The sequence below is a fragment of the Hyaena hyaena genome, unplaced genomic scaffold, assembly GCF_003009895.1.
Source record: "Hyaena hyaena isolate Hyena2069 unplaced genomic scaffold, ASM300989v1 scaffold_39, whole genome shotgun sequence".
NCBI lineage: Eukaryota > Metazoa > Chordata > Mammalia > Carnivora > Hyaenidae > Hyaena > Hyaena hyaena.
In genome coordinates, this window is record NW_024080671.1 from 2,984,992 (window position 1) to 3,057,080 (window position 72,089).

Below are 72,089 nucleotides of genomic sequence, written 5' to 3' on the forward strand. Positions count from 1 at the left end.
GAGGGACCGTGGGCAGCCCTGCATCTGTTCTGGGCTTCACTCAGCCTTGAACTGGTGGCACTGGAGCCCTAAGGCTGAGTGCTTCTCAGACTTTCCTGTGCACCAGAAGCACTGACGTTGTAAAATGTCCATTTTCGCTCAGTAGATTGGGGGTGGAGGCTGAGATTCAGAACTTCTAACAGACCCCAGGTGCTGTCACTGCTGTTGGCCCACACCTAAACTGTGAGGAGCCAGAGTCTGTCTAAAGTTTAACACAAAAATATCATGAACTCTCATTCTTCCAGGGGCTATATAGTTCCTTAGGGGTTTTTTTTTTTCCTCTTTCCTAATTTCCTTTATTTTTAGTCTGCCTTTTTGTGGGTCAAGCAGGTCTCAAAAGTATTCTATGATATAAAAAGCCTACGTAGGTTCCTGTGATTATTGGACATGCCAGAATTCTTTCTATTTAATCAGTTAACACAGCTCTGTGTCCCCCTCCCACTCCCAAGGATCTACTGGACTCCCCTGAGGTTACTAGCATGGTACTAGGCATCTCTGGGGAGATAAGAGAATTCTAAGATATGTTCAAGGATCCAACTATGAACTTACTGAGAAAGGATGGACACACATAACACATATGTTATGACAAATGTTTAAAATGAGGGGTTGGATCCTGCAGCATTAGAGAGCTTTAGAAGAAAAGGAAGTCAATAAATCTGGGACAACCAGGGAAAATATCCTTCGGTGGCACCCTCTAGCTGTGGCTCTGTTAAAATATTTGTGGAAAACCTTGCCAGCCTGTCCAGCTTTCTTTGAGAAGTACCCATGGATTTTTTTTTTCTTCTAATTGTTCTGAGAGCATAAAGGGATAAAATAAATCAAAATAAAGCCATTGGATATCTTACTGGGCAACCGGGGTTTGTGATAAGACAGAGGGTGCGAGGGCAGCCACCAGCCCTCCGTCCCCCATTTGTACACATCTCTAAGCCATTGCAAGTGTGGACAAAGGGAGATTCTATTAAGCGGCTCCCTAGGATTGGGATCCAGACACATAAGTAGTTCCTTGGTGTGTTCCTCTGGGCTGCCATACAATTAATTAGGCCACAGTTGTTTATTTTGAGACATTTAACTAGAGACCTTCTTGAGAGAGGCCTACCCTTGTGGTTTGTCCTGATCCTTCTCTAAGTGTGGGAACCTTTGTCTAATTGGATTGACTGTAAGTGTAATGATCATGGCGTGAGTTCTCTAAGCAGCACATAAACCACGGACATTCACATGGAAATGAGGTTAATTACACAGCATAGATGCGTCTAATGATTGCACCTGCAGCACCACAACAACCTCCCTTTAACTCAGTTTCACAAACAATTACAAAGAGCAGCTGCATTCGCTTCCACAGTTAGAGTTAAAAAATCTGTAATGCTCCCTAACAGAATAGAGGTGCAGGGGGTGAGAGTGAGGAAGGAGAGGATTCTTCCGGTTCAGATGTCCTTCCCCAGCCACCTGCTGATTGTGCTAATCCCGGGAGCCGTGGGCACAGACGTGCAGCCACAAAAAGCTGTTGCCAGTACCAGTCTTTGCCCATACTCACCACCACCCCTCCAGCTCCTTTTGATTGAGATTAGAGTTTCTCATCTGTCAAGATTCATTTATATGGTGATACAGATTTATGAAGGGCAAAGTCAGCAGAACTCCAGACTACAAGGTCATTATGAGTAGCCAAACTACATTAGTCAGAGTTCATCAGAGAAACAGAACCAGCAGGATCTTCCTCTGTCTCTATCTCTGTCTCTAGATCTGTGGCGAGAGACAGGTGGAGAGACAGACGGAGAGAGAGAAAGGGAATTTTACTATAAGGTACTGGCTCACACGATTATGGAAGCTGACGTGTCCCAAGATCTGCAGTCTGCAAGCTGAAGGCCCAGGAGAGCTGATGGTTTAGATCTGGTCCCAGGAGGAATGCCTGGGAACCAGAATGGCGTATGTTCAAGTCTGAAGGCCGGTAGCCTCAAAACCCGGGAGGAACAGATGTTTCAGTTTGAGTCTGAAGGGAGGAAAAACCCAACGTCCCCGTTTAAAGACAATCAGGTAAAAGGAGTTCCCTCTTAGTCAGGGGAAGATCACCCTTTTTGTTCTATTCAGGCCTTCAACTAATTGGATGAGGACTCCCCCTTCCCAGATTAGGGAGGGCAATGGACTTTCCTTGGTCTATCAATTTAAATGTTAAACTCACCCAAAACCACACTCACAGAAACACCCAGAATAATGTTTTACCAAGTATGTGCCCCCACCCTCCCCCCCCCATTCCAGATCAGTCAGGTTGACACATAAAATTAATCATCACACAAACCATTCCCCAAATCATGCAAGGACTGCTGGGGAGTGTTGCTGACCCTTCATCCATTCCTTCCACCACCGTATTATCAAAACTCTCTGTCTTCTTTCACTCCCTCCATTTTCTCTTATTTCATTCTTTGTGTTTTATTTTCCTTTCTTCATATCTATCATTATCTCCATAGGTTTTTTTTTTTTAGAAATACCAAGACACTATACCAAAATAAGTGATTTCCACTCCAAATACAACTGATCTTGGTGTAGCTGCCTTGAATGGATATGTACCTAGCTGATGCATATTCAGCTCCCCAATTCATCATGTAGAGGAGCTCTGTATTTATGTCAGTGATGCCAGTTGGGAAAAAAAAAAAGACAAAAAAATAGACATTCACATGTCTACATTCATAATCCTCTTGCATTTTAAAAAGGTTTTATTGTATACATAGAAATATTGGTCCTATTATTTTATACTAGACAACTGTAGTCCTGGGATCCAAATGGGATTCCCTGGCTGAGACTATGAAAGATAACTGACCATAGCCAAAGTCAAATCTGCCCTCAAATATTTAAACATTTAAGGAATGTGCTTCAGGCTCTAAAAGCAATTCTGAAAAAAAAAATAAAGAAGTCCAAAATGCTTATGAATAATTATATAAACTTTCAAAAGAACAGAGTTGAAGGTGAAGACACCTGTGGGTTGTGTAAACTGTTATGTTTGTTAAAATGACTAGATTTATTTACCTGCTAGTCTGGTCTCATCTCTGTCTTTGGACCATATCACCTCCAGAAGACAAGGAAGGGGACAAAATATTTAGGCACACCCAGTGGCAAGCATCTACAAGGGAGCCGGAGATTATGTTTCTCACTGTTCTGACCTATCTGTTCAACATTCAGCTAGCTTCGGGTGGTGGGAGACAAGATTAGCTGAAAGCAAACTCATCTCAGTGAGAAGCCATCTAAACTCCATTCGCCACCTCTGTAGGTCCCCACATATCAAGCTCTGCTTACGAAAACTCTGCTAAGGATTCTGTGCTTGCTGTGGGTGGGAGCTGGGGATGGAGGAGCAGGAAGGGTAGGAATAAAAGGAAAGTGACAGTTTCCTACTAATCACTTCATTTTGAGGGTCAATTTCATGTCTAAGAGCAAATGAATGTATTTTCCAAGCAGGGAGTAAACAAGCAGAGGGCATTGATACAATGGGTTTTTATGAAAGATTAATTTCTTATTCCTCTGACTCTCAAGACACAAACTGATCTGATAACAATGCTAAAAAGAACACTCTATCTCCTTTTGGTTTGATCCAGAAAGGCAAATTGGGCTTTCCCCCCCCCCCCAAAAATGTTCATGTCTAGACTTGTTACTCCTAACATACCTTCTCCAGGGTTAATGGGAGAGTAATGCTCAGCCCAGTGAACCTTACCTTGAAATGTGTTGCCATCACTAGTAATAGTTTACAAAGAAGTCAGAAGTCACAACGTGTGACAGAAGGCGCGATGCAGGCACTTAGGTCAAGTGTATTCAGGGTGGGAAAACAGAGACCTGATTTAATTACAGGCAAACAGATGCTAGAAACTTGCCCATCTTCCCTCACACAGCGGCACCCAACTGGTTTCTGCCAAGCTGTGTGTTACCAAACTTGGCTCCCTGGGGATGCTGATAACACAAAGATGCTGGCTGTGATCGGAGATGACTCTAGAATCATGTTTGCCGAATGTATGAAAACCACTTATAGTCAGGACATCTTAAAAACCACAGCTTAACTGGAACATTCGGGGTAAAAAAGAATTGCAGGAACATAATATAGTTTTAGCACTTAAGGGAAACACGTGCACTTTAAAAGGACGCCGTTTGGTTTAATTTGGATTCTTAAAAACAGTTCATCCAAACAAGATTTCTGTTTACACTTGGGGAGGCTCATTTGACTTGTTCTGTTTTGCAAAGCGCAGTGTTTCTGTAATATGTTTTGGTGGCATCATTTCAAATCAAAACAAGGAAAGTGGTTCTCAAAAATAAAACCAGAGGCCAGCTAAATAAGGATTTGTTAAGTCAATTGGTTGTTTGCTTATTTATACTACACTTCTTTTTCTCCGTCCTTTGGGAATTTGTATTAAAGCATACACACACACACACACACACACACACACCCAGGCCAATATTGGTCAGGAGTATAAAGGAAGGGAGTATCATGTTCTCTAGTTCCTGTGACAGTTTGAAAGAAGAGATGAGCAACTATATGTGCATGAACAGACATATAACATATTAGATATCTTGATTTTTACTGACCCAAAGAAAAGAGGGTAGCCAGAAGCTGAGTGAACAGTTTAGGATGTGAAACAAAGAGACTTTCACCAAGCCTCGCCTGTTCAAACATGCTATCTTTTTTTTTTTCCTTTTTCTTTAAGGGAAAACCTCTGAAGCTGATTTGCAATTGTTAAGCTAATCTGTGGCCTAGGGGAGAAAAAAAAAAAGCCACCAAAACCTTATAGAAATGAAGGAAATTACACAGACATGCCCACCCCCAGATTTAACGTTCCACTTCCATGTGGTTTTGGAACACATGCGAAGTTTGAGTTGTACTTGGAAAGAAAAAATATGCACCAATAACATCTGGAAGAGGCGTCGCTGTAAATATAGAGACCCTTAACAGTAGTTGGGGATGCCGCTAATTCGGGCTGGCAGAAGCTGAGTTTTATTATTAAAAACATTTTTACTCCCTTTACCAGATACTGAAAAGAAAAGAAAAACTACGTTATCTATAGGCTGAGGATATCTGTAAAGTGAGAATTTACCCGACGTGTTCAAGTTCATTCAGTCACCCATTGGACAATTACTTAAGAGCCAAGTCTGGGGTAAGAGCAGAGACCGAGAATGCTGAGGGACCTCTGCTCTTGGAGTTCCATATTTTAGAAGGTGTAGGCAGACAATAGATACACTGGCACATAAGCAAGGTAGTCCTTGATTGCAACTTGTTTTATTAACCAAACAACACAGAGCAATATAATACCTAAGAAACGTAACCGAGAAGTGTAAATGGCCACTTTAATCGAAGTAGCTAAAGATCTCAGTGAGGAAACCAGCATTTGACCCAAGATGTGAATGCAAGATGTGGCCAGCCAAGCAGATACCTGCCCAGTCTGCTTGAACATATTTCTAATTCTCCAGAACCTACCAGGTCCATCCCCAGCTCTCTATTGGCCCTGCATGCCCTCCATGGTCTGACTATCACACATCCCTCCAGCCATGGCCTCCCATTATGCTCCTGTAAAAATCCTTGGCTCCAGCTGCAACAGGGTCTTTGCTCATGACCTTACGATTTCCGCATATAGCTCTAACATGATGGACTCTTTTCCTCCACCTCAAATCTTTCTCATGCCCTAAATCTCCCATCCTTCAGGAGCCTTTGTAAATTTGGCCTTCTCCATGAAGTCTCTTCTGAAACCACTTATGTAAATTCCCCTTCTTTGACATCCTGCCTTTACATGAATATACACATTTTCATATCACTTTGTTATCTCTTTACTTTATAGTCTAGCTATTTATATATGCTGCCTACTTTTCATTCTTAAGTCTTTGAGAATGGCTCTCTTCTCTTGGTCTTAGCCATTAGTAGCTCTTCCAATTCTTTGCTTAAAGATTTGCAAAGTCCTCCATAAATATCAGTAGCATGAAAAAAATGAATGAAAGCTAACTCTAAACACAAAAGGGGTGTGCATGTGTGTGTGGTTAGTGGAGGGCTAGAGCAGTGAATATGGGAAACAGCAGAGTGAGAAACAGAGACTAAAATCACTAACCAATCGTAATTAAAAAGAAATAGTTTTGTTTCCTTTTTGCTATATTTGTCATCATCACTCAATGTTTGGGTCAATCAACTGGAATCCAGTGTTAATATGGCCAAGCTCTCTGTTTGGTGCTGATAAAAACAATCAAATTTGCTTATGAGAGAGGAAATTTTTTCCAGCCATAACTCAGCCAATTACTCTCTAGGTGGTTACTAGCCAGTATCTCTATTAATGCAAAAGCTTGAAAACACATATCATATATGCCAGAGACCAAAAAAAGCATCTTACAGGGAAAGAGTAACACATGCCTTAGTTGGTCTGACTTCTCCTCATTGATAACCTTGCTGAAAATTTGCATTGCCATTCAGTGATGTGTATTTCTCATCAGGATGTGGAGTCATAGAATACAAAACCTAAAACGGACCTCAGGAAATCTTTTTGAAGAAGATGAATTTGAAGCTTTGAGAGGTAAGGACATCGGTCCAGTGTCTCACTGGTAGATTCAAGAACTAACAATCAGGGACTTCAACAATAAGCACAGTATATCTTGGTACTGTACTGTCTTAATCCCCATCATATTATAATTTTAAAGAGGAGAGGTTATTTATCCCCCCTCTGTCATGCTGTCTTTTAAGGATTTGGATGAATTGCTTTGAGGAAAAAAGCAATCCCTTAATTACTCAGATATGCAAATACAAAGAATCCTCAAAAAAAAAAAAAAAACCCTATTGATAAAGCTTCACACCAGTTGCATCATTTCTGGCCCTGTGCCACCCAAAACAGAGCAGGTAGGTGGTGTTTATCTCTTTATGTCTCTTTATGTTTCAAAAGAACTGACTTTCAGGAAGAACTGCAACTGAATTTGTTCCTAACATCACTCAAAGCGAACTGGGTGCAACAAGGCGCTATGGGAAAGTAAAACGAAAGAAAGAAAGAGGAAAAAAACCGCATTGATGCATAGGAAAGCCAGGAGGACAGAGATCTGGAGGGTTTGCCGGTTCCAGCAATAACAAGAGTTGACATTTGTTACATGTTAATTACACGGTATTGTCTTTTGGAGGTTAAATCAATCAGAAATTTCCTGTACAGCTAATAAAATTGGAACCCATCTGTGGTTTGCCAAGTCACGTTAGACACTGTCTCAGGACAGAGTTAGAATGCTCAGGCTTTAATTTGTTCTGGGCAGAAGAAATGAGAAACCACTTCTTTAACTGAATTAGACTTGTTAGTGCTGTCCCATAGTAGAGTACTAACTGTAATAAAAAGTATTATTATAGCTGCCATTTATTGAATGTAAATTGTGGACTGGCCCCTTTTCTAAACACTTCACAATAGAATCTTATTTGTTTGAAACTAAACCTGATGCAGTTAAGTGTTCTTATCTCCATTTTAAAGAAACAGGAACTGGATCTCTGAGAAGTGAAGCAAGGGTCCAAGATCACACACTGGCAACCACTGAACTCAGAATCTCAGCCTGGATCTAATAAATTCCAGTGCATGTGTTAATTATTCAGTTAATACCTGGTGATTTCAACCTGAACACTATCAGGACATATTTTGAGGGTTCTTAGAGTACCTACTAAAAATGTTGATTTGTTTGACTATTCTCTATTATAAATATGATCTTTTCCACAAGCTGTTTTGACTATTTAAACCATCAAGTGCCTCCCAAAGCATTTAGCTAGGTGTTTTTTTTTTTTTTAATTGAAATAATTCACAGGCAATTGATACCATGCAACAAAGTAGATGAAGCTATCTCAATACAAATGCTGGCTTAAATAAGATCATCAGAAAATGAATGACTAGCCTGAATGAATAACAAACTTTAAGTTCATTCCTATATACGTTGGCTTTTGAGGTCTATCTTATGAAAACCAAGACACAGATCTCCAGATGCATATTTTTTTAATGATTCAAAAACCTCTTCCAGGAATCCAAGAACTTTATGCTGATTCCCTTACCAGAATCTCTAGCTTCTTCACTGTAATACTCCAAACTTAATGTATTCATTATATATATTCCCCTACTGGGGATAGATTTCAAACAGAAATGCATGGGATCCCTTCACTCAATCTATCTATCTATATTCATTTTTTTATGTTTATCCATTATTGAGACAGAGAGAAACAGAGTATGAATGGGGGAGGGGCAGAGAGAGAGGGAGACACAGAATCCAAAGCAGGCTCCAGGCCCTGAGCTGTCAGCACAGAGCCCAACGCGGGGCACAAACTGCGAGACCATGACCTGAGCTGAAGTCAGAGCCAACTGACTGAGCCACTCAGATGCCCCTCACTCAATCTATTTAAAATCTATTCCTATATTCCATCCAATTTCATATGTCATTGATTGCAAGATATACCATTAATTTATTTTGGACTGAAAATATTAAATGCCAAAATTTATTTATTCCACAATGTTTTGTAATCAGTTAATTTAATGCACAACTCTATACAGACTTGCTCCAAATTCAGAGATGTTAAAATGTAAAAAAAAAAAAAAAAAGAAAAAAAGAGAAGAGAAGAGAAAAGAAAAGGAAAAGGAAAGAAAAGAAAAGAAAAGAAAAGAAAAGAAAAGAAAAGAAAAAAATAAGTACATCCTAGAATCTGCAGAATGTATTTATCTATTTCTTCCTGACATGTCTACGTACTGAATCAATGTCGTAGGTTAGCTAACTGGCTGAATTAGGACTAGAAAGTATTTAATATCTTTGTATTAAAAACACTGTTATAGAGAACTTTCATTAGCCAAGTGACCATGGGGGTGAAAACCTGTGTTTTAGAAGGGTTTTGAAGTAATAGAATTGTTTGCATTTTCCAAAAATGAGAATAGAAAGTCCCCAACAGCTCTTGTTTATTCTGTTGACATCAGTTAACGAGAAAGTCAAAGATGCCCAACAAACTCGTGGATTTTTTTTTTCCTTACTTAACTCAAATTCATTTATTTGTTTTTATTTCACATATTCAAGACTTTTAATGCTACATGGGCCTCAGAGATCAAGGGAAAAGTTCTGAAAATTATCTCATAGTCACAAAAACTAGGAGTCCCATTTTAGTATGATCAGCCAAGTTCATATGTTGTCATTCCACACCCTGGTGTCCTCCATAAATTCTTATAAAAGAGACATAGTGAAATACTATCAACTTCTTCTAATATTTTGTAAATCTGGTCCTTCTATGAATCAGCCACAACGTACTTTCTTGAATTCCCTCAAGGCCATACTGACTTGGCCCCATCCTGCTTCCTTTGTGAGAACTGGCTTCCAGCTCTCCTAGAGCTGTAGAGGCCCTTTAATTGGCTGCCTGATAAATGACACACTGTATTCTTTTTATTGGGATAATTCCCAGGCAACTGATTGGATACATGGAAATGACAGTTACCAGAGGATTACTGGCTGGGCTGGAGTCTTGCTTATTAACCAACACAGGTGGGACTGGTATTTGTCAGCCTAAATTTCCTTCTGCATTCATCTTTATTGCTGTTAGGCAGACCTCTGGCTCACATCGAGATGTTGAAAGTGAATTCTTAAATGTGTACCAAGCCTGAAACTTGATTTTTCTGTTAGGCAATGTCGTTATGGACAATACAAAGAGGAGAATTCAGACCATCATTTGAAGGAATCACTCCAAAACTGATAATTAAAGAAAACTAAGTTTTGAAGAATGGAGAGAGGAATTTAATCATATAAGCTTTCAGACATCTAAACATGTAAATTCCAAGGTCAAAGGAGTTGTGTCACTATCTTCCAAAAAAATCAACCCAGTCTTTATGTTCCTTTCATGTCATGTACTTAGCTTAGAAAGGATACTTTTCTTCTTCCTATGGGACTAGTAGAAATTTGCTTATCTGGAGTTGGAGGTTTTGCCCATCTACTTACACAGATATTAACCCAAGACTGTTTTCCCACCACTTCTAGGGATGAAACTATTTGACAGATTTTATTGCTGTATTATTATGCTCCATATTTACTTTTTTCCCCTCAAGTTTATCATATGCAACTGACAATATTGGTTTTACATGCATGCATGAAGGACAGCTAAAATTTGGCAAGAATGTACAAGTGAGCTTTTTAATATTTTCTAGTTGGAGGTGGATAATTTCAAACTATAGATCTATATTCCATAGATCCCTTTAAACCATACATGTGTGTGGCTTGGACAGGACATAACTAAACAAGCCCAATGTATACCATCTATTAACATGCATGGCTTAGAGGTCTGCCTCCTGTCCCTTAATTTGTCATCATGACACACTATGCCACCAACCCAAAACCTTGTAAGATGTTCTTCCCTAATTTATACTTGTCTCATCATTCCTGGGAGTTGAAAAATTATCATAAGGATAAATGTGAAATTACACATTCAAGAAAACATATTCTTAAGTAAAAGTGGGGGATGAGCCAAATTTGACACAAGCTCCCTCAATAATTTTTGTGCTTCAGCTACTCTTTCTTTTGACACTGAATTTCTCCCATTTCCCAGATTCCTTGTGACTTTATTTAGTTATTAGACTTCATAACTGCAGTGCCTTGTCTAAGCTGCTTTCTTTTAAAATCACTGAAGTTCAAAAGTCTTTCTTGCTACTGGTTTTGCTCTTCTGACCTTTCCCCTCTAATCATATTTCAAATTACCTTACAGCATAGAGGTGGAACTGCAGTCTCATTCACAATATCACATGAAAAGTGCTAACATGTCCATTAGCTCATGCTGTTTCATTTCTTCTTTGCCCTGAAATTGTCAACTTCTGCTATCCCTTCCTGGTTTCTCTAGAGATCTTTGACGGCAATTGTACTTCTCTCTTCTCCCTGAACCCCTCTCTGAACCCCCCTCTGAACCCCAGGGTGCAGAGAGCTTTCACTCCCTTCTACATTTCACTCCTTCATGGCTTTAATTACATGGCACTATCCACTTTATGATGAGCTCTCTTTTCTTTAACATCATTCTGTTCTCCCCAGATACAACAAATTAAAGTGTACATTCTTAGAAGACAGTAGTCCTGATAGTTGGAGAGAGCATAAGAAGTGGAAGACCAAAGGTCTAATTCTTCTCTACCAATTTCTGACTGTGAGACCCTGAACATGTTGTCTTTTCAAAATTGCTTTCATAGTCCTTAAAAAATAAGGATAATAGGGGTGCCTGGGTGGCTCAGTCACTTAAGCGTCCGACTTCGGCTCAGGTCATGATCTCACGGTTCGTGAGTTCGAGCCCTGTGTTGGGCTCTGTGCTGATAGCTCGGAGCCTGGAGGCTGCTTCGGATTCTGTGTCTCCCTCTCTCTCTGACCCTTCCCTGCTCACACACTCTCTCTCTCAGAAATAAATAAAACATTTTATAAAAATTTTAAAAAATAAGGATAATAACAGCCATTTCTTTGGGGCATAGAGGGTAACTAAACAAGTCACTATATAAATTTGCTTGATGGGTATGCTGTGCAGTAAGTGTTAACTCTCTCATGCATCCATTTATTCTCAGTACCTGGCTCTTTGCTTTATTTTCAGCAATTAGTAACTGTTTTTAGATTGATGTTGCTGGAATCATGAGTTTTTCCTACCCTCTATCTCTCCCTAAAGACTTATTTATCTTCAAAAGATAGCACGATTCTCAAGGAGTCAAGCTCTTTACAAAGAAACATGTAATTTTTTTTGAAGGGCCACTTCAGGCATCACACAGTATTCAAAAGCAGAAAATGGGAGGCTGTATAGATCCTCCTCTCCAAGGCAGAAATTTATCCACTAACAGTTATTTTGGAATGTGAAGGCTAAAGAAATAACTGCAATTGAAATTGACACCATGTTGTAAACTTCCCCTTTAAATGATAAAATAATGAGAATGCCTGTAAGGTCTGATGGAACAGTCCCAAGAGTGAGCCAGTGGAGGAACACACTAGATACAGGTGAACTCCACTGCATCTTTCAAGCTCAGGCATTCCCTGGTATCCCTTCACGCTAGGCTAGGAATGAACAGTAGACTTGTAGTTTGGGAGGTGTTTCTACAAGGTACCCCTAGAGGGCGCGATAACTCTCTTCCTCTTGGTTCTCAGCTATCCGCCAGAGGCATAGGTAAAGTTGGAGAGTTGATCTGTTCTATGCAACTGCCCAAACTCAAGTCGTTTAAAATTTAGTTGTAAACAATTTAGACACATTTACCAACTGATTAGCCTCATTGCCTAATACTTATAAAATGCCTACTATGTGTATGCATCTTTCTATTGGCACAATTTTGCAATTAGACATGATGGACATTAAATAGACCTTCATTCTTCAATGGTCACAAGCTGACCTCTATACTCTTAGGTCAACTGGAAGAGTAATTTAAAAACCTGTTATTTTACTTAAAAGAAGTGTGCTTTGTCTCACCCATAAAATAATGTTAAAAACTGTGTCCCTATTTGGTTACTACACATTTTTTAATTTTAGTTTTAATGCAGAGTGTCCTAATTTTCTGGGCAGAATTCAGTTTTAATATGACTGCCTCAAATACAGATTAAAAACCTCATCTGTTTTTTTTTTCCTTTTTTTTAAAGTCAGGCATTCATTAGAAATATAGACATTACTTTAGTCATTAAATATTTATAATTACTAAAACTAATATAATATGAACTTGAGAAAATGTCCTTTCTAAGTCTCAGTTTTATTATTTATATAAAAAAAGGATACTGGCACATATTTAATACAGCTTTTTTAAGAATAAAATAAGACCATTTATGTGAAGCACTTATCACAATGCCTATCATATAGTAAGCACTCAATGAATTCCAGTGCCTGGGTGGCTCAGTTAAGCATCCAACTCTTGATCTCAATTCAGGTCATCATCTCACAATTAGTGAGTTCGAGTCCCACTTTGGTCTCTGAGCTGACAGTGTGGAGCCTGCTTGGGACTGTCTCTCTCTCTCTCTCTCTCTCTCTCTCTCTCTGCCCCTCCCCTGCTTTCTTTCTCTCTCTCTCTCCTCTCTCTCTCTGTCAAAAATAAATAAAATTAAAAAAAAAAAACTATGACAAGGCAGAGCTTTATTACAAAGAGATATCTGGTTCTCATTATTCTCATCTTTTGGGTGTCACTTATTGCCTACATACATATTATGGAGGTCTAATATACACATAAGAATTGATCAGAGAAATAAGAGAGGTTGCCATTAGGAAAACACACGCACACACCATGTACATACACACACAAATTTCCCCTAGCCAATCTGAGTTATGTCAATCAATTACTTGGAATTAGGAAATTGTATAGAATTTATTACATCTTAAATTTTTTTAATGTTTATTTATTATTGAGAGACAGAGAGAGAGAGAGCATGAGCAGGGGAGGGGCAGAAAGAGGGAGAGACACAGAATTTGAAGCAGGCTCCAGGCTCTGAGCTGTTAGCATAGAGCCTGACACAGGGCTCGAACTCACAAACTGCGAGATCATGACCTGAGCTGAAGTCGGATGCTTAACCGACTGAACCACCCAGGCACCCCAAGAATTTATTACATCTTAGTGATACCAGTGCCAATCATTTATGTGCAACTTGTTAAATTTTTGAACTATATATATGTATAGTTCAAAAATAAATAAATAAATATATATATACACATATATAATCTAGGCAATTTTGTTATTGAATCCAGAGTGCTCACTTACAAAAGAAAGATCAAATCATTATGGCTAACATTGATATTTCCCTGTGTCCTGCCTCAATTCCACCTTTTGTTCACAGAATCAAATTTGTCTCTGAGACATTGTTGGCATCATATAAAAATAATTGTAATCAATACTTTATGTACATCTCCTTCACTCGGTTAGAAAATAAAAGTATATCGGATTCAATTTAAAAGGGACACTCTTAGAAGCATTTCAACAGCTTCCTCACATGGAGTGCCTTTCTCAGAATGTGACAATGTATGGATAAAGCACTGACTCAGGGATTTGATTTTCAGTGCTGGAGATCTCCAGGACCTAATAAATCTTGCCTCATCTAACTGATGTTTGAAACCCCACTTTACCAAACTCTTTCCTTTTCTTGCAGGTGTTGGTATGTGTGAGGAATCTAACCTTATGCTGTCTTTAGTCATTTTAAACTTAACACAATGAAGAAACTGGTGACTTACCAGTAAAAGCCTAATAGGGCAAGCCAGTTGAAATCACTGGTGCTCTGATAGAAGGACCAGAGTGAAATTGTTCATTAAAAAGATCCAGAACTCAAAGCTGACATCATGAGGTCATAATACCAGTTTCTTTCAAGTGTTGCCAAAAAAACTCCTAGGTGAATGGGTGAGCTGCATTTCTAGTTTCTAATTGTGTCTGTCAAAGGTTGTGCCATGGATGCTGACAGTTTGGGGTCTTCCCTTACCTTCAATCTGTGCTGTTGTTTTAGCTTTTGATGTACAAATATATATCCACAGGCATATAGTGTCTGCTGCACTGATCTCTGTAGGTATTTAGTGCAGGCTTACGTGATTTGTGGCTTTGGTGGCCTGATTTGGGTTTTGCCCCTGAGATAAACTCTAGTTCTGATGTGTGTGTATAGTAAATGAAGCATATGAATGGCATAATTGGTACGCAGTGGATCATGCTGTAAACCCAGATCGCATGGATACCTCAACAGTGAGGTGACTTAGGAACAGCACGTTGCACTTTGCCTCCAGTAACCTCCCTGAGTCTCCCTTCTAGGTAAGATGCTCAGGGGTTGAGGGCTGTCCAGGTGCTTGACAGGAGACTGTGTTTCAGCACATGTAATACACTTACATAATAAAAGTTATGTGCTATACCTGTAACAAAAATTATTATCCTGCAGATCATCTCTTGTCAGTTCCCTACCCCTCCTGGGCATTGCTGTATCAAAGCAGAGAGAGGCTCTGAAAGGTGTGAGGGTATCCGTGTCATCTACTGAATACAAAAGTGCCCTTTGTCAGTGGGATGACTAGGTAACACAGAATCTTGCCCCACTTAAGCCTAACACACAAAGTAACTTATGTAGGATACTTTAAATATGTAGGTCAAAACCTTAGCTTGACCTGAGATGAGTAGATAGTCTTCGGGACCAAGGGAAGAATCTTTGAGAGGCAAAGAAACTCTTTCAGGAGTATGCTGCACCGAAATAACAAAGTCCAGGTGCCAAGGAGATTCTGGTGTCCTGAAAGTGAGGAGGGTATCCTGCACACCTGGCTTCACAGTCTCTGATGAAGAAAGGCAAGTGTTCCTCTAAAGCATTTTGCTTCCTGAGAAGCTGGCTGTTCTCCCCAGGGCTGATGTGAACAATGTTCTGGATTATCCAGGATTGAGGGGGTTGTTGAGTCACAGGACCTTCAGTATTAAAACTGGGAAAGTCCTAGGCACCCTGGGATGAGCTCTTCACCCTCCAAGGCCATGACAGACTGATCTGATCGAAGTGAGCACTAGGAGGAATTCAGCAAAAAGTTGCTCTAATGGACTGGTGCCACCCTCTCGTCACTTTCCACAGTTAACCCTACTGTTTCAGCCCTTTCAATAGTGGGTTTCTAGTCCAGGGAATATGTTATTTCATCTCCCAAGGTCCGTAATTTTCATTGTCAACTGGAAATCTATACTCTAAATATTACTAAAATCCCAAAGTTAAATGTGTGTTGAACTGGAGGACTTTCATTTTCCCAATGTATTTAATTTTCATCACTGACTACACACATTTTGAGTTAAAGTGCACATTGCCAAGGGAACAAAAGTGCAGATGCCTAATTCTTTGCAGGATTTATAATATTATAGAGGGGCTATTTTACATCCCATTCCAATTCCAAAGTTGGGTTTATTACATACTAAACAACAACAACAAAAATCACAAGTTGGACAGAAATTAGCTTGAATAGACATTTATTTTCTCCTCTTGTTAGCAAAACAAGTGTAATTTTATGGTCCAGGAAAACTCATTCTTCAATACTACAGCTGAGGTTGATTTGCCAAACTGAAGCTAATATTGTTCTTAAGTAGATGGTAAAATGTGGTCTTGTGGCCTCTGTCCTATAAAGGACTTGGAAAATACAGCCACTAGGAATTTGGTGCTCACATTTGTGTTTGTATGTTTGAAAGCTACCAAACAAAAGGGGCTTGCCATGTCTTTTATGCATGGGCCCATCAATGCTTCCAATCTATCTGTCCATTCCTTCTCAAAATTCTCCTCTCATTCTAAAGTAGATAACAAGTTACTTGCTGCACTTTTATAGCTAGTATTTGAAAGGGGAGTACAGAAGGTCAAACTTTCAGACCATATCCAGGTTCCCACCAGGAGGCAGAAAATTTCCTTAGCTTTGATCACTCTTCCGAAAGGCCTATGACACCATGTTCTCCCTATAAAGAGCAGCTGGTTCATCCTTCTGTCTCCTGCCACTGCTCAGTGGTACCATTAGAATGGCATGCTTCCCTTTATAAGTTATGTCTACAAACAACCCTAAATGGCTCATCAGTTACTTTTTCCATAGACCACAAAATGCCTCCTTGAAGGCCCTAGCCACAGTTACAATGACACCTCCATAAACTCTATCCCTGTTGAAAGACTCTGGACCCAATTCAGTAGCACTTAGTACATTCTGTCAAATATCCTTTATCTTCAGGATTCAGAAAGTGTCCTTCCTTGAGTAATAGTAAGAAGAAGAAAAACATGCTAAAGCTCCACTAAATTATTTTGTTAATAAGCCCAACTGTGGTTAAAGTCACGATATATATGTCTTAGAAGGATGTGTAAGAAGCAACCTAAAGACACGCACACACACACACACACACACACACACACACAGTGATAAACAGTGAATTTTCTCCAGTATTTTCCTTTTTGTCATACATAATAAGTTTTCCTTACCAGGAGTGGTAAACGTTCATGAACACCTAAAAACATTGTTTTAGCACTCCACTGTAAATTTTCAATTTTTTGTTTACAAATATTTTACCTTTGTCTAACACTAATGCAGGTGTTGGTCAGCGGGCTTGGTATATCAGAGTAATGGTCTTGTCCCTGAATGAGTCTAGCCAACAGCATTGAGAAATGGGATAAAGACCTATTTTCTGGGCTCATGGTATCACAGCAGGTATTTTCTGTTTATAATTTTTATGATATGAAGATTATAATTTGTCCAGATTTTATCCTTATCTATACCTTTTCAATGGTTTCTTTAGTAATAAAATTCCATCTTTCTAAAGTAAAGTATCTAATAATTCTAGCAAAAATAACTTAGCCAAGAAGCCACCATGTATTAGTAAGCAAGCTCTCCCTTACTTAAGGAAGCAGTATTTAGTATTGAATAGGATCAAAGAAAACAGTAGTTAAGGTATTTGGACCTAAGAAACAAGAAGGTATCTCTTCTCCTAGAAACAGACTGAAAATAAAAGTAAATTTATTCTGAAAAGAATACGCACATATCATACGTACAAAGCACATGTAACCATGCACTGAGACCTGGCAACCAAGTCCAGCCCTCTACCTCATGGGGAGTCAGGAAAACAGTGACATAACTTGTGTTGTTTACACTGAAATAACTTTTAGTATCAAAGGAATAAAACATATTTCAGATACTCCACCAAAAACACATATATACCTCTTTGGATGAGAGATATGGAAATAAAAAGAAAAAACCTAACAGCCTAAATACCAGAATTATTTGTTATTCCCTTCAGCATTATTGAGGTCAAAAGATCAAGGCAGTTTTCTGCTGGTAGTAAACGTGCATCTTAACACAAGGGGTTAATTTAATCAATTCAGGTAACCAATTTGTTAAAGACTTGTTATACAAATCTATGTCACGTATAGAAATTCCACAGAATTCAAAAAGCTGATCGTGTAGCCTCTTAAGAAATGAGAAAGGCTAACTGATTAGATAGAATATAATGCTGTGTAGTCCAGTTACCTGGCTCCTGTGTGCAGGTTCTGGTCCCAGAGATAAAGTATATTCTCAATGTTAAAATAACAATGGGAATGATTAACTGCCTCTAGGTAGTGGTGTGGACTTCTTCCCACATACACACCCAGTGCATTAACCTTCACACTTCAAACCAGTCCAGCAAGCACAAAGAATACATTGAGGGAAGGAAAGATAATCACTGGGAAAATAAATCCACATAGGGGGGTTGGAAGCTGCCTCCGGGAAAATGGCTTATTATAAATACCAAGTCTGAATGTCACCGTATCGGTACCATTATGCTCTATTTCTAGTGGCCTAACCATAGTCCTGAAACATTACTGGCTACAGAGTTTGTTCATAGGATGTAAGTGGTGCTGTGCTAAGGTAGAAATCATCAACATCATCGGTGGAATTCTGGTTAATTTCTCAAGAAGTTTGCACCCCGTCAGAGTTCTTTTGGTCTCTTTGGTTATTGTAGAGCTACATGTAAAGTGAAACTATAGCATTTAAAGTAAACCAACCCTTCTGAAAAGCCAGCCTCCCCAAACTCATTCATATAATAAACATTCTGATATGTAAATCCTTCTTGATAGTTTATGTTGAAAATTGATTTATTTACTGAAAACGAACAATGAAAAAGAATCAAATTAGCAAAGCCTGGGAAAATAGGTTTCAAGTGGATGATTCCTCCTCTTTCTCTCATGATGATCATTACAAATGAGCTTGGGATAAAGTTATAAGTTATGAGAAATTTTTTATTAGTTTATGGGCTTTAAAACGGAAAATAAAGTTAGGACAATATTGAACTTAAGAATTACATAGTTTTGTGGTTCATCCTGCAGACCTCATTAATTGATCTGCTTCCTCTGCCATCAAACATACAGGTTGCAAAACCCTTTTTATGCAAGATGATCGATGAACACATGACCACTGCTTATATGTGTGTGTGAATACGAGTGTATGTTTACACACAACTTAGTTGTAGTTAGAACGCATCTTTAAACTTTCCAAACATATACAGGCTAGCCTTCTTCATTAACTTGGCAAAGGATTTTTAGCAGTCTTGGAATAAACACTATGATTTTTATTGCATAACAAAATTATATCACTGGAAATGCAACCAGCAATATTATGGAACATGACTTTAGTCTTTAAAAATATTATACTTAAAATCTTAACAAATATTTGACAAATCCATTAGCAAAATTTCAGTATTTCGGCAAATGACAAATACATATTCTACATAAAAGCCTTGTGACCACTGATAAACAAAAGGCAAATTGGTTGAGAGGTTCCCAAGAATGAGTCCCATTTAAGGTTTCTCAACCTGAGAGGCACTAACATTGTGAGCTGGATAATTCTGTTGTAGAGGACTGTCATGCACGTTGTAAAACATGAGCAGCCACTCTAGTCTCTACCCACTAGGTGCAAGTAGTGCCTCCCCTTTTTCCACCCCAAGCTGTGACAACCAAAAATGTCTCTAGTTGTAAACTATCCTCTAGGGAGCAAAATCGCTTTGCAGTTGAGAACCACTGATTTAATATAATGCAAAACAGAAGTGACTTGGGTTTTTTTTTTTTTGTTCTCAAAGTCTTTAAATTTGGAGATTACGATTGCATCTAAGAAAGTTTATGAGAGCTGTCTTCCCAAGGTTATAGAGGAAGGCATAGATGGCACTGGGTATTGTGTTTTTCACTTGGGGACATTAGTACCAAATAGAGGGAGAAAACACTGGCTGAGGACAGATACATGGTAGGACAACCTCCTTAAAGGTCTCTTCATATTTAGCAAGAAATGTGAATGGCAAAAATCAAAATCAAAATGCTGGTTTTGACAGCAGACCTCATGGTCCCCAAGGGGTGCTCCCTTTTTATCCAAACAAGTTTTAAGAGTAAAGAAGCAGAATTCAGATAAGAGCAAAATAAAACAAAACAAAACAGATAAACAAAAATCCTACTGTGATTATTCATAGATTCTGAGAGATGGCTTATAGCGTCATGGAACTTAGCGGAGCATTGTAGAAGAGAGTGGAGAAGAGGCTTTGCTATTTTGGGCTCCAGGCTCTGAGCTGAGAGAGACAGAGACAGAGAGAGAGAGAGAACGAAAATGCAAGTCGGGAGGGGAGGGAAACACAGATCTGAAGCAGGCTCCAGACTCTGAGCTGTCCACACAGAGCTCAGTAAGGGACTCAAACTCAGGAACTGTGAAATCATGACCTGAGCCAAAGTCGGACGCCACTCAGGTGCCTCTCCTTGTATTCTTGACATCTCAATTACATTTTTGGAATTAAATGCTATTGCAAATGAATGTGATCATCTTTCTGGTCCAAATATGCCCAGCAGTGTTCTACAAAGAACCCGGTGCTCAATAATGTTTGATGATTATGGTAAACAGGAGAACCCAGCTAGGAATCTCATGATTTCTCATCTCAAGAGTCCTAGACAGCAAGTATAATATCCATTACAGTCAAGAAAGTAGCTTTTTGCCAAAGCTATGTATCACTGATATTCAGAGACAGAATACAATCTCTTCATTACCAAAAGATATAAGGGGCTCTCCTTCTCATACTTTTCTTCAGGGAGAATATACCCCCGAATCTGCAGCAATGGGATATTATGAAAGTTTACCCTCAAATTTCTTAAGTGAAAAATATTCACTAAACATTTCTGTGTGCTATGAAAATGAGAAAACAAAAAGGCAAATTCATAGGACCTGTTATGTTATAAGCTAGCTTCTAAGTTTGCTAAGAGTTTCAGTCATTTCATGTTGGTTTATGTAATATTAAAAATGGAACATATGGGTTGTATGCTGGCATTACTAGACTAGCCCAGTAGCTGCCAGGAACCCAAGCTAGACACTGAGAACTGAGGAGAAACAGCATGACTCATAACCAACAGATACAATGTGGACCTGGAGCTACTTCTGAGATTCAGTTACCAAGAGAAGGTAATTTACAAGCCACACACTGAGACTGCCCAGAGAGAAATTTCACGTGCGCTTCAAGGATCAATGGTTGCCCACTGCAACTGCTAAAACACCCACATCTTTACCCCGTCTAGAAAACTTACATGCCCTCCCCCACCTCTTGCCCCCAAAGCTTTCCACTTCTTTCACTGCTTTCAGCCACACTTCTCTTCTAGCTTCAACACTTTGCCGTCTTTCTCCCTAGAGTGCTCCTCCCTCCAATTTTTCACATCTGGCACCCACTTAGCATTTGTTGCCCTTTCAGCTCAAATGTTACCCCCCTCAAAGAAGCTTTCTCATCTTGCCCTTCTAGCTCAAATTTTCACCTACCCATATCCATATTCTCTATTGTTCACTCTCAACTCTATTACCTGTTTTTTTTTTTTTTTACTATTCTCCTAAAAGTAATCACCATCTGAAATTACCTTAATAACTATTTGACTTATTGCTGAACTCTACTAAAGCGTGTTCTCTAGGGAGTCAGGATTTGATTGACCTCATTGGTCATTCAGAATTGTTCTTGGTGCATCTGTTTTGACCCTTAAAAGGAATTAAAAATAATATCTTTCAGAAAATTATGACTAAAATCTAATGATATCTAGTGTGGAGAGGGGTGAAGATCTCTTATCTTTATTATTGTATTAAACTCTTATCTGGAGTAACAAGGAACAAATATTATATGAGGAGTAAAGTGTTTCAGATCAAACAATTCTAGTCTTGACTAACAGAAATGTTTTCAGGATTTTCTCAGTCCCTGGTGAGCCTCACCCAAAGGCAACATTAACATTACCCACGAGTTTGGTAAACAATGAAAAGTTTTCAATTTTCTACAAACAAAGTGGGCAGTTGGGGCCCAAGCTCCAATCAGCTCTGACCCACCATCATAAGGATTTGTGTAACCTATATCAGGAGGGGAAAATAGGATTTAACAAGTAATTTCTCTTCATTTTCATCACAAAGGATAGCGAGGCAAAATCTGGAGTGTGACCTATTTAAGAGATGAAAGGGAATAAAACAGCTGTGGTAAAATTATAACAGTTTTGAAGCTTAGATATTAAATATGAAAAGGCTGGATCTAGAGGTACTTAATTCATAGAAATTATCTGCCTTATCTCTAACCTTCCAAAAGTGCTGCTAGTGAAAAGATACGACTATAAACAGAACCTTCAGCTGGGCCTCCACGATTCAAAAAGGCCCACAGACAAGTTTGTTGCAATTGCAGGCAGATAGCTAAGGAATTAGAAGGCCATGATGGCTTGTGCAAACAGACCACAACAATAAGGACTTTGATAAACACTCAAAGAATCTTTATACTTCAAACTATATGCTCTGAAATCGCACACATGGCCCTTATGCCCAGACAAATGTATCTTCGAACAAAAGGGATTCTGGGGCTTGTGGGAGAGTAAGATAGTCGGTGAAAAGAGAAGTATTATCAGAATGATGGTGTAGAATTGAAATGGACCCAGTTTAAAACAAACAGCTGGTAGGGAGTGTAAGGGTGTCTGAGAAGCTCCCATGTTTTCTAATCAGGGAGAGAGGGAGGCAAAAACATTGCACTTTCTCAGTGTGAATAAAGGCTCAAGTCTTGATGAAAGCTGTGCCTCAGTGAGGGGCTTTGGACACAAGATGAAGAGAAGCCAGGAAAACTTGTTTGAAGATTCAAAGTTCAAATTTCAGTTGAATGATTTATTTACCACTGCCATTTCAGATCCAACAACACAGATGTTGGCTAAAGGACTGAATTTAGACTACTGTTCTTGTAATTAAAACTTTCTTAAAACATTTGCTCTGTTACCTGTATTTTTCAGCCAAATACTTCACACCTGGGATATACTGAATTAGTCAAATCAAATTAACAAGAATTTCTTGAATGACTCTAGTCCCAAACTCTTGGAGAGCTGAAGCCTTCTCTGGCTATGCACTGCATATCCTTGCAATATGTACAATGTAGTAGGCATTTACTGTAGACCTGTTGATTGAATGAATAAATGGATTAATTAGTTTTCATTGCCAATTCATGTGCTTTTCAGATTTACATCTCCTTTAATTAGATGACTTTCGCTTTGAGCTCCGGAACTACGGCCACAGATGCACACTAAAATTGAGGCAAGTCCATTTGGTAATTTCTTACTCTTTTTCAGTAGCATGTTTGTTGCAAAAGAAAAAAAAAATTAAAGGCATCTATCAAGGGCAGAGGCAATTACTGGTACATTTAGATACGGCATGTACAAAAATGTATTTCTAAGAAAGTTCTGATGTTAAAATATGAAGGTGCTCACCTATTTGGCATTAGTTAATTAATGGGATGTTCACAGGCATCTAGGCCCAAGTGATGTGTCACAAAGAGGAGCACAATTGCTCATTTGATTAATTACCTAATTAACCTTTTAGGACCAGAGCTTTTGGTAGGATTGTCATGAAATTTGAAGAGCTTCATTATTTTTTTTTTCTTTTTCAAAATAAAACTGGCTCTCAGTATGTGGTTACTCATAAAGAAAGGGAAAATTTTTAGGATAGCCATGGGTATTTTTAAAAATGGTGCCCATTAAAGGCCATAATATTGACGCAATTTTCCAGGGCTGGTTTTAGTTTTCCCACTGAGTGGTAATTAGGTCATTGGGCCAGTCCTTCTCTTGACTGACCATTATGATTTCACCAGGTTTGCTTCTAAAAATAGTCTTTTGTAGGAATTGTTAGTCACTATCAGCTTTTCCCTGAGTTAATGTGGCTTTCATTTAAGGTGCCAAAAGCACCTCCCTGGAAACTTCAGTTTTCCATGTGTTCATAGAACAAGTATATGCTAATTCACCCTACCAGTCTGAATTTTCTACAGTTCTGATTTGGCTAACTAGCTAGCAGTGGGAGTTAATTTATTTTGTAGTCCTTGGACTTCCCTCTGAAGGCAGCCATTGGCAAGCACTGTTTTGTGAGCATGTGAACAGCTACCTCCTGAGAACATGGAAAACATCTCTGTGGTGATACTTGGAGTATTTCTCCTAAGCCAGTTGGACTGGAGTCTGCCCCATGGCCTGCTATCTCATGCTTGTCCTCTGCTTTCTATGAGGAGTTGCACTTCTTCTCACTTAGAGTTAAAGAGCTCTTCTCTCTGGAGAGTTGCCTATGTTCACACAGGGAGTTAAGTGGAAGGCCAGCCCGGAGCACCCCTCCAGATCTTGTTTTAATTGATTTCCCCAATTCCCTACGGTCTATAATCTCTTCTTCTTTACCCATTTGGTTTCTTAATAACAACTGCATATTGTTTTCTAAAAGGCAGATATTCATTGCAATCCATCAAAAACAAGGCCAGTTTACCTTGACAGTTACTGAGGTGATCATTTGTTTGGAGTGCTTTCTTCTACTTCTGAATAGGTCTTGGCTTTCCTCTTTGGAAGCAAATTGTCCACAAGTAATCATGTGTAAATATTAAGCTTTAAGAGCTTCAGGATGTCCTGAAAATATTTCCATTCATAGTGTTCCATATACAACAGTTTGAGGATTTTCAGAATCCAGCTATTAGAAATGAAATCATTTTTATGCCTGGATCTACCTTATTGTGTGCAATTAGCTTAGAACTACAAATAATAAACTAAGTTGAAAAGTTAAACATTACCCAAAGTGCGCCATTGTTTTACTCAATAAATATGTGTTCCAGACCTACAGAGCACAAGACCCTATACCTAAGAGTTTCCATTTAATCCTTATAATGCCTCCCATTCTTTTCAAATAAGTATTGTTATTTCAGTCTTATAGACAGCAAAACAAGGACTCATAGAGTGAGAAACTTACAGAACCAAAATTAAAAACGAGATTTGTGTGATTTCCTATTGATGAATTCTGTAGCTAACACAGCACAGATAGATTAGAATGGAGAAAGATTTGAGGTCACAAACCATTAGGAAGTCACTACATTCTTCCAATGAAAAACAATATGATGAAATTTTATTTTTATTTTTTCTCTTGAAGAAAGATTAAAAAATTTTCCAAGCATTTTTGTGATACAATCTCTCAAAAGATGGTTAACGGAGTTGACATTATTAGTTCAGAAGGCCTCAATTTTGGCGTTTCCTATTTATTACTGATTTATCAATAACCCTTGAATAATTATTAGGCAAAAACTAATTGGTACTAGATCAACTGCTGTGGTTTGGCATTTAAAAAACCAGCAATTGATATCTTTTCACTCGAAGCTAATATAGCCAATCAGTATCGATTTCCCTCACTAAAAATGTCTAAATCTATGTGGTTCATTTCTCTGCCTTTTTTTTTCTTCCTCAGATCCATAAACTGAAGTCTGAGGCGCAAACTCCAAGCCTTCATTTTAACCTCCATTAAGATGTGATTTCTGAATACTGGATTGCTATTTCTTCAGAGATTAAAAAAAAAAAGAATTTAGTAATTTAATAAAGGTCTAATGCTAGGTATGGAAAGGAGATTTTGATAAAATGAAAGACCCCATTCCCAATTTCATCTCCATAGTGTTATCTCATTTTAGTATTATAATTCCCATTCACTGAAAAAAATAACTTAGCAAAAATGTTTACAGAAGAAAACACAAGGATGTCTAAGTTTCCAAATTCAGATTTTAAGACTTAGCAAGTATTTTTCTATCACATTTGTGTCTCTAGTAGCTCTGGAAAAATGATCCCCTTACTCTACTGCATAAGACTGTCCTGGATGTGCCTCTATGTACCAGGTACGGTTGGTATTCTTGCATCTTAGCCAAGAGACTACAAAGTCCTGCCCATGTTTCCTTTATATAGCCTTAGATATCCCTGAAACAAAGCGTGTCCCTTTCTCTCTAACCATGATAACATATTATCTAGTTGCCTAAATATGATGTGTTATTTCACATTCATCTGCTACTGTTCATCCTTCTTCCTTTTCCTGGAATGTTCTCCTTCCTCCCAGTGATGTCAGCGTGGAGGCATACACATTTCTTGACATTCACCTCAAGTACCATCTACTGATATGAAGAACCAAGACTAGAAGCCAGGAAAGTTTACGAAGACTTTTTGCTGACAACTCTGTTGCTCCCACCTACCCTCAGCCAAACCTGAGCACATTTCTTCCTCTCTGCTAAAATCTGCATATTCTTCCGGCATGCTATGTTTACATCCATGTTTCTTCCCACAAATCTATAAACTTTTCAAAGACAGAGACCCATTTTGTTGACCTTCTTTATCCTGGGCATATATTTTAACACTAGGCACATATTAGGCACTCAGTAAATAACACTGGGCACATATTAGGCACTTGGTAAATATCTGTTGAACAAATGTACAGGTTTTCTTAAGTCTGAAGACTTTCCACATCTGCTTAAATTTATAAAATACACATTGAGTCAATATTCTGGCTTATTTAAGAAGGTAAAACAAACACTACCATGGAACCTAGAAATCCTACTCTGTGATCACTGGGAGAACTGATATTTTAAGATTAGTTGATACAAATAATATGGTTTGAAGCATTAATGAGATTCAGAAACTAAATGCTGTTATCTTGGTTTGAATTATATTCAAAACTGTCTATCTAACAGCTTATAGAAGCAGCATTGTTAAATTAACTCTAATGTCTACACAGATCCAAACCTTTTTGTGTTCTAACTAAAATATATATAGTATTTTAAACAAAAAAATGTGGCGTTTTATGTTGAAGAACTTACCTCGTAAAATATCTCCATCAAAGTAAGTATGTAATCGATTTATCTTGAATGAATTAATGAATGAACTGATGAATGAATAAAAAGCAAATGAATTTGATCAATTCCTCTGAGTTTACAGATGATACAATTGATATCCAAGTAGTTACAAAACAATGACAGATAATCCAACATTATGGCTCCTGGATCAGTGTCTACTATGTTGTATGTGAATTATAAATATTATAACATACAATAATTTTGGATGATGGAGCACACAATCAGAGGCACAGAACCTCAATGCAGGACAAGAGACATTTATCACAAACCTAATCTGGACCTTATATTTTGCTATGTGCTGCAGATACAACAAAGGAGTGAATAAGCCAGAGTCCCCCCTAAAAGACCCTACAGTCTCATGGTAGAGGAAGACAAAACAAATATTTACACTGCAAGGTGATATACCGCAAGGGAAACACACATGAGAAAACAATTCTACCTAGGGAAAGGAAAAGAGAGGAGAGGAGGGGAAGCTACAAGGAATAGATGAAGTTGAAGCAGCCTCTCAAAGAATAAGTAGGCATTTTCCAAACAGACAAAATAAGGAATGGCATTCTAGGCAGAAGACACAAATGCCAGGTCATGTGACATCATGGAGATTGGATCCATATGAAAAAATACTCCAAGGACAGAACCAAAGCTGACCTCAGCAGAGAGCAATAGTACCACATAAATGGAGAAAAACATTTAGTTCCTCCTCTAGCCATTCCAGAGTGGGAAATCAACATGCAGGTGCTATGAAGAGCCTTAGGAGAATAAGAACAAAGAAAAGCCATCTGTTCAAAGGAGATGCGCCCTTCCTGTGCCTAAAAACGAACGTTACATGCCAACACATCTTGGTGAGAAATATCCTGACCTGAGCCGATATCAGGAGAAAGTCAGTAATGTACTATATGCTCTCGGTCAACACAATATTATCGATTACTTGCTAATTCACTTACTTTATTTACTGCACTTGATACATTTTTGCATAGGTTCTCTTCGTAATTTTCTAAATATTAATATTTTAACTCACAGAAAACATTGTTTATTCCAAGGGATAAAAAAGGTTTGATTTTGGGGCACCTGGGTGGCTCAGTCGGTTGAGAGTCCAACTTCGGCTCAGGTCATGATCTCACAGTTCATGGATTCAAGCCCCGCGTTGGGCTCTGTGCTGACAGCTAGCTCAGAGCCTGGAGCCTGCTTCAGATTCTGTGTCTCCCTCTCTCTCTGACCCTCCCCTGCTCACACTGTCTGTCTGTCTCTCTCTCTCTCTCTCAGAAATAAAAAAAAAGATTTGATTTTAATGATATACATACATACCTCATATCAAAATTCAGATTTTACCACACAGCCTTAGATGGAGAAACATCACACTCAAGTGGGTTACTCTCTAGACTAGATTTCTTCCAAAGTTAGAAGTTTAAAAATCTGAGGTGAGAAAGACATCAAAGAAGGAATATTGTATATTGACTATAGGTAAGTGAGCTCTTGGAATCCAAAGTCCATGACACCCTCACCTTTCACTAAAATTTGGGGCCTGTAAGTGAGCTGTCTTAATGAGAAATTACTGAGATAGGGCTCACCTCCCCATTTCATCCACTCAGCTCAGCTCCTTAATAACCACAAGAAGTACCAGATCACACAATGTGAAAGACAGGAGGCAAAAACAGAAGATTAGCGTAAAATAATTCAAAATAGACACTGGGACAAGGGAAACAGGCAGGAAAATGGCTCAGAATCCTGGAGAAAAGGATTATTTAACAGAAGGTTCCCCAGGTCTCCTATTACTGCCTTCATCATCTTCATCACAGCCACCTCCACTGCCACCATCACCAGGCAGTACTGCATACTGTTTCAAAACCACCAGTTTTCAGACTTACTATTAGCCCTGAAACCATCCAATTTTTAGACTCTGGAAGCCTCAATTTCCTCGTCTATAAAATGGGGGAGACAATAGTACCTAACTCAAGAGATATTTAGGATGCTTAATGAGATCATCCTAATAAAGTTTTAGCACAGTACCTGGCCACAGAACAAACTCTCAATAAAGTCCACTGTTGTCATCGTCATCAATCATCATCATCATCATCACCACCATTCCTAATGGCCAGTTTTTTGTAGTACTAGCCAATTCAAAGAGATTCATATATCTTGGGCCGGGAATCTGGTGATGACCACCAAACATATAGATGAATATGAGAATTATCAATGGATCACTTTTTTATTATGTGGAAATTGCCTTTAAATAAACAGGAATGATCATATTTTCCAAAGTATTTCTTAAATTTGCTACAAAATGCCAATGAAAGGCATTTTTTTTCTTTGTAAACATTATAATCCTGGTCACTTTGACAAATTAAGGAAGTTGCTTTTGTTTCGTCCACTCTGCCTTGCTTGATTTTTTTTTTTTTAATGCTAATACACCCTTCTTCTTGAACAAACTCCAGCCAGACAGATATTTGCCATTCCATTATTGTTTTAAAGTGTTAGCCCCAGACACATAAGCATTGTTGGAATGCAATGGAAAAAAAATGTTTTAAATCTCAAATGGGGTAATAAACTGCAGCCAGAAGCTAATTGTCCTGAAACCCGAGCTTTTATAACATGTTACTACTGTAGTGGGACCACTCAGCACTCCTTCGGTGGGGTTGTTGTGTAATTGGTAGTAGATTACGTTGCAGACATATAAAAAAAAAAAAAAGATGTCAAATCAGACATTTCTGCTTATTACTGTAGACCTCAGCATAATTCTCAAAGCAATCAATGCATTTCATCCATTAAATTATTGATGGGGGTTATTAATTCATATAATGTTTAACTACTCACTGTGGACTTTCTCTCTGCCAACTTTCTTCCACCCAAGAAGTCCTGAAATGTTGCCGCTCCTGTCAAAAGAAATGAATCATTAATAAGAACCAGCAAGGCCAGAGGCGAGCTAGAAGCTGGGCCATGATATATATAGGCTTCACATTCTTTTAATTCGGTGCTGAACTGTATGTGTAAAAGAAGCAAATAGCCCAGTAGGGTTTTACCAAGAAGTCTGAAAGAAACACAAAGAAGGATATATCCATCAAATTTTTTATTGAGTATATAGGGATCTGAGAATACTTTTATTATTAGATAATACATTTGTTAGATACTTTAAGAGTCAACAGTAACAAGAACTTATAAGTGATATTCCAACTAAACTCTAACCCACAGGAGGCCAGGGCAATGATCACACTCATCTGTGAAAGTCTTAACAAAATTAGGCAAGACCAGGTTAAGAGTAAGCCTATGTCCAAATAAAATTTTGTGATAAGACTAAAAGAACTCCCTCTTCTTCCAAGTCTTAATCTTTGTATTAGGTTCATTTCTATTGTTTGTTTGTTTGTTTTATTTTCCTTTGCCCACCCTCCACCCTTTTTTGAGACTCTCCACCTTCAGGGGAACTCTATTACCAACATGGACTTACAAAATGAAGTTGGAGCTTCACTATCAGAAAAGAGACTTGTATGATAAGAAAAACCATGAGCTTTGAAACTAGATTTGAATCTAGTCTGATTCTGTGTCTGAATACAGTCTGATTCTGTCATCTCCTTGTTTAGAAAATTAATGCTACCCTCTGAGTTCAAACCTCTTCCTATATAAAATGAGGATAATAATACTTACCACACACAGATTTGATAAAGTATAAAAAGAATAGCATACATCAATTGCTGGCTAGAATTCTTAGCACTAAGATGATAATCAGTGATGGGTAGGTGAGTGACAATGACAACAGAGAAGGAAATACCACCCACTTGGTCAGTACAGACATTAACACTCAAGTCCCAAAGCAGATTTGAGGCCTAGATCAGTATCAATATCCTGAAAACTTTCATTCCATCTTATATGTGTTTTGCTTTAGCTACCTGTTGGTGTGGAAGATTACACATGGAATTACATGTGGAAGATTTATTTCTTAAAATAGTGGAAGAATAAACCTGGTCAAAAGAGGAGGAGCAGTAGCCTTGATCTGACTGGTTGCTGGAAAACCACACTCATTTAGAGAACTTGGAATATGGTTTGGGATTTGAACATCCTCAGATTATTTTCAGGCTGTTTAAAGGATTCTCTCAAACAGAAAGAACAATTCCTTCAATCAAGTTTAAATACATCTGATAGTAAAGAAAAATTCTGTGTTAAGGGAATTATGGAACTGAACTTATTAATTTTCATATGTCTTTTCTTAGCCTGAGGGTCCTCGGCCTTATATTTGTAACATTTTCTCAGGTTTCTTATATTTGAAGATTTTATAAAACATGTCCAAAATCTTAGCTGACACTCACCAATACCTCATGAGCTCCTTATTAGTACTGCCATCACCAATTTACAGCTTAAGCTCAAAATGGACTAAGCAACTTGCCCAGCTGTCAGACCAGCTTTTGTGTCACAAAAGCAAAATGGCATTGCTCAACTACAGACACCGAGTCTGGGGATATTTCACTAGAGGTTTAGAAGTGCATGTATAATCATACTGCTGAAGGCCACGGGTCAACTTGAGCAGGCGCCCTTTAATCAAACCTCCTAGAGAGGTGTCTTTTGGCTCTGAAAATGTGTCATATACAGGGGTCCCCTATAATTTAAGGATCTTCAAACTCTGAAAATATTTTTAAATACACAAAATATGACTGATTTCTTAACCACACTAATTTAATTAATTTAATTTAGAATGTATATTGTTTGCCACAAAGAACACTTTGCAAGTATTCTAGACATATCGCCATTCATGCACACATCTAAAAATAAATAAGCCTTTATCATGTGCTGGGCACACTCTCAGCTCTAGATAAAGCAGTAAAAAAAAAAAAAAAAGAGAGAAACAGACAAAAATCTTTGCTCTTTTAAAGCTCACGTTCTAGGTAGGGAGGGATGAAACATACAAAGAAGCACTCTGTAATGCCTATCTAATGGTAAAGTTTATAGAAGAATAAGTGGGGAATGAATTTATGGATTACTGGGATATTACTTTAAATAGAATTGTTTGCAAAGACCCCCACAGATAAGATCAAAGGAGGAATCAGAAACCTTAAAAAAAAAAAAAAAAAGGCAGGGAAACCTGTTAGAAGAGTATTGCACTAATCTGGGTGAGAAACGATGACATCTTGGACAAAGGCAGGGACAGTAGAGGGTGAGAAGTGCTGGAATCTGAACATATTTGGAGGAAAGAGCCAACAGGATTTGCTAACAGATTAAATGCTGGTAAAAGAAGAAGACATAATACTTGACTTAGACTCTAACAGGTGAGTGTCCACTAACTGAGGTAGTAAAGACAGAGGCAGAAGCAGGTTATGGAAAGTAAATCAGGTGTTCATAGTGTTAAACACGTTAAGTCTGAGGTGTCAGTTGGACACCCAAGTAGAACAGTCTTACGTGCAGGCAAATAACTCTGGAGTTTAGAGGAGAACACCTGGCTGGAGATAAAGACTTGAGAGTTGTCTGTGTATGGGATGCATTTAAAGCCATGACTCTTAATGACTCCTAGGAAGTGTGAGTGGATAGAGACAAGGCTCAGCTAAGGCCCTGTCGTTAGAAGTTGGGGAGACCAGTGTGACCGGCAAGAGACTAAAACGAAGATTGAGAAGGCTACTGCTCAAACATGTAGGACATACATTTGTATCTTCTTGGGGAGAAAAGATTTATCTTCTATTCGTTTAGAGGTCTGGAGAAGGTGAGATGGACTGAGGTGGGGGGCAACTTTGACAGAATAGCCAAATACCATTTGGGCCCAACTCTAAAGCAAGAGAAACAGACCAACCTGAAAAACATGTAAAGTATGATTAAGTCCAGAGTGCAGAAAAAGCATTTGACAAAATACAGCACTCTTTCTTGATAAAAACCCTCAGGAAAGAAGGGATAGAAGGAACATACCTCAAGATTATAAAGGCCATATATGAAAGACCCACAGCTAATATCAGCCTCAATGAGGAAAACCTCAGAGCTTTCACCCTAAGGTCAAGAACACAACAGGGATATCCACTATCACAACTGTTTTTCAACATAGTATTGGAAGTCCTGGCCTCAGCAACTAGACAACACAAAGACATAAATGACATCCAAATCAGCAAGGAAGACATCAAACTTTCACTCTTCATAGATGGCATGATACTCTACATGGAAAAGCCAAAAGATTCCACCAAAAAGCTGCTATCATTGATATGTGAATTCAGCAAAGTCACAGGATATAAAATCAATGTACAGAAATTGGTTGCATTTCCATACACCAACAATGAAGTAGCAGGAAGAGAATTCAAGGAATCAGTCCATTTACAATTGCCCCAAAACCCATAAAAATCCTAGGAATAAACCTAACCAAAGAGGTAAAAGATCTGTACACTGAAAACTATAGAAAGCTTATGAAAGAAATTGAAGAAGACACAAAGAAATGGAAAAATATCCCATGCTCATGGGTTGGAAGAACAAATATAGTTAAAATGTCTATACTACCCAAAGCAATCAACACCATCAATGCATCCCTATCAAAATAACACCAGCTTTTTTCACAGGGCCAAAATGAACAATTCTAAAATTTGCACAGAACCAGAAAAGTCAAAGTAATGTTGAAAAGAAAACCAAAGCTGAAGGCATCATAATTCCAGACTTCAAGCTGTATTACAAAGCTGTTATCCTCAAGACTGTGTGGTACTGGCACAATAGATCAATGGAACAGAACAGGGAACCCAGAAATGGACCCATAAATGTATGGCCAACTAATCTTTGACAAAACAGGAAAGAATATCCAACCATAAAAAGACAGTCTCTTCAGCAAGTGGTGTTGGGAAAACTGGACCGTGACATGCAGAAGAATGAACCTGGACCACTTTCTTACACTATATACAAAAATAAACTCAAAATCGATGAAAGATCTAAATATATGACAGGAAACTACCAAAATCCTAGAAGAGAAAACAGGCAACAACCTCTTTGACCTCATCCACAGTAACTTCTTACTAGACATGTCTCCTAGGAAACAAAACAAAAAATGATGTATTGGTACCTCATCAAGACAAAATCTTCTGCACAGCAAAGGAAACAACAAAACTAAATGCAACTGATGCAATGGGAGAAGATATTTGCAAATGACATATCAGATAAAGGGTTAGTATCCAAAATCCATAAAGAACTTACCAAGCTCAACACCCAAAAAACAAATAATCCAGTTAAGAAATGGGCAAAAGACATGAATAGACACTTTTTCCATAGAAGACATCCAGATGTCTTACAGACACATGAAAAGATACTCAACATCACTCATCATCAGGATAACACAAATCAAAACCACAATGAGCTACCACCTCACACCTATTGAATGGCTAAAATTAACAACTCAGGAAACAACAGATATGGGCAAGGAAGCAGAGAAAGGGAAACATTTCTGCACTGTTGATGGGAATGCAAACAGGTGCAGCCACTCTGGAGAATAGTATGGAGGTTCCTCAAAAAGTTAAGGACCCTACAACCCAGTAATTGCACTATGAGGTATTGATCCAAAGGATACAAAAATGCTCATTCAAAGGAGCACATGCACCCCGGTGTTTATAGCAGCACTATCAGCAATAGCCAAATAATGGAAAGAGCCCAAATGTCTATCTACTAATGAATGGATAAAGAAGATGTGGCATATACATACACAATAGAGTATCACTTGGTGATCAAAAACAATGGTGATCATATGACAATGAAATCTTGTCATATGCAACAACATGGATGGAACTAGAATGCAATATGCTAACCAAAATAAGTCAGTACGAGAAAGGCAAATATCATATGATTTCACTCATATGTGAAATTTAAGAGAAAAAAACAGATGAACATGGGGGAGGGAAGCAAAAACAAGATAAAAACAGAGAGGGAGGCAAACCATAAGAGATTCTTTTTTTCTAATATAATTTATTGTCAAATTGGCTTACATACAACACCCAGTGCTCATCCCAACAAGTGCCCTCCTCAATGCCCATCACCCATTTTTCCCTTCTCCCCCACCCTCCATCCCCCTCAGTTTGTTCTGTTTTTAAACTCTCATGGTTTGCCTCCCTCCCTCTCTGTTTGTAACTTGTGGAATACTGCATGGCAGTGAGAAAGAATGAAATCTGGCCATGTGTAGCAACATGGATGGACCTTGAGGGTGTTATGCTGAGCGAAATAAGTCAGGCAGAGAAGGACAGATACCATATGTTTGCACGTATAGGTGGATTAGGAGGAACTTAACGGAGGACCATGGGGGAGAGGAAGGGGGAAAATAGTTGGGGAGAGGGAGGGAGGCAAACCATGAGAGACTCTTGAATGCTGAGAACAAACTGAGGGCTGATGGGAGTGGGGGAGAGGGGAAGAAGGGTGATGGGCATGGAGGAGGGCACTTGAGGGGATGAGCGCTGGGTGTTATACGGAAACCAACTTGACAATAAACTAAAAAAAAGGGAGGGCACCTGTTGAGCACTGGGTGTTCAAGTAAGTGATGAATCACTAAATTCTATGTAAGTGATGAATCACTAAATTCTACTCCTGAGACCATTATTACACTATATATTCACTAACTTGAATTTAAATAAATTTTTTTTAAATGTGTGTACTGAGGAACCTCCATACTGCTTTCCACAGTGGCTACACCAATTTGCATTCCCACCAACAGTGCACAAGTGTTCTTTTTTCTCCACATCCTCACCAAGACATGTTACTTTTTGTCTTTTTGATTCTAGCCATTCTGACAGGTGTGAGATAATATCTCAGTGCAGTTTTGATTTGCGTTTCCCTGATTAGTGATGTTGAGCTACTTTTCATCTGTTGGCCATTTTCTTCTTTAGAAAAAAAAAAAAAAAAAGAATTACCATATGATCCAGGAATTTTGCTACTGAATATTTACCCAAATAAATGAAAAACACTAATTCAAAAAGATATATGCACTCCTATGTTTTTGGCAGAATTATTTACAGTAGACAAGATATGGAAGCAACCCCCAGCATCTAGCAATAGAAGACTGAATAAAGAATATGTGGTATGTGTATACAATTGGGTATTACTCAGCCATTAAAAGGATAAGATTTTGCCATTTGCAACAACATAGATGAACCTAGGGGTATAATGCTACATGAAATAAATCAGACAATGACAAATACCATGTGATTTAACTCCTATGTGAGAAAAAAAAAAAAAGAACAAAGGAACAAAGAGATAAACAACAGCAACAACAAAATAGACTCTTAAATACAGAAAACAAATTGGTGGTTGCCAGAAGGGAAGTGAAGGGATGGATGAAATAGAGAGGAATAAGAGTATACTTATCATATGAGCCCAGAGTAATATACAGAGTTACTGAATCATTATATTGTACACCTGAAATTATATGTATGACACAATTTATAACACTGTGTGTTAATGATACTTCTATAAATATATTCTTTTAAAAAGATGTCTCTATTGATTTCCCTATAGGGTTCTGAAAATGACCTAGAAAGCAAGCAGGTTTGCAAATCTGGGAAACATGGCAGATTACATACAAAACCCTCATACTATACTCCTGATCACTCATTTTCCTTGTTCTAAATTCTGATTCTAAAATGAGAATTCCTTGGGGGCTTACTACAGGTTTAAGTGAAAAGTCCAGGTACTGCTCGTGGTGTTTGTATGGGACATGCCCTTAAACAACTACTAGATGTACAAAACAATTGCTTAAACGTAGAGATTATCTCTGGAACATGAGTTCATGTGTCTTCCCCTAACATCAAATATTAGAGGGAAAACAGTTTGTTAGTTCCTCAAAAAGTTAAACATAGAATTTCCATATGACTTAGCAACTCCATTCCTAGGTATACACAGCAAAGAATGGAAAACTTGTTCTCAAACACATACTTGAACACAAAAGTTCATAGCAGCACAATTCACAATAATCAAAGTATAAACAAACCAGATATCCACCAATGGATAAATTAATAAGCCAAATGTGGTATCACACGCAACAGAATATTGCCCAGTCAAACAAAGGAATGGAGTACTCACATATGCTGCAACACGGATGAATCTCAAAAACATTATACTAAGTGAAAGAAGCCGGATGCAAAAGCAACAGAATATGAGTCCATTTATGTGAAATATCCAGAATAGGTTAATGCATAGAGACAGAAAGCAGATTGGTGGTAGCAAAGAGAAGAGAAGTTACTGTTTAACAGAAACTAGGTTGTTGGGTTTTTTTGTCTGTTTGTTTGTTTGTTTGTTTGTTTTGGTGGGGGTATTGGGAGGGAATGAAAATGTTTTTGAGCTTGGTATGCGCTATGTTCACACAACTTGGTGAATGTACTATACACCATTGCATTCTATACTTTAAAATGGTTACGTGAATTTATTTCCATTAAAAAATATGAGTGGACCCACACTAGAGCAGAATTATGTATGTATGATATATATATTTTCCTCACTTTGAGTTATAAAAGCTTCTTTCACTCTTGTTCTTTACATACTTTTCATAGAATTGCTGACTGGAACCAGAAATGAAATTGGAGTCTCAAAAACACAATTTTCCTCAACACAAAGATAAATCCTCCTATGTGGATTCAATCTTCCACCTGCTTCCAGAACACATGGTAGAATGAAGCACTTCCAGCATGGTTGAAAACGCTTTGATTTTTTTAATTTTAAAGTGATTTCAGGTATATCAAGGTTTCAAAACAGGGCAAAGGATTCTTGTACATTAGTTATGTAAACATGTTTATGTAAAACATAAAAAATGTAAAAAATGTTTTAGTGATAAAACGGATAGGTAAAATATGCTTACGCATGTACATTCATGTACACACATGTATACTGTCTATATATGCATGGGATGTATATTTTTTCGTGTATGTATATTCAATATGCATGTGTTGCATAAACCCATATATGTATGCATGGATGAAGATGTGTGTGCATCTATTCACATATATGTATATGGATGTGTGTGTAATTGGGCACATGTATATACATGTACATGCACATACACACATCATATGCACATGTATATGTATGCATATGTACATATACACATAATCTTTTTTTCTGGACCATTTGAAAAGACGTGCTGCCTCCTGACTCATATAAACAGTTTGTTCTTTCCTAAAACCAAAGACATTGTATTGTATTTACTACAGCACAATTATTAAAATCAGGATATTAATATTAATGGTATATAATCTAATCTATAACTGTTTTCAAGTTCCACTACTTATAATAATGTACGTTTTTAGCAAAAGAAAAAACACGGAGCTGAAATCTATAGAGTGGACTGGAATGGAACTGCCAACTAGAAGTTTTTTAAAAACTTTCTTCATATGCAGCTCATTGAATTTTTAATCACCAAAATAATATATTTATTATGCAGCATGCCTGGGGTGCATGAAGATTAGATTCAAGAATCAATTTCATCCAATTACTTAATCTCAAATATGGGTGCTTTTACACTGTGAAACTATTAATCACTCTTTTAGGAATAGAGAGAGGGCCAACCAAAAAAAAAAAAAAAAAAAAAAAAAAAAAGTCATAAGGGCCTGAATATCTTTCAGGCTAAAAGTGTTCTCTGTTTACTTTTTCTTTGATCATGGAAATCCACAGGCAGCCATAAAAATTTTACTGGAGCTATAATTATTTGAAACTTTCAGGGTGTCTCTAAAGCACTTTATAACAACCTCAAGTATCATAACTTGATATTATTTCTGCTTTTCTACTTATAATGAAAACAAGAGTTGTGAGTCCTATTCATCATTTCCACATGAAAAAACAGTAGAAAAAATGGTGTGTTTATTCACCTAGAAAATGCCCAGCTGGGGTTTATTAACCACATTTTAGTTACTCATCTTTATGACTCTCAAATAGAGATAAGATAAAATCACAGAGACCTCCCAGATGACAGGTTCAGCAAGGCCACTGGATATGAGGGAAGCTGGGGTATTCTGTGGTTGCTTTATGGCCAACAACAGATTATCTGTGTTCAAAGTATCTGTTTTTGGAATTTTTAGTAAATTAAAACCTACAGTCAGTTTCACAGCACTATCCATGATCTAATTGGCATATCTTCTTAATACTGAACTATGAAGATATCAGTCCCTGCAAACTCACATTTAAGATAAGCCCTATGTATTTAATATATACATGTAATGATACATATACATATGTATATATGGCTTACTCATTTTACCTAATTATCATCTATCTATCTATCTATCTATCTATCTATCATCTGTCTTTAAAAACAGTCTGCTCTGTGATGGAGGGAAGTGGGTGGGGGTGGGTAAGATAGGTGATGGGTAGTAAGATCACTGGTGATGAGCACTGGGTGTTGTAAGTGATGAATCACTGAATTCTATTTCTGAAACCAATATTATACTCTATGTTAACGTACAGATAAATAAATTTAAAAAACCAAAAAAATAATCATAATAAAACAGTCTGCTCTAAGCAACTTCAAGGAACCATATGCCTTGTTAAGACATGAGCACAAAAGGAGAGCCTGGGTATCTCAGGTGACTGAGCATCAAGTGACTGACTCAGGTCATGATCTTGTGGTTGTGGGTTCGAGCCCCCTGTCAGGCTCTGTGCTGACAGCTTAGAGCCTAGAGCCAGCTTCAGATTCTGTGTCTCCCGGTCTCTCTGCCCCTCCCCTGTTCATGCTCTGTCTCTGTCTCTCTCTCTCTCAGAAATAAATAAACATTTAAAAACAACTTTTTTAAAGACAGGAACACAAAAAGAGTATAAGGGATCTTTGGTCATCGGAAGATCACAGTCTAGATGGGATAATTGATCTGTGAAGATATAAACCATAAACCATCAGTAGGTCTCTAACATATGTCTGAACTAAATGCCATGACATCATGAAGATGTCTTGGTCAAGATGTCTTGGATTTATCTCAGAAAGTTTCAGAGAAGGAGGTGACACCTGAGCTGTCAAATCTTGATGGCTGAAAGGAATCTTTCAGGAAAAAAAAGGTTGGGAAGAATGTTTATATATAAAAAGCTAAGGAGATATCTATCTATATGTGTACAATAGATAATGCATCGACATATAGAACTATAAATAGAAAGAGATGCAGATATGCACATATATACCATACATACATGCATGAATATACTATTTAAGTGAGAGGTGATGGTGACTAGTCATGAGAAGCTCATACATTTAATGTATTTATAATTTGCAGTTAAAACTCTCTTTTAGAGGGTAGAGAAAACCTAAAAGGCCCAAGGTACAGGTTAAGTAAAGTTAAGTACTCTTTGATTTCATGACTTCTCCTGGAGAGCTTAAATAATGCCACAGTCTCTTCTAAACTGTGTCTTATGCATTGGTCGCTATGGTCTATCATGTGTTCTAATACACTGGCCACAGCTGATTGTCACAGGAATATGCATCACACCCAGTACAACCAACCCGTGAATGGAAGACGTGCTATTAATTGGCCGAGCACAAGAGAACTGGCCCATACGAGATGGTGAGAGATGAATCACCTTGCATCTCTCAGCTTCTTTTTCTCTGCTATCAGCATTTTGCCTCCTCTGTACAGCGTCTGGCCAGAGACGAAACGCAAAGGTGAAGCCATGAGATGGACAGAGAAGCCATGAGTCAAAGAGACCTTCTGAGTCAAGCTCTGACTTCATCTCACATGCCTTTCCTCCCTCACCTGTCTGCAACTGCATGTTACCAGGCCAGGCATCTGCCTTCCTCGGGGACTCTGCACTTGCTGTTCCCACTGCCTGTGGTGCTTCTTTCCCAGTACGGCTCATGCCCCCCTTTTTATTAGGTCCTCTGACCATGCCATCTTTTTGGGGTGAAAGGGGGCATTTCTGGACATCCATACCTAATATTCTACCCTCCACACATTTCAAAAACCCTTTCCTGGCTTCATTATTTTCCCCTTGGTGCTTATCACTGTGGGACATATTACGGCTTTCCTTTGCATCCATCGTTTTGGTTTTTTTTTTCTATTTTCTCTCCATCTTGCACTAGAACATTAGCCGCCTGAGTGCAGAATCTTGTCTGCTGTGTTCACTGCTCCATCCCTAGCTTAGGCTAGAGCCAGACACTTGGGGGCACTTGGGCAAGTAATTCTTCATCCCCTGCTTGCCCCAGATCAATTTTCAGCCCTCTGTGCCCTGCTCTGCCCTGTGTACCTTGGAGGTAAACCCCTGTGAGCCGCATCCATCATTAGATGGATGGCTTCTGGGTGCTTCAGCCAATGGGAGGCCCTAGGAAGACGTGTGGGGAGGGAGGAGAGAAGGACTGTGGTACTCCTCCCTGCCCTATCACTGCTTCAGTCCTTCATCCCCAGCAGGAGCTGCATCCCTCTGCAGCAGGAGCTGCATCCCCCTGCAACTACAGAGTGCCTGCCAGTGCTCTGTTCCTCCTGTGAAAGCAATCTCTCCTAATTCCTTCCACTGTGAGGGTGTAATGGCTTCCTGCTGCTCCTAATCTCTGGGTACTATATCCTTTCTCAATTTTTACTTGTAACTGTGCCCACATATCATTAAGTGGACCCTTCATTAAAATCTTTTCATTTGTACCATCTGTGATGAGCTCTCTTTCTTGCCAGGCCTCTGCCTGATAAAGAACTCAATAAACACTTGTTGAAAGACTGTTGAACGGAGGAAAAGTCTTGGCATCCCTTGAAAAGTTGATGGATTGGCTTTGGCACTGGAACTGCCACTGGAGAGACCCTAGAGGAGAGAAGCCTACATGTCAGCGGTGGGGAGATACTCCTGGAACATCCAGCCAAGCCCTGAATGTGTACACGTAATGCAAGAGCCACTGGTTGAGGAGTAAGGAAGCCAATCCACAAGCTACTTTTCTTCATTATGCCAATCATTTCACCTAGTTCTTTTGTATGTCACCTGAACATGTTTGTGCGGATAAAATGACACTGTTTGAAACAGATCATAATGCTCACAGAGTGCGCTGGCAGAGGGTGAGAGGCGATTAAATAATTGTTGAATTCCAATTCACTGTTTGACTAATTTGCTTGACCTGCTCACCTACAAATGTAACAGAAACTTCACGGAGATGTTATAAATGTAAAGATAGGACTTGTGTAAAGTGCTTATCACAATGTGTGACACAGTATTTGCTCAATAAATGCTAGTTTCTCCTCCTTTTCTTTCTGGTTTCATTTCTCTCTTTTGTTGCCTCTCTCCTTATGGCACTGCCTCAAATAAAATCGGATCAGAGAGATTTAATTCTGCTGAAACCTTTAAATTCTCTGATTAAAAAAATCTGTACGGTAATGTTTCTGGTGAGGAAAAAGAAGGAATTTATTACCTGGTGGACATTCAGACATCCAGGTACAAGAAGTTAACAAGAAAAAAGACAGGGAGTCTGTGAAGAGGCTGAATAGTCACCCTCCTGACATAAGACCAGAAAGGTCTGCCCCGTGTGGTACAAGCAACTTGCTACGCTTGATTGCTTGGCAAGTTAAGCAATATTCCACAACAGTACAGTTACATACCACTGGATCAAAATTGAGCCCATTTCAAGATATTGAACAAGAGAAACTTGGCTGCTTTTCTTTGCCATAGGGGAAAACAGAGGGGCCTTCTTGGAAGATTATTGGTGTGAAATCCTTAGTTATAGCTTTAAAATTTACCACTTTATGTGCCTGTTAGGACATACAGATGTATTTCCACTCCAACATATAACTTCCCCCTTGTCTTTTTTGTTTATAAAGCAAAGAGCATGCTGCAAACGTAGGAGAACATTAGAGGTTTTGCTTCCAAAAAACTTAACACACTACAGGATGGAATAAGAGAACTGAATACACTTGCAAAGAAAATGCTGTGTTTAAATATATACATATCCTGTAAGCCCACTCATAGGCGACAGCATCCCAATGACCATGCGCATGTGAGTGCTGTGTTGATTTTCTTGTGCTCCTGTACCCCTTTTGTGCTAGAGAAATGGGACTCATCCAACAAATTATAATGGGATGACTACCTTTTCTGCCTCCGTTGCCATCATGGCACCTGGGGAGGGGTACTTGTGCCAAAGATGGGGGCAAAACGAAAGAATCAATTTCTGAAGTTTACACTTGACTGCACGCACGCTGTAGAAGATGGAATCACGGATGCTGCCAATTTTGAGCAGTTTCTGCAAGAGAGAACCCGAGTAGATGACAAAGCTGGTAATCTCCACAGAGGGATTATAACCACTGAAAGAAGCAAAAGCAAGATTACTGTAACTTCTGAAGTGCCTTTCTCCAAAAGGCATTTGAAGTTTCTCACCAAAAAATACGTGAAGAAAAATCAACATGATTGGTTGCGCGTCGTTGCTAACAGTAAAGAAGGTCACAAGTTGCATTACTTCCAGATTAATTAGGACAAGGAAGAGAAGGAAGATAAGGATTAAAACTCATTTACTAATAGGGCACCTTGGTGGCTCAGTTGGTTACATGTCTGACTCTTGGTTTCTGCTCAGGTCATGATCTCACAGTTTCGTGAGTTCCAAGCTCTGCATTGGGCTTTGGGCAGACAGCACGGAGCTCAACTGGGGTTCTCTCTCTCCCTCTATCTCTTCCCCAACACCGCTCATTTATTATCTCTCTCTCTCACTTTCTCTGTCTCTCTCTCTCTCACTTTCTCTCTCTCTCTCAAAATAAATTAATTAATGTTAAAAAACTCATTTACCGGAAATATTTTGTATGAATTCTTGAAAAAAACTTGGGGATAAATAAATATACACAGATATTGATCGCTGTATCTCTGTAGCTGCTTAATGAAGCTGGCATGACTGTAGAGCAAAAAACCAGCTGTGAACCTGAAGGCCATGGGGACAACAATGAAATAGTTTAATCCCTTGCAAAACACCACAAAACAAAACATAACCAGAAAATGAGAACATCCCAAATCTCAACCTTCCCTTGGGTCCTGCAGAAATGTTTGCCATGCTGACTCCATGCTGGTGCTGTCTTTAATCGTGGGCTATCGTCGCCAAACACTCACACTGCAAGAGTCAGCACGCCAACATCTTCATGACACCAACTCCAGACCTCGGGGAGAATTAACACCCATACAGGCTTATTCACAGACCCTGTCCGACTCTTTATGGCACTCACCAATTTATGCTACTCTATTTAACCAAACTATGAGCCACGTGAAGGCAGCAACCATGTTGTGATATCACTGAGCCTTCCATGCCCAACCACTAATTCTCTCAGGAAAGCCTTCCAAACTCCCCTGACCATGATCCAGCTCTCTGCTTCACACCAAAGTACAGCATGTATGTAACACACTGCTATCACTGCCATCATTAATATTGCCTTTGGGTGATCATTTGAGGGTTTCTGTCACCAAACATAAGTTCCATGATGGCATTTGGGCACCTTTGTTTCCATGAAGTCTAAAAGTAATGATTTTTAAATGAATGGATAAATACATAAATCTGAAATGTCCTTATTATTTAACTGTCTAGTATTTTTGTTGAAAAAATTAGTCTGTGGTACTGTGGTATCTTGATAAATTATAAATTGTCTCTACCATATTCTCTGCTTGTCTGGAAAAAGAAAAGTAGCCATTACTGAAACATACACATGCATAGCATCCCAGAACAAAAAACCAGTACCATGAAAAACAAGTAAAGGAAATTGAGGTTTGCCATATTTAATTCTGATAGGCATAAAAAACAGATGTACAGGCTAAGGGACAAGTCATATGGATTAACACATGCTCTGACATGTAGGGTTGTTGACAAATGAAGCAACTGAAATTAAAATATTCATTTATTTTGATAGACAGGTGCCAACATTACTCTGAAAAGGTACCAGTGTGTTCTATACACATGCGCACACATATACACACACGTGTTCCTTACCCCTTACCACTATATTTAGTCTAAGATTTATACAAGCTATTGTAGAATAAAAATGATCTACTCTACACATTAAAAGTAAGGATTCTTGGGGCGCCTGGGTGTCTCAGTAGATTAAGTGTCTGACTCTTGCTTTCGGCTCAGGTCATAATTTCACCATTCGTGTGTTCAAGCCCCACATCAGGTTCTGTGCTGACAGCCCGGAGCCTGCTTGGGATTCTGTCTCCCTCTATCTCTGTCCCTCCCCTGCTTGCTCTCTATCTCCCCCTCTCTCTCTTTCAAATAAATAAACAAACAAATAAATAAATACACATTAAAATTTTTTAATAAAAAAGTAGATTCTTTAGGCAAAAGTTATATAAGATTGTCACTAAAACTACTCATTAGACAACAAATACTTAGTATCTATTATGTGTTCTTTCTCTATGATAAGATGTCAGAGAAGAAATCAACTGCAAAAGACATAAGAGGTAACACATACAAAATAAATTTCACAGAGTTAAGACAAGGTAGTGATTATTTTTTTTGTAATGGAATTACGGCGAGCAGAATGTTCTATTAAGAGTGAAATTTAATTAGGAATTTGGATGTTAAGTAGAATTTTGATGGATGGAAGTGCAACTAAGGTGAAGGAAAGAGACAGCTATTCCAAAAAAATTCTAATATCATAATTAAAAATCTAAAGATCTGCATGGACTGTGACATATTGAGAAATACATTGTTTTAAAGGCTGGCATTGTGGGGTTGAAACTTCAGCATAGTCTAGCTTGTCCTGACTCGCACAAGAGTGGGACTTGGACATCAAAAGCCTGGTGCCTGAGCCAGTGTTCCTAATCCCAATGTTCTGTGGCCTCCCTTAGTGGTACAAGGACTCACCCTAGGCTCTCAAGTGCCAACCACATTATCCCTTGACAGCCACTAAATCATTTTGGCTTACAATGTTGTCCCTTCCTGAGTTCTTTATCCATAGCAGCATGAGTAATTATTGTGTTTAAATAAGGGTCCCTTTCTTGGGATCTTCTGGTGAGTATCCATATTCAATATAATTTTAAATATTGGGTAATTACTGAGAAGTCGTCTACTTTTTTCCCAAAACTCCTTGTCATGAATCTCTAAAGTCTATATATTTGTTCATTGAGCCAAATATCACAGAGTGTTTCTCTCTGCCCCTACATAGCAGATCCTGGCCATGCCCTGCTCACATCCTGGTGTCCGTATTATCTCAGTGCACACCATCAACTTCCAATTACCGAATCCTGCTTTCTTTTCCTTCCTTAAGGGCTTTCTCTTGCAGCTGGAGTATGCTTCGTCCCCCAACTGGATGGCAGATTTGACCTTAATTATCATAAAGAACTCATTACAGAATGGGGCCAAATATATGTGTTGAACTCAGGGAATTCACTGAATGTTTCTTGGTGCTTCTACGCCTGGGGATGAGACTAAATGTGTGACTGCAAGAGTTTCGGAGGCGCGCCTGGGTGGCTCAGTCGGTTGAGCGTCCGACTTTGGCCAGGTCATGATCTCGTGGTTCATGGGTTCGAGCCCCGCGTCAGGCTCTGTGCTGACAGCCAGCTCAGAGCCTGGAGCCTGTTTCGGATTCTGTGTCTTCCTCTCTCTCTGACCCTCCCCTGTTCACGTTGTCTCTCTCTCTCTCAGAAATTTAAAAAAAAAAAAAAAAGTTTCAGAGCTTGAAGCCTGGCAAGGGCATGGTAACCAAGGGTTCTGATAGCTAAGGAAGAAGTTCTGAGGCTCTACTGGGTGAGAAATCAGCAGAAATGTCAGGCAAGAACGAGGAATACATGAAATGTGTAGAAGAAAAGGAAGACAAGGAATATCAAGTGCAGCCTTAAGACCAACTGAAGCCAACTGTGGCTTATCCCATGACCCTTCCTGCTTTAAGTATTTTATTTAATTAATAAGTTGCACCTGGCCACCACCTTGAAGCATCAACATAGGACAGAATGAAACTGACACAGTGCACCAGGGACAGGAGTGGTGCACGGGTTAGACTATAGTAGGCTATTTCGGTGCCCCCCACCATCTCACACTTTCTACTTTAGTGCCACTGTCAGTACCTGCCTCCTCCACCCAAAGGCTCCCTGTTGCTCCTGGAGGTTGCTTTGCTGCCAACATGGCAAACTGGAGTTGTCAAAGTATTTAAAACAAAACCCTGGGAATAGCCTTCTATCAGTCCGATTGACTGGAATCTGTCTACCTTTTCCCAGTGACCTCACTCTTTTTATAGAATAACTCTCTAACTCATATGCTCTACATTGATTCCTAAATTCCCTCCGTGAGTTAATCCCCATTTATCCATGGCTGTAACTGGCTCAGTAACACAGTCTTCATGGGTTGCATTCCCTTCTTTGCCTATCTTCTTCAATTTCCTATGGGCATTTTCTGCCATCCCCCACATAAAATGCTTTCACTCAAATCTTTGACATAAGTTCAGCTTCTGGGGAGCCCAAACTCAAGCAGCCTGGCACTTATCATTTGGTCATACTGTTGGCTTTTCCCCAGGACACAGAGTAGATTTTTGCTTCAGATGAACAACCCTCCCAGAAAATGTGGACAAGAAGAGAGCAGATAGAAGGCTCCTGATTTCACTGGCAGGAATTCCCTCCTCTCCTCCCTCCTCTTCAAGCCCACCTGTGAACTGGGCTGCAATTTCGTGCCAGTCGCTTTCTGGCTGCTCCTGGCATATTACCTAAATCCTATGAGACAGAAACCATAATTATTTTTCCTTTCTTAGATTCTTTTTCAGACATTAACTAGTTCATAGATTCTACCTTCCTCAAAATCTCACAAAACAATTGTATGACATCCCTCACCTGTAACCTCATCCTTATGGCACGTTAAATGTATCAGTATAGAAAGCAGATCAATCAACTGTATCGACAGGCTCTGCCTTCCTCTCATATGGTCGGAACTGAGCCACACACTTCAGACCTTGAATCTTATAATCAACATTAACTGCCAAGGATGAACACTAGACCCAAGCTGGACAAACCCAATTCTCTCCCCTATACATTCTGAGTTGGGACTTACAAAACCTAGTTCATGAAATGGGAAGCTCGCCTGGGAAAACCTTTTTTAATTATATGCATAGTTAAGAAAAGAAAGATAAATCCTAGGAGACTGAGAATGAGAAGAATAAAGCCTACCTGCAAGAGAAAGTGGAGATGATGCAACTAGAGGTTTAGAGAAAGTAATCTTATTTCTAACAGCTTCTTAGTGCCTACTTCTAAGCTTTGATGTGGTCCTACAATATTTTTTTTTCTCCTGGAGCTACAGATCCCACTGCATCTTACAACAATGTTCTCTCTTTGGCCTTAAGTTAACTTGAGGGATTTTCCAGTTATTTGAAACCAAAAGAACTTTGGTTAAAACAAGCACACTTGACTCCGAGCTCAGGGAGAAGGGAAACCATCACTTCTTTTTGATCCACAGTGTATCTAACACAGTACTTGGCACACAGCAGATCTTCATTAAGTGTCAGTCAGAAAAAAATCGAGTAACAAATATTAGTAAACTTCAGCAGACACATCAAGAAGCATGTATATTTTAGGGCAGGAGAAAAGCCTTTCCACCAATGGGAAGCAGCTGACCAGTGTTCATCCGTATATAGGGCTAGAAGGCTCAGGCCTTGGGTTTATTTTAATCAGTAATTGCCCACTCATTTAATCCATTTGAAAAACAGTCTTAACCACCACTCAAATTATTGGTGTGTTTCTCCAGGATATGGAGTAAGGTATTAATTCACCTTGAAACATTTAGGTGCCTTTATCATTCTCAGATGTTCAAAGTGTCTGAGCAGAGGAGAGGGATGAAGTGAAGTTTAGGATGGTTAAACCAGAGAAATGAGGTCTCAATCTTTGGCAAATCCAACACTTCATCAAACCCAATGGGAAGGGTGAAGTGTTGTGGGCTGTTGTTTCCTGAGATGTGCATTAAGGAAAGACTAAATTTAGCAAACGCTAAAGTCCCTCTTGTAATGTTTTATGATTGTTATAGTATTTGGTAACTTCTGTTCCCCTCTGGCTGTGATGTGAGAGGCTCCCCTCCACCACGTCACCCCCATGACAGCAATCTCTAGCTGTAAAATGGTAAGACCGTCAGCCAGCAATAATTTGCAATCTAAACAGACTTGACGCTCCCTGACATTTATTGAAACCTCAGACCCCGTGCGCTGGTTTCAGTTTTCCTCCCTTTGCTCTGTTTTTACAGACAGACAAGTGCTTAGATTTAGGTTTAATAATGAGGAGAAATTTCTTCTTGGCCTACTCTTGCTTGTGTTGGCTGCACCGGGGCTTGCAACAGACGGGTGGTTGGAGTTAATTACACTAAATGGTGAGAACATTATTTGACCCCACCGGTTCAGCCCCAGAGGCTGTGTGCCTCCTCACAGACATAGGCAGATGGAATGCTTCACAGGCTGGGCAGAGGGCAGGAGTCATGTAGAGAGAGCTCTCTGCTTAAGACAAGACATGGGGTTTCACTTCCTAACAAAGCTCAGAACGCCAGACTCTTTTATAAGCACAAGCCAGTGACACTCAGTGGAACACAGGGTGATATCAAGAACTAGGAAAACATACTTTAGAGTCAATGGAATTGCTCTCAAACACAGCAGTCATCTTCGTGATGGTATACCTCTTTCTTTTTTGGGAAAGATGATGGAAGACTTCACCACAAACTCCATTCTGACAAGCCAAAAGGAAAAGCGTTGTCACATATGTCACCGTAGGAGATCTGGTGACATATTACAATTATATTTGAGACCCAGTGATTAGCTGCATTTTTAGCTCAGTGCATAACACTTACTGCCTGTGAACATTCTTGTCACTGCTATTTCTAATCCTGATGGTGACAATGATAACAGTATACCCAAGTTCTTGTCCTAGGGATAATCTGTTATTCCTGATTCTCAAGAAGAAAAATTAGCCAATATACCTAGGGGCAGTGAAGGCTCATTGATTATTGAGCCAGCACAACACAGCTTCAGGTGTATGAAAAGTATAACAAGGCCAGAGAGATTTGTTGACTTAAAACTGACAAGACAATTTTTATTCCAATGTGTGCTTTTCTGTTGCATGTCAATTCTATGTAGATCATTCAGAAGCTCTTGGAAGTCTGTAAGCAGTAATGGCCTGCCTCTTCTGTCTGGCAATATTGATCCCATTTCCGTCTGGCAATATTGATTCCATAAAACAGCATTATATAATAGCATGCTTAATTTTTTTTTAAATTTTTATTTATTGTTGCAAGAGAGAAAGAGCATATGCATAGGGCAGAGAGACAGAGACAGAGGATCTGAAGTGGGCTCCACACTGACAGCAGAGAGTCCGATGTGCGGCTCAAACTTACAGAACTGCAAGATCATGCCCTGAACCAAAGTCAGACACTTAACCAGTGGAGCCACCCAGGTGCTCCTGTATGCTCATGTTTTTAAAAACCTGCTAGAACCATTGCTTTAAGTTGCACTGTCAAATAATTTCTAGTCTATGACAGTTTATGAAACCCACCAGGATAACACAGGATGGAAGAGAAGAGTAGTATCCCCAGAGATGTATCCTACTCTTATCTAACAAGAAGTGATCCAAACACTTCTTGGTCCTCTTTTATACCGCAGACAGCATCCTGTTCTGCACCACAATGGCCACCATCTTTCCCCCTTTTGTCCAAGGTCAAAAATGAATAGGGATAAGAGAATCAATATTACACCCCAGTACACCAAGGGTTTCTTAGTAATGTGTCACTTGGGAAAGAGTAGACTAGGAATGGGTTTTAATTTAGTAAGAGTCCTGACTGCCTCCCCTTCAAAGCAGCATGATTCATGTTCAATGATCACATTCCACAACCCTAGTCCCACTCAGCTGGCATACACTTGATTGCCATTAAATTATGAGCAAGCAAGCACGTATAGTTGGTGCGACTTATCTCCTCCCAATGCATAACCTACTCAAAACACTTTGTGAATCAGCAGCATCGTTCTCACAGAGGTAACACATGATCACAAGTCTAATGTCCATATCTGTAGTGAGATAGGATACAGAAATTCCACTGTGGTGCTAAACCTTGTCACATAATTACCACAATTCATAAAGGAGTTTGTTTTGCAAAATTCTTATATAAAACAAGTCTACAGTGCTTATTTTCCCCAGTAAAAGATAATTAGGAGTGGTAGGGTGTGCTGTTAAAATACAGCAACAATGACATTCAAGAATTTAAATATTGTTATACCTTAATCAACTACATGTAAATAAGGAGCAAATGTGGCCTATACTTAATAAAGGAGCTGACTTTTTTTTTTAGAGTGGTATTTATTAGAGTGATTACTTTCAAAACTAAAATCATGGTAGCTGTATTACAGAGTCTGTGAGATATGATCAAGGTATAAGGGAAATCCAGGACTGAACAATATGTATCAAGTAAGTGTAGGCACCAAGAAGCCTCCTGATAAATAAAAATAAATGTCATTTAAACCAAAGAATAAGGATTTTAGGAAAAAGTGGGAGACCACTGCTTTCAATGGTAATTAATTCTTACCCCCCCCCCCCCACACACACACAAACACACACACAGTACAGAGAGGGTTATTGCAAAGAAGGTAAGAAAATCTTCCTAAAAACTCAATACTAAATCTAAATATTCAAAGTCATGTTGTTGTTTGCTTCATTTTTGTTTGTGGGCTTCTTGTTTATTTCTAAAAAGAAACTGCAGAGGAGAGTTATTCACAGTGGAAGAAGAAGTGTGAGAAAGGTTCAGGCACCAAAGATCTCAGCCCATTCACAAAACACAAGTGGCTGGAGGCTGGAACGTACTGCACGGGGCCAAAGGCACCAGAGCCATACCGGAGAGACGTGAGGGCCATGCTGAGAAGCTGGCCTCTGTCCTGTTTGCAGCAAGGAGGCACTGAGTAGTTGACTTAGGAGCACAGCATGGTCAGATTGGTATTTTAGGGAGGTCCCAAGGGCAACATTACACAAAGATAGATCAATGGTTAGGCTGGAGTCACAGCGACCAGCCAGTGAGAAGGCAGTCTATGGAGCACTGAACAGGGTCTAAACTAAGACAGAGAGGTGGAAAAGCACAGCCGCTAGGAAACTTGGCAGGTTACACGTGCAGAAAAATCATGGTGGACTAAGAAAGGGAAAGCCTATCATGATTTGCAGGCTTCTTACTTGAGTCAGGGACTGCTAGAGATAAGATATATGAGAGAAGGAATAGATCCTAAGGAAAAACAGATCTGTGTTCAGATTTGAATATAATAAGTTTCTTATGGGCACCTAAGCTCAGATATTGCACATCTAATAAATCAAAAACTGAATTCAGTCTTACGGCTACTGGACTCTAGTCTATGCCCTTCTTATACATCTTGTATCTTCCTAAGAGGTAACTAGGAAATAAAACTGTGTAATAAGTTATTATAAAACAAGTATGAGATCTGTGTGGAGGCAAGAGTTTATTCAATATATTCATGGAGGCAAGGTATTATCTATTGATTTATATATATTTTTTTCCTGTAAGAGACTTTCTTTCATATTACAGAAATAGCTACCTGTGAGGTTACATCTTTACAATGTGTAATCAAGGCAGATTAATTTAGACTCTTAGCCATGTGTTGGAATTCTGTCTTCTCTTTCCTTTACCCAGCACAGAGCTGAGTGCATGAAGCTCTGGACAGGACCCCCGAGGGTCATACTGATGAGAATGATGTTAATAAAAATCAGAGAAACCAGAAGGATTCATCATATACAAGTTTGTATTCCTCTGGCAGAATTAGATTCTTAATACTCTCTCATTTCCAAGCAAGTGGATTTTCTCTTTTAAAAATGATCTGTTGCAATGCAGTCTTTGTTATCTTTTCAGAGATAACATTTAATAAAGACATAAGATATCAACACTGGAGATTTAAATGATATTTAAAGATTTAAATGAGGCTATAGACTTCAACATTAGAGGAGAGATGTTAGTTAGAATTGTAAGGAGCAAAACAGACTGAAAGATTTATGATCGCACTTAGAAACACAAGCCTTCAGACTGCGTGCCCAAGCACGACAAAAGAGCAGGTAATAACAGATCTCATTAGATGCTGTTTATTTAATTTAACATTATTCTGGCAGAGGTGTCTACCTGCTGGGTAGAGCTAATATTTTTTGGTAGTTTAAATAATGCTCCAATACACAAGAATCTGTCTGTAATAACAGAGGGGTATAAATGCAAGTTCAGAAATCACCAAATTTTCCCAACTCCATGCAGTGTTCTGGATCTACATTTGTAAGTTTTCTGCATCTCTTCTTCCACAAGATTTAGGAAATAATTCATACCTAGTAGCTCAGAAAGAGCCCTAGAAAGGGAACCCGCCATGGCCATGAAGGACACTAAGTATCCACGTTATTTTTTCTCTGTTTTTTTCTTCCCTTTCTATTGAAAGCCACACACAGAAACACACACACACACACACTCATCAATCAATCAATCAATCAATCAATCAATCAATATTCCTCCTCCTCCTTTAAAAAAATTTTTTTTGAGAGAGAGAGAGAGAATCAAGCAGGCTCATCCTCAGTGCAGAACCCACTGTGGGGCTTGATCACAGGATCCTGGGATCATGACCTGAGCCAAAATCAAGAGTCAGATTCAACCTACTGAGCTGCCCTAACCCCCCTCTTCCTTGTTTTTTTTTTTTTTTCAGGCATAGTATCTTTAACTTTTATTTGAGAGAAACATAGTAACATTCAAATGTCACTTAAATAGAAGATTTATCCCAAACTTTTCATTTTGCATATGGTCTTTAAGCTTGGCTGTTACAGACATATTTCATTTGTGTTTTATATCTTCACTAACATTTTTTTTTTTTAATTCCTTTTATGGGCCACACACTGAGCTCCAAGAGTATGGGTGTCACCTCACTTTGCCTGGTCTCCTGGAGGAAGAGGATGGCTCCTGAGGGCCCCTGGGGTGAGATCAGCCTCAGCTCCCCAGCTCAGACCTGAGCCTGTCTTCTTCCCTCAGTGGGACCTGAGTCCTGAGTCTAGGGGCTTTGCTGAACCCTGGCCTGGGGTCCCGGTGAGGTGGTAGGGCTACAGGTGGGTGGGTGCCTGGGGTGTCTCTGGGTTTGGTGCTTAAGCTGGAGGCCACTTCCTTTCCTCCATGACAGGCAAATATCATTTCCCAGCTTTCATCCAAGAGGAAGCTCTGGGAAGGGTCTGTTACTGGCCTCTGACATCCAGCAGCCACAGCAGGTGATCAAGAAGTGCCAGCACGTGATTCTGGAGCTGGCTGGGCACTCAAGGAAGCAGAAGGACACAGTAGTGAGGCTTACCCACCTCCAGCTGAACTTCCAGAAGCTGAAGGTGGGTGCTGGCCAGCCCTACCAGCGATCTGGCTCTGTCCCTTTCCAGGGGCTGAAAGCTACCCCCAAAGGCGGGGACAGAGATGGGCCCTCATCCCATGTGCAGCCTATGTCTCTCTTCTTCTTCTTCTCCTCCTCCTCCCTCCTCCTCCCTCCTCCTCCCTCCTCCTTCTTTCTTCTTCTTCTTCTTCTTCTTCTTTCTTCTTCTTTCTCCTCCTCCTCCTCCTCTTCTTCTTCTTCTTCTTCTTCTTCTTCTTCTTCTTCCTCTTCCTCCCCTCTTTTCTCTGTTTCCTCTTCTTCTCCTTTTACTGTCTAATGTTTTAAAGAATTCTATGCATGTTTTTGAGATTAAAGAAACTTCTCGGTAGAATTGTACAGAACAAGATGTGCCAATACGAATGATTTTATACAGAAACAAATATCCTTGAATATTCAAATGAGAAAAATGGAAGACGCTGTGGACTGACTACACTGCACATATGCCCACTTAGTCTTTATGTTAAGTTTATGTCACTTCCATCTTCATCCAAAGCAGGTTATAAAAAAATGGTCATATTACTTAGGTTTATATATATTTAAAATATAATTAATAACTCATCATTCAATAGGATAATGTATTTTAAACAGTGAAGCTAAATTAAAAATGCTTAATAAAAGCATTTTTAAAGCTAAGATAGTCAAGAAAAATTAAATTTTCCTCTGTAGTTTGGACATCATCTCCAATATGAATTTGGAAGTAATAATAAAAATTGTTGAGCTGACAATGTTGCTCTATGATGAAAACTGCAGAGCACAAGGCTAATAGATTGACAGTGGTTCTGAAAACCTTTATGGATTAAGAGAACAATCTGCAATAATCTGTTTTGACTAAAATATTTTTTGATGTTATTTTTGAGAGAGAGAGAGAGAGCATGGGGGAAGGGCAGAGGGAGATGGGGACAGAGGATCCTAAGTAGGCTCTGCACTGACAGTAGACAGCCCAACACAGGGATCCAACCCAAGAACCATGAGATCATGACCTGAGCTGATGTCAGACACTCAACTGACTGAGCCACCCAAGAACCCCTGGTCTAAAATCTTCTTGTTTAAAATTACTCCAAGCATCAAGGATTGACTATCCAATTGCTGAGGTGATTCACAGTGATGACATTTCCAGGCATGGCCAAAAAATTAAGTTATCCTAAATGGAGAACCAAACTTTAGGAAAAAGTTGTCAGTGAAGCATGGAAGATAATCAGGACAGTCTTGGAGATGTTTGGACCATCCAGAAAAGGCCCCTACTTAACACTAGAATTCTCTTTGATGCTTAAAATATTGAAAATAAGTGCTTATACTTAGAGACGCGATAGTAAGATTTTTAATTCTCCATTATTTTCTGGGAACGTATAGCCAAACATGCATACATCTACTTATTGTTTAAAGTCTTTCTCTTCCTGACTTCATGATGTCCTCTGACATCATCTGAAAATACTGTCCTTCCAGTCATACAGAACTTCATACAGAAATGAAGCTTCCCACTTGTTTTGGACTCTTCCTCTGTCCCATCCTCTACGTTTTGTCAAATTTGGAGGTATGTTAATGCTAGCATCTCTGAGTTAGAACAAGTATTGGCAAACATTTTTTGGTAAAGTACCAGATAGTAAATAATTTAATTTTTGTGGGGCATAGAATCTCTGTCACAACACTCAACTCTGCTACTGTAGCACAAAAGTAGCCACAGACAATATGTAAATGAACAAGTGGGACTATGTTCCAACAAAACTTTATTTGTAAAATCAGGCAATAGGCACACTTGGTCCAAGGAACCATACTTTGCCAACTACTGAGCAAAAGCATGTGTTCATCTTGTCCCATACCTGTTGTTATATCCTCACCTATGTTACTCCGCTCTTTTACATACTTTTGTTTCCTGCCTCTCCTAGCCAAAGCTTCCTTGTGTTGCCATAGGAATCTTCTTTAAGTGTAACTTGCCTGTGTTCCCTTGATAAAACCCATCTGTGAGCCTGTTATCTAGAAAACTAAGTTTTAAAATCTCTGCAGAATAAAGTCCCAACCTAGTTTCATGCCTCACCCCTGATACTTGACGATGACCACTGTCCTTCATATAGCCCTGCTCCTTCTTGCAACTCTTCTTATACTTTCTCTTCTGCTTAGGATGGTTTCTCTCTATTTTTACTGGTCCAAATTCTGTCTGTAACTCAAGGTCTTCACTTCCTTATCAACTACTCTTGATGTACTCCTTTGTGTGGTCTAAAGGTAAGAGCTAAAAGTATGTGTATACAGGGGAAAATCACAGGGAAATTTTTGAGGAAAAAAAAGAGCCAGTGGCAGAATTTTGGAAGTTAATTATAGTTTGAGGATAGGAGGGGAGCAGTGTAAGAGACAAAAAAAAAAAAAAAGAGAGAGAGAGAGAGCTGGGAAAGACAGAGGGAGAATCAGGGAGCAATATATTATAAATTAACATCTAGATGAATCATCATGTTTAACTTTCGAGTATCATTTCACTGAATGAATCCACTGTAATTCACTTAATTTAAAAGATCCTCATGTTAGAAATTCAAGTTGCTTTGTATTTTTTACTGTTGTAAAGAGCATTGTGGATAAGACATCTATTTACTTATTTAACAAATATTTGAACATTGACTGCTATGTGTCAGGCAATGTACATTCATCAATGTAATTGGGAGTTTGTAATAATCTGTTATCCTGGAAATAACCCTTGAAGATGGGCTTTCCCTCCAATGCCTGAAGTTACAGTAACAATGGGAACATTTTACCACAGGATTGACTCATGCTGAGGAACTTGGGGGTAAGAACACTGACAGACCTGTCCTGTGGGAAAGTGAGGAATACTAGTTTAGAAAATGACCCAGAAGATGATAACCTTGTTATGCTAATCTTTTGGTTTAAATGCTCCTCCAGGGCAGAATCGGAGAACATATATATATATTTTATATATATATAAAATGTACTCAGTATATTTGTAGAATATAATAAGATAGCATCATCTAGATCACAGAGAAAAATCCCACTCCACAGCTTTTTAAGATTAAATGCTCCAGGAAGTGAAACGGGCCTGATTTAGAAGTGGAGATTGTCAATTTATCTTGAAAACACATCCATGACTCAATTTCCCTGATGTTACATAATAGTACCTGTGCTATAGGAAAGCTTTGGACTTGAGAATCATTCCAGGAATAGAGAAAAGTTTAGTACATTAAAGAGATTAACTGAATTGATACAGGCAAATGAAAGTCTAAGGTGAGGAGGCACAAAGAGAAATTAGTGCAGTACAACTGACAGCAAAAAAGCATTATAAATTGGAAAGTGTCTTGATTTCTCCTGGGTGCCTCCATTTATCTTCTCCTTAGACTTTTTAGATTTGGGGTTTGGCTGAAAATGGATAGTACTAAGAGCAGAAATCTTCAGCACTCTAAAAATTTTGAGTAAGTTCAATAAACTTATGTTTTCACTCCTTAATACAGCTACCTCAGCTGTCAATAGAAGCAAAGAAATGACTGAAGACTTTTGTGGAAATTCATTCTTTCCAGCTGAGGATAGCCTGATGTCCAGAATGAGGACAAAAAACAAATGCTGGCTTACTATGAGAAGAGATACAATCCAGGTACTACAGTCTCAAGTATCTAATGAAGCAAAACATTATTTCAATGAGTGAAGATGATCAGGGACAAGAATGGTGCAGACTATGGGCCACAGGTGAAGCCATGCCCTATTGACAGGCTAGCATCCCTCAGTCACTGCTACCGTGCAGGACTGCAGGATCAGTGTGATGGACCTGATTCTGGAAGGAACGATGAACCACTAGATGTGTAATATCTGATCGAAGGTTTGACAGCTACAAAATATGCTCATAGCTTTTTCGTTAGTGATAAAGTCAGGCGTTAGGCCACTGGCTTAATTTATTGATAACTTATTTGTATTTAGATGAATACATTATTTCCCTAAATCTCAATATTTTTATTAATTAAAAAAAAAAGTAGGGGTATAGGAAAACTTCTGAAATCTCATAGAATTGCAGTAGTTACCTGAATGAGAACTCCATGTATATTAGTCAGCTCAGGCTGCATTACAAAATGCCAGAGCCTGAGTAGTTTGAACAGAAATTTATTTTCTCATAGTTCTAGAGGCTGTAAGCCCGAGCCCAAGGTGCCTTTATGGCTGGTTCTGGTGAGAGCTCTCTTCCTGTTTTACACATGGCCACCTTCTTTCTGGGCACTCACTTGGCCTTTCCTTGGTAGGTGTGGTTGGGAAAATCTCTTCTTTTCATAAGGCCAATCATCCTATTGTTTTATCACTCTGCCCTTAATTATCATTTAACTTTAATAATCTCCCAAAAGCCCTATCTTTAATTATACTCACATTAGGGGTTAGAGCTTCAACATATGAATTTGACAGGGACACCATTCAGTCCATTGCACCATGAAAGTTCCAAAGGCTCACTGGACTTGCTTGAGTGTGTGAGTGTTTTCAATACTGGCATATGTGAGTCATAAAAATATCAATAAATTCAGATAATGGAGTGTGTTCATAGAAAATTTAAGCAAAATAGGTCATTCTCCATTTATTAATAGATGCATGGGGTTATTTAATTTCCCCATGCAGAAAAACCAATAATAATAATAATACTAATAATGAGATTAGGTTAAAATATTAAAAATCAACCTTTCAGAGCACTGGAAAACCTCCAAAGGCAAGCAAGAACTTGAGGAGTACTTGTTCATGAAAAACTACTACTGCATTGTGAGAAAAAACAATGAGCTTTTGGGCTTCTTGCCTAGAGGATTTCTCTGCTCCCAAGTTCCAGCAGTAAAATTCTACTGGCCAGAGGTGATGAACTTGGTTTTGGGTAGGTGGTAAAGCAAGTAGAAATTTAATGAGGAGATTTTGGAAGCAAGAAAACCAAGGAAAGGCTGATATAATTCACTCTCTGGCTGACTGCTACACTGCATATGCATGTGGAAGACACTAGAGAATCTGGCAAAAATCAAAAGCCTAGGGAGACTTGTAAACTTGTTATGCCTTTGAATGTGTTCCTCAACCCCCACACACAGCTTGGGTGGCAGAGGTGGAAATCTTGGCACTTCAGGAGTTTCAGTATAGCCTCTGCACAAACTATTGGCTGACCACTCGAGTGAACAGATGTAGTGGAGACTCTTAGAGAATTAAGCATAAAAACAAAAACCAAACTGCATAGACTTCAGCAGTTGTACACCACAAGAAAGACAGATTATCTACCTTGTATCCATGTATATTAACAGCCTACTAAAACATAAAAACTAATGTTTATAAGAAAAAAATAGAACCCAGAATCATTATAATGCATCAGCTAAAATGCCTACTTTTAAAGCAAAAATTACTAGACCCACACCTTTGGTGAGGAATGGAGGGGAAAAAAATATTTGTGTACTGTTAGTGGTTATGTAAATTGGTACAGCCCCTATGGAAAACTGTATGGAGGTTGCTTAAAAAATTAAAACAGAACTACTGTATGATCTAATAATTTCACTTCTGGGTTTATATTCAAAGGAAATCAAAATAAGGTATCAAAGAGATATATGCACCCCCATGTTCACTGCATTATTCACAATGGCCGAGACATGGAAACAACCTAAGTATCTGGCAACAACTGAGTGAATAAAGAAGATAGGGTGTGTATGTATATGTGTGTGTGTGTATACATGTATATGTACACGTGTATGTATATAACATATGTATATACATACACAATATATATAAGGGAATATTATTTAGTCATGACAAAGAGGAAAGCCTTGCCATTTGCAAAAACACGGATGGAACTTGAAGGCATTATGCTACATGAAAGAAGCCAGACAGAGAAAGACAAATATTGCATGGTATCATGTGTATGTAGAATCTACATAAAAAGTCAAACTCACAGAAACAGAGAGTGGTAAAGTGGTTGCCAGGGCTGAGAGGTGGAAAAATCAGAAGAGTTTTTCATAAAAGGGTATAAAATTTATCTATAAGATGAAGAAGGCCTGGGACGTCTGGGTGGCTCAGTTGGTTAAGCGACAGACTCTTGGTTTTGGCTCAGGTTATGATCTCACGGTTTGAGAGTTCGAGCTCCACATTGGGCTCTGCGTTGCCAGTGCAGAACCAGCTTGGGATTCTGTTTCTCTCCTTCTCTCTGCCTCTCTCTGTCTCTCAAAATAAACAAATAAGGTTAAAAAATATTTTTTTAATGAGGAAGGCCTGAGGATATCATGGAAAACACAGTGACTGTAGTTGATAAAACTGTATTGTATAATTGAAATATGCTAAAAGAGTAGAACTTAAATGTTCTCACAAAAAAAAAAAAAAGATAATTGAAACTTAGGCCTAATGGCCCAGATGCTGGATTTAGTGAAAAGTTCAAAGCAGCTATTACAAATATGTTCACATAATTAAACCAAAAATATACTAAGAAAAGGTGAACAGTAGGAACTCCTAATAGAGAAGTGAGCTTTTAAAGAAAAGGATCCATAAAAATCTCGGAAGAAAACACAGACAATAATTTCTCTGACATTGGCCATAGCAACGGTTTTCTAGATATGTATCCTAAGGCAAGGGAAACAGAATCAAAAATAAACTATTGGGACTATATCAAAATAAAAAGCTTTTCCACAGTGAAGGAAACCACTAACAAAACAAAAAAGCAGCCAACTGAATGGGAGAAGATATTTGCAAGTGATACATCCAATAGCAGGTTAATTTCCAAACTATATAAGGAATTTACACAACTCAACACCAAAAAAAAAATCTGATTAAAAAATGAGCAGAGGAACTAAATAGACATTTTTCTAAAGACATACAGATGGCCAACTGACACTTGAAAAGATGCTGTATATCACTAATCATCAGGGGAATGCAAATCAAAACCACAATGAGATATCATCATTTTATACATGTAAGAATGCCCAAAATCAGAAAGACAAGAAATAACAAGTGTTGGCAAGGATGTGGAGAAAAAGGAACCCTTGTGCACTTGGTGGGAATGTAAATTGGTTCAGCCACTGTGGAAAACAGTATGGCGTTTCCTCAAAAAATTAAAAATATCAATATAATATGATCCAGTAATTCTACTCCTAGGTATTTACCCAAGAAATCCCACAAGTATTAATTTGAAAAAATATATGCACCCCTATGTTTACTGCAGCATTTACAATAGACAAGGAATGGAAGTAACCTAAGTGTCCATTGACAGATGAATGGATAAAGAAGATGTTATTTTATTTATATATATTTATATATATATATATGTAATGTGTATAGATGTGTGTATGTATATATGTAATACATATATATATGTGTAATATATGTAATACATATATATGCAATATAGGTATTACATATATATGCAATATAGGTATTACATATATATGTAATATATATGTAATGTGTGTAGATGTGTGCATGTTTATATGTATTACACATATATGTAATGTGTGTAGACGTGTGTATGTATATATGTATACATAATATATAGAATATACATATATTTATACACATATATAGAGAAAGAATATTATACAGAGGTAAAAAAAGATGAGGTCATGCCACTTGCAACAACATGGACAGACCTAGAAGTTGTTATGTTAAGTGAAGTAAGTCAGACTGAGAAAGACAAATACCATATGATTTTACTCAAATATGGAATTCAAAAAACCAACTGAATAAACAAAGAGCAGAATCAGACCTATAAATAGAGAACAAACCAATCCTTGCCACAAAGGACGGGGGTGGGGGTGATGTGCAAAACGGGTGAAGGGTACTGGGAGGTACAGGTTTTCAATTATGGAAGGAGTAAGTCACAGGAATAAAAGCCCTAGTACGAGGAATACAGTTATGATACTGTGATAGCATTGTACGGTGACAGAGGGTAGCTAGCTACACTTGCAGTGATTTTCAAGTCACCTGTTGTACATCTGAAATTAGTATAACTTCATGTGTCAATTATACTCAGTTTTTTAAAAAAATGATCAAATGGCAATTCTAGAGCTTAAAAATGCAATAGCTGAAATTTTAAAAGTAACTAGACAGGCTAAACAGCATATAGGAGATGAGAAAGAAAGAATCTGTTAACTTGGAAAACAGGTAAACAGAAATTATCAAATTTGTAGAACAGAGACAAAAACTCAAAGCAATCTGTACAGACCTTACAAATGTATGAAACAATGCCAGTTATTTCAATATACATATGCAACTGAAGGTGGCATAAGGGGGAAGAAAAGATACTGAAAGAAATAATGACTGAGAAAATCTTCCCAAATTTGAGAAAAGTATGATCCTTCACATCCAAGCTTGACAAAACTAACCAGGAAAACATAAAGGAAACCAACAACATATCACAATCAAACGCTGAAAGGCAAAGGAGGGAATTGCTGGAATGGACAGAAGTGTTCAAAAACTTGGTTTTGGTGCTGGTTTCATAACTGGATGTATTCGTTAAAACATAGAATTATATACTTAAAGTGGATGGATTTTATGTTATAAAAATTATACTCAATAAGGTGACAAAGAAGAAAGTAGACTGAATTATAATTATATCTGAAGGTCTCTGGTACATATTACACATGTATATGTGCATGTGTGTGCATGTGTGTGTGTGTATGTATATAGATATGTTTTCATGGCTTTCATTTCTTCTTTGTAATACTTTATTTCATTAATATAAAGTAATACTTTATTATCAATACCAAATACTGTTTTAATCCACTTCAAAATCTCTGAACTTTTGCTTATCCTGATAAATAGCTGACTTACAAATTACTTTCTTAGTAATTTGTTCCTTCATAAGTAGCTCAAAATCATACATTGTACTAGTGGAGAACTGAGGGGGACAAGTTGGCATTTGTGACTGTTGGTGAACACAGAACCTCCTGAACTCTGGTCACACAGTGCAAGAGTGTGGCTTGCAGCATGCATTGTAGTCTGAAGGAGGAATCCACCGTTACACTGTGTACTTCCTAGTGAAGGAGCACAGCAGAACATCGCCAGGGTATCTGTCATTACTGTTGGTTTTGATTGTGGTGGCGGTCATGAAAGCATCGTTGACGGCAGCAGTGACACCGGCAGTGCCATGAACAGTGGCAATAGCAGCAGCAGCCAGGCTGGGAACAGTGAAGGTATTATACAAAGGCGGCAGACCACCACAAAAATACTTACATATATACCCTCTACTTCCTGAAGGCCTTTGCCCATTCAGCATTGCCCTTGGCTTTTAGACAGTAACCCGGCCACTCTCTGCAGCTTTTCTCACAACACAAATGGAAAAGGTCAGTCTGGCTGGCATCTCAATCCAGCTCTCCCGTCCACCCCCCACCCCCACCCCCATATTGCACAGAAACCTCCTTAGCCAACCAGCTCATTCTGTGCTGACATTTCACTCTGTGTACAGCAAGAAGGTCACGAAAAGGAAACACTAATCTGGCCATACTGCTGCTTAATCCTTAAGACTCTCACTGGAAAATACTGCTTCAACATGCTCCATTGTGGGCTTGTGCCATTTTGTTGTGTTTTATTTTGTTTTATAGATAGAACAATGCTTTTTTGGTTTGGGCACTGTATTGCCTGGGGAAAAAAGGGAAATGTCTGTTATTGCTTGCTAAACATCTACCATGTAGCCAGCCAAACCACAGGAGCTAATCTCAAATCGGGGAGTTAACTTCTCAAGGAAGGAGCCCTGTGGCTTACATTCCTTTCAAACATGGCCTCCTGAATTTCCATGCTTTTTCATCTAACTTTTCTGTGTGTACTTCAATTTGTACAGCCTCGTTTTCAAGTTGGTGCTATTGTAATCTAGATTATTTTTTTGAATTTTCTTTAAAAGGAGAAACAGCCATCACTTTTTTTTTTAATCTAAATGCCACATACATTGGAATCAGACCAGATATTTTCAAGGTGTATTTAATAAGTTGTTTTGCCTCTTACTTTGTGCTATTTCTGCTCAACTCATTCTAGAAGTAGCATTCGTTCATATGTTCATTCTTCCAATAAATGTTTTTTAAATACTTCCTACGGACTCTTTTAAGGCACTAGTCCTTTTTATGTCATTAAGTAAATAAAGGTAAAATATATCAAGTAGAGATCTTATCCTTAAATAGCCTGCAGCCCAGCATAGATTCTTTCCATCAGGATACCAGAAGCAAACAGATGGAGCATTTAAAAGGGATAACAGAAGAGTTTAATGAAGACACTACTTAAAAAGAATTAATGGAAAGCAAAAGGGTATGATAACACCTCATAGCTAAGATAAGAAATCCATTACCATTTGCTAAGACAGAGGAACATGGGCTCTGTATGCACTGTACGTGAGAGACGTATGGCTACAGAAAAATGGCAGCAGTTATAATCTTAGGTTGAGAAATACAGCCACTGAAAACTTGTGGCCAGCAAGAAGAGACATGATGAATTATCTATTTCACTTCATCCTACCCTTCCATCTCTTGTCTGCACCTCCAATTGTCCATACCCAACTGGAAGCAAAGGGCAAGGGAGTTTGGTTGATACAGTTCATAAAAGTGGGCCTCCCAAAACAAAGAGTATTAACAAGAAAATGCAGAGTGAATGAGGGACAAATAGAAAACATCCAGAATACAGACATAACTGGCAATAAGACCTTATCATCAGCTTTGCTTTAGAGAAGAACTGAAATAATTAGTTATATATAATCAAATTAATTGATCCATCTCTCCATGATAGATTTTCTTTTCAGAGAGCATATACTAATATCCATGAATTTATAAAATCAGAGATGGTAAGAAAGCCAATTATAAGATCTTGTTTTTAGAATAAACATATTCATATAACATGACACACTTCACAGCTGTTCTCTTTACCAAGCTCCATCCACACTTCAAATCTAATTTAAGAGACAAATACTAAATATATATGAAGAGATTATGGAAAGAGAAAAGAAGGGAGAGTAGAAAGGAGGTCAAGGGAAAACAGAGAAGAGAGAGGAGACAGATGCAGGACCGATGATGGCAATGAAAGGAAAACACTTCATGCAACTGCAGATAATTTTGAATCACCCTCACTATATCAGAAGTTGTCTTTGCTCAGAAACCTGAAGTTCTGGGGAACAGCAATCCTTCTACCTCCTTTATGTCCTCTCCTTTTTCTTTTCATGCTGCTATCAGCCTGAGTTCTCACCTGTCTTTTCCCCTTCTTGCTCTACACAGTGCCATCCAAGCATGGCCTCCAACTATCATGTTGGCAGTTATCACTCCCATATCTATGGATTCGACTTAGCCTTCATCTTTTCCCCCAAATTAAGAACTATATAGCCAAGAATTTATTGAACGTCTCTACTTGGATGTCAAACATGTATTCCAAAATCAATTTCCATAAAATCAAATCTGTCATCCTTATCATCAAACTGTCACCAACTTACCCAAACTAGAAGCTCAGCACTGTCAATAAACAGGCTTCCCTCAGTCTCACCCTTACCTCCAAATCCAACCAGGCATTGATTTCTTTCGTTTCTTACAGGTTCTCTGACCCCATGGCATTCTTGCCTTCCAGTATTTGTGAAGACCGTTCACATTTCCATTGCCTTTTCCATGCACCTTCACTTCCCCCAACCTGTACTCTACCAGGTGAACTCCAACGCAAAGCTCTGGGCTTCAGCTTAAACTTGCATCACCTCTCACATCTGATTTGGAGGCCCTTTCCACACGATCTTAATTTAGCATCTTAAAATCCTCTTATTAAAACATTTTCAAACTATATTAAATGGCCTTGTTTCATATACAGTTGACTCTTGAGCAAGACAGACTTGAACTGTGTGGGTCCACTTATACACAGATTTTCCCAAAAATACACTACAGTATTTACCTATCTATCAGCTGTGTTTTCTCTTCCTTATAATGTTCTTAATAACATTTTCTTTTTTCTAGCTTACTTTATTGTAATAATACAGCATATAATACACATAAAATACAAAATATGTGTTAACCAACTTGTGTTATTGGCCTGGCTTCCAGTCAACAGATGGCTAGTTAAGTCTTAAAGGAGTCAAAAGTTATATATGGATTTTTGATGGTGTGGGGGTGAGCACCCCTAACCCCTGCATTGTTCTAGATCAACTGTATGTTTATTTGCCAGACTAAATCTCCATGAGGGACAGGAATATATTCATTTTGTTCTCACTGGCATCACTGGTCCCTACCATTATGTCTGGGTCAAAGTAGACCTTCAATAAGCAAAAATTATTTGATTAATGAATTTTGTTGTTGTTTTTGTTTTTAATTTTTTATAACTTGATCAAAACTTAGAATTCTAATTCTTATGTACAAGTCTTTTGAGACATAATTTCTTTCTAAGTCACTTTCTAAGTGGAAATCAAGCTCTACTTTAGTAAATTCTGGACTAATGTTTGACATAGTATGTTAAAGTGATTCAGAGACATGTGTCTGCCCACTGAAAGCCTCAAACATGAACAGCCATATAAAATAGTTCTGCTTATCGAAGTATACCCTTTCCAGGCTGATTCACAAGTAAATCGTCCAAACAAAGGCTGGACAGTATTTCTCTCTATTTTAGAGGCAGTGTCTGATCCTAAAACTTGATGATAAGCCTGCTAAAGGGATGATCCTGTGATTGTAGAGCATGCATTTAACTTTGTCCAGAAGTCACCTCAGTTGACTCCTCTCACTCCTACTCTGGGTTATCCAAAGGTACAAAAACAACTACAAATCCCTTCCGACCTCTTCAAGACCAAAACCTATCTTCTGAACTAAACACATTTTGAAATGGCACAGCAGCAATATGGGGCACCTGGACTGATGAGTTTACTCTGAAAAACCTCTTGGGGAATAAAGTGCAGCTGAACCATGCACTGTATTAACAAGCTGGAACTTGGGTTACATTTGACTATTGATTGATTCATTCTCTGGCACCATCACCTGTAAGAATCTTTGCCTTTCTTTAACCTTAGCAGAAGCCACAAACATTGTCTGATCTTGCTGACACCTGGGCTGCACCCAGAATGATGAACGTAGAAGTTTTGAAAAGGTAATAAAAAGTCACAATATACACAATCTGAAACCAATTCAAGGGATAGCCATGAAGCAACTTGAAGATTTGGTAAGCACAGGTCCAGCTAGAAGCCTAACATCTTTTGCTACTCCTAAAGAATCTAAACTGACCTGCTCAAATGAAGAAGGGATAAAAGGGCATTTAGGTTGTCAGTATATACTAAAGGCACTTTCTTGGGTTATTACTTTTTTTTTTTTTTTTTTTTTGGTCGTGGTGGTGGTGGTGGTGAAGAAAATTGGCTTCATTCCCTCATATATTTACATTATCTCACTGTCTCTTTAATGGGGCATTTAATAAATTATTCAATACATATTGGGTACCTACGGGAGAAAAATACAGTAGGAATGGCTATTTCATAAAGTTTTATTAAAAATTCCCTCAGTCTCTTGACCTGCCTTTGGTCATTTTTTGTCCACATCTGGTCAAAATGTAGGTAGAGGCAACTGATATTTGAGAGTAATAATACAAGGTCGTGGTCCCAACCTCTGACTTACTCACAGATCTGAGTCACACAGGAGCTCTTCATGGACCTTATTCTTGAATCCACTGCCTGCCCTTCTCCCCCAGAGCACCAGATTCAATATATCTGGAGTGAGGTTCAGAAATCTATCTCAGGTTAAAAGCCCTCTTGAAAACTTAATGTACGGGGTATGTCTATAGACTATAGATTCCTTAAGCCCCTGTATCAAATCAGGTAATAAAAAAACCAACCTGCTGCTCTGTGCTACTTCATATCTTACAGAAGTGTCCTCCTGTAATTTTCTTTTTATATAATGTAGCAATATGCAATATAGCTAACTGCAACTCTCTCTGTATATATGCATACATATACATATATGGATATAGATATATCTACATATATACATCTATCTATCTATCATAGATCTATCAGTCTGCCCACCTCATTATTCAATACCCAGTCATCTACTGTGACAAGTCCTTCACTGGTGATACAAAGCAGCGTCTCCCTCCTGGAGAATTATCTGATGTGTACCTAGTGCATGCTAAGTAATGCTTCTCCTTTTTGTTTTATCTGACAAGGTGATGAAATTTAAGCTCAGGAGCAATGATTTCTTCATCTGGGAGATGGCTATATCTCCCACTGCTGGTCCTTAATTGGCTCTTTAATTTTATGATTCTATTGTATACATGCTTTTAATTATACACTTTTACACCTTCTTTGGAAATGGATGTGACATCATTATAAATGCATGAAATATGGGTAGAGGTGAATCAGCCAGCATGAGAGAAATGTTAGGACAGAGAGCCAATTCAGTTACTGCCATGACCAACTCAATGGATTTGCTATTTTGATAGTATCTCAAAACTAGTAAATAATGGAAAATGTTTATAACTCAACTTTCACTAAGTTTTTTTGGTTTTTTTGCCTTCCAGAGTCATAAATAAATAACAACAATCAGAGATCCCATCTTGGACCCCAGTGTGTCCACAGCCTTTGAAAGAACTGCAGAGGGTCCCTAAAAGCTGCTTCTATGTTCTGATAGCTGTTTTCACCTGACTCCAGGCTACTGTTTGGGGCTTCCCAGCCCATTGCCATGTCCACACTGTTCCATGTGGTTGCCACTCTGTGGCTAACTCCCCACACCTTCGCATTCCAGGGCACAGCTAACACAAGGCTGTCCCATAAAATGGGAAATTGAGAAAGCTTTAGTCTGCCGTAAGAAAAGCATAATGCCGAAAGGGAGGGAGGGAGGGAGGGAGGGAGGGAGGGAGGGAAGGAAGGAAGGAAGGAAGGAAGGAAGGAAGGAAGGAAGGAAGGAAGGAAGGAAGGAAGGAAGAAAAGAAAAGAAAAGAAAAATGTAGAAGTATTTCTCACATGCCACTTCACAGGACGTTCTTGGCGGCCTCTCATATGCCTTGGGCCGGCCATGACAGCATGATGGTACCTTGCTGCCCAGGACAAGTGGCTTCTCACCACCTCCACTGAACCTTGCCACCTCCATTCCAAAGTCTCTAAGTTGAAATAAATTTCTAATAACATCAGGTGAGATGGAAATTGTTCCAGTGAAAGCTCCCTTTTCCATTATTAAAGAAAATATTAGTATCATATTTGGAAGCATCTATATTTTTATTCAGTGATTCAGTAAGTAGATATTTGTTCTTGGGCAAAGGTAGCTCTGCTGACAGGCATCTTCTAGAAAACGCTTTTCTTAATGGAGGATGCTAAGCCACGTTTGGAGTCTTATGAAGGAGAAGGTCAATTTTCAACTCCTAATGTTATTGGTTAACTGGTTGTAGTTTGCATGTATGCAATTCTGAAGGCTGAAAGATAGAGATAACTTCAAAAAGCTCTTTTCAGAAAGTCCTTGAGAAATTGTAGAAACGTAATGGCTACATTGAAACCCGTGTATGGAGTAACACGGAGGGCTGAGACTAAAGTATTCTTAGCCTCAGAACCAAGTACAGTGTGTTAGTTGTGTTATTGTGAGACACCTAATTCACAGGTGAATTAGGATATGTGTACATAGCCTGTCCATCAGCAGTACCTTGAACTTCAGGGTGGCCTTGAGCAGCAGGTCTCTTTGTATTAGAGAAACTGATCCAGAGAAGTACCAGCACGAGGGAGGCAGTTTCTCTGAGGTGGCTTTTGAACTTTAAGGCAGCTTCGGGATGAAGCACAAATGTGTCTGTGGGCACAGGAGTCATGTTGATGTGTTGAGCTGTGCTGCAGACTAGCAAGCCCCAGATGCCCGGGCAGCACACATCTTTAAGGATCTGGATCAGGGAGGGAACAAAAGGGTAACGTAACTTGAAATAGCTGAGATCATTCATGCCCAAAACCCAGTGAGATCACTCCTAAGGATTCCTGGAAAGAATCAGAATTTGCTGGGTATCTTCACAGGGCTTTACAGGGGACCACAGTTTGCAGCGTATGTAGGAGGGCATACATGATTTTTATGTAAATGTGACCCAATTCATATCCCTAGGCTGGTGTGGTCTGAAGAAACAATGGTTACATAATTTCTACTGACTCTGGCAAAGTCGTACCCATTGTGTTTTTAGATAGTCATAGATAGGGCAGCAGGAGCTGGTTAATCCAAAGTAGTCAAACCTGGGTGAAAAGTTATGTCTTAAGAATGCTGATTAAGAGCTTTTCACCACTCTGTAAATAATTATCTGATAATCTGTCATGGGCCTCTTCTCCAAGTTCTGGCTTTTCAACGGCTTTATTATTGATTAGACTAAACAAATACATAAATACTGTGTGTGTGCATGTATGTGTTTATATGTGTGTATGATGTTCCTATGGCAAATATATAGAATTTATTTATTTGCCATAGCAGTGTATATATATTTTTATTAAATTATCTAATTTGCTGATGACACAAATCTAGACAGAGCATTTAACAACATAACTGACCCAAAGATTTAATACAAGCTCACTGACATAGAATGATAAATCAAAACCTAAAAGAAGAAGTCACGTGGAGATAAATCCAAAGTAGGTTTTCTATAAAATCAATTACACAATTATGGTGTGATGAAATCATTAAATCATAAATGATGGAAGGTAGACTGTTACCAGCCCTTGCCCTGATATTGTTAGGTCAGTTCAGACAAATTAGATCTTGAGAGATAATGCAAATCCTTTTATTGGCTATACCACTAGGCTTTAAGTAGGTCACCTCTGGAACCCCTTAAGACCCTGTATGATAAGTGTGAAGACTGTCTAGCCTTGTTTATGGGGAGAAAACACAACTGATGTCAACTGATGTCAATCTAAGATCTAATATTTAGTAGTTGTGTAAACATGAACAACCTACTTAAATTCACCAAGTCTCAGTTTCCTCATCTGTAAGGAGAGAAATCCTAATTATTACTTCTATGAAGTACCAGAAGGGAGTCCAACACACAGTAGATAATAATAGATATAAATTCATTTTCTCATAGTCTTGTTAAAGAAAAAAAGAGAGAGATAGACAAAGAGGGAAGGAAAGGGAAAAAAAGAAAGGAAAGGGGAAAAATAAGGAGAATTTCCACTTCATTTTTCATTTTTTTTAGGAAATCAAATGAGCCAACAATATAACATTTACTGCCCAAATCTAGACTTACAGTTTACATTATTATTTACAGCTCATAAGAAGAGTTCCCTGATGATTTTCACATTCAGGAGTGATGTCTCCAAATCAGGTGCTCATATTTTAACATGGATCTTAACAAATTAAAGCTTAAAAGGAACAGCTTGCGGACAGAAGGGAACATAGGGGAAAGCTATAACATACAAAGAATCACCAAGGAAAATATAATGTATCATAAAAGACATGCAGGTTATAGGGGGCAAATAAAAAAATTTCTAGAAGTATTTTTGGTATTTGCTAGTCCATTACATCAAATAGGAAATAGTCTGGTTTTGCACTGTCTTTGAGAGCCAAGCTAGAACCAATAATAAAACTGGTAGGGGCCAGATTTCAACTCAGCATGAAATAAATATTGCATCAACCAGATAGGTCTAATATTGAAAAGATTGCCTCATGACTCAGACTTCCTAATACTACAGGACTCAAGAAGATATAGACGACCTTCAATCAACATGGTAGAAGAGAATCTGCACTAGGTTAGAGGTTGAACTACACAATATTTCGATTTCCTTGTAACGTTGAGACTCTGTAATTCCAAGAAGGAAGTGGGCTGACAAGGATTACATTCTGCAAACCAGTTTCATCAGAACTGCTGTGTTGTGACCTGAAATATGAAGGCGTTTTTTCACAAACAATAAGACAGACTTCTTCCCAGCACAAGAATTTCCCCTGAGGAATTCTCTGATGTTGGCACCTTTTGAAATAGTGCTTTGGCAACATCCCTGGGCCTGGAGCAAACATATCCAGACCCCATCTGGTTGGTTTCCTCCTCATCACCGTAACACTTTCTCCTTAGCCAACACACACTACTTGGCTTTAGTAATTAGTTAGAGTTACTGTATATTTATCCAGATTTCCAACTCCTTGATCCCCAGTCTCTCATCTCTTTGTACTGCTGATGTGCTTGCTCAGTGTGGGTACAATCATTTAAGTATACAGTCATTTGGCTCTGGTTTCAACCACAGATGTTGGATTATTTTTTATTGTTTGGGTCTTTAAGAATGACAGAGGAATGTGGAGAGGGCTGAGAAACTTGGGCACACATTTTGAGATCTCTGTTTTTCTCACCACAGCTAAAGATATAAGCATTTGGGGAAATTAAAAGTTCATGTTCTGGACTGTGATATCTTTCTCTTCTCAGAGACTGGCTTCTCTGCTGTCAC

General features: G+C 38.6%; 1 protein-coding gene across 1 annotated transcript; it reads left to right on the plus strand.

The window, feature by feature from the left end:
* The first annotated feature begins 42,594 nt into the window (after window positions 1-42,594).
* Window positions 42,595-42,921, plus strand: LOC120230273 (60S ribosomal protein L22-like). Its single transcript, XM_039229820.1, has one exon. It carries the CDS (start codon window positions 42,595-42,597, stop codon window positions 42,919-42,921), a length of 327 nt encoding a protein of 108 aa, XP_039085751.1.
* The last annotated feature ends 29,168 nt before the right edge of the window (window positions 42,922-72,089 follow it).

Excerpts from the sequence above, each read along its gene's own strand:
- LOC120230273 (XM_039229820.1), top strand. The coding sequence starts at position 42,595 with ATGGGGGCAAAACGAAAGAATCAATTTCTGAAGTTTACACTTGACTGC.